Consider the following 72,089-nt stretch of genomic DNA (forward strand, 5'->3'; position numbering starts at 1 on the left):
AACTATTTTTTTCTCCTTTTTCATTTCTAAACTTAATGTAGGCTTTGCCATGATAATTCGTCCAACATAAATTTTAATGTGGTATTACTTGTTATTAAATTAGCATCGCTACAGCACAGTTTTTTATAGTGATTTTTAATGCCACTTTGGTTGGTTGTAATGTACTAACAACACCAGATAATAAACTTATTTCTGAAGAACAAAATTTAAATTTTTCTTTTGAATCGACCAAGCTTATTTGGACGAAATCACAGAACTTGTAAAATTTCTCGAGCACATCTAGGAGATTGTTTTACCTTGTTTTAGAATTAAAATTAATGACATTTCTTTTCCAAGCGTGTCTTTTACATATTTTTGTTAAACGGAATCATTTTTAGAGGGAGATTTTTTAAATGTTATCACAACTTTTCTTATAAATTTCTTATATATACATATAAATGGTATTAAATTCTACTAAGGCATATTAAACAGTCAATAGCATATTGACTGTTTAATATGCCTTAAAAAATACAAAGCATCAAAAATACAAAAGAAAAATGCAAATTATAAAAACAACACAATTATAGGGTTATTCCGTAATTAGAACCACTTCATTCCACAATCTAAACCACTTTATTCCATAATTAAAATCACTTTATTCTATAATTAAAACCATTTTATTACAAGACTAGAAATACTTTATTTAATAAAACAAATAAATTATGAAAAATTATAAAAAATACTTTCCACAAATTTTTTCAAGTTCAATATTTATTTTTAAATGAAAGAATTTCTAGACAACGCCAACAATAAATATTGCCTAAGATGCTCGCAAAAATTAGCAAAACTACCTGACCAGGTGTCTAGTAGATAGCAAACGCGCTCTTTTATCGTATTTTTGCCATTGGTTTCATTCTCTTATAAATTGTTTTTATTTCACCGAAAACTTCCTCTATGGGATTTAATTAGGGAGAATAGGCAGGTAAAAATTTGAATACAATCCGAATTTCATTTAATAATCTCAGTTCATCTCTGCTGTGATGAAATTTACAATTATCCATGATAAGATTTGGATTGCTTCTGAAATATGGAATAAGATTTTGTGTAATAAAATTTTTAAATCTTTCTGAATTATAAGTACCATCACTTAACTCATAAAAAACTATTTCATTAATTTCAATAACCATCGTTAAGCTAATATTTACACCTTTGCTGGCTGGGACAGTAACATATGCTTTTTGATTTACCAATGAATATCCATAATTAGTTGTGGTGTGCAGGTTAAAACCTGTTTCATCTAAAAATACTAATTGGTCATAATTAAGTTTGCTTATTCTTTTGCAAATAATTGCCTATCGTCTAAAATTCTCGGAGAATTTCTTTCGATTGGTATTTTAGTTAGCCTCTTTCTAGTATATACCTTTTTTTTTTAATTTTACTTACATAACTTTGTGAGCAATTGATTCCAATATTATTTAAATTTTCTGCAATTTCTTGCTGAACATAACTACTGTCATTATTTAAATATGTGGCTATTTCATTTTTTATTATACTGTTTTTATTAATCCTTAAATTTTGGCCCTCATTTGGCACCTAATAATTCTTTATCTGTTAAGCCATCATTAATTTTTTAAATTAATTTACGTACACAGCTGTAAGATAAGTTAGTTAATTCTTTATTAGATTTTTCAAGATCTAAATATCTTTAAACATTTTTAATCGTTTCGTTAGTAATTTCAATTCGGTGAAAGCAATTTATTTACTACGACAACAAATGTACACTTAAAAAAAAAAAAAAAAAAAAAAAAAAAAAAATAAATACTCGAGGTAAGTTGCTTGAGAATATAACTTCTTTAAGAGATTTTATAGGCACAGGACATCCAGCTTTATAGATACATTTTAAAAACTCACATCATATCTTTTACCATATCTTGCTTTGTTTCAATTTTTTTTCTGGGTTTTTTTATAGCAGCCCTGTATACTTTATGCGAATCTGAGGGTGTGCTAGCATCTTACTTGCAACTTTCACTTGGTTGAGAGCATGCGGATATTATTGAATAAAAAATTGAAGTTTCATCTGTAATGAAAGTTATTAGCAGTCAAGTTTGGCAGGTTCAAATTTTAATTAAAATCCATTGCAATGGTTAAAAATTTTTTTCTTTGATTGCCTTAAGTCGAGGTTCTTGTTTTTTTTATAAAAGGTATCTACTTTTCTTAGATGAACATCTTTTTCCAATTAAAGTTTATGGAGAGCCTGCTTAAGTTGTTTAATGTCAGGATTATTTGTAAGTTTTTTAGAAGCTATTTTAATGCTTTTTATCATTTCATCACATTTCGAACAGGTGTCTGTTCTTAAGTATCTGAACGAGTTATTAGAATCTTTAATAAAAATTTTCTTTACATTTCATAAGAAATCTGCAGATCTGGATACAGGTCATTAAGCATTATATACATTTTGTTTATATTCAACTGATCTGGCAAATAGATGCATCAACTTTTTAACAATGTAGGTATTTGACATATTATTTTCAAACTAATTAAATATCAGAATGATATATATCATTGGAAAGATCTTCAATTCAATATTTAAAAAGTGAAAAAATAATTAAAATTGAACAATTCCACAAAAATTATAACGTTTTAGGTACCGATTTTATGATATGTGGATTTTTTGAAGAAACTGTGGTCAAAACTGTAACCAAAATGAAGTTTCTACTAACTAAAATTAGTATAACTTTGTCAATTTTTATTTAAATGCTTATTCCTTGTTATCAAAAGATATGTGTAAGAATAACCTACAAACTTATATGGCACTAAACCATTACCCTTACGGCAAACAAATGGGAATTGTATACATCAAAGAGCATGTTTAAAAATGAAATTGATAATTTTTATATGCAAGAAGTTCTTATAATGTGTTTCCAGACCTATGGAAATACATTATAAAAACTATTTCCTATCTATGCATTAAGGTGGGTGTAGCGGTGATGGTTTAATGCATTGTATTAATAAAAACAATTCATTTTCATAAATAGTTTGATTTTTATTAAAAAGAAGCAAATCTAGCATTAAATACTATTATATTTTACAACTTTACATCATAGCCTGGTTGCACACACATCAACTCAAAGGAAGGGGTGTGCTTCTTCCCCTCTGACTTAAAAAACATAATAAAATGTTTAAAAAAGATTAAAAATACAATAATTTTATGATAGATTTTAATATATTTGCAATACATTTTGGAACAAAGAAATCAACAAATTGTATAGTATTTATTGACCGTACCATCGAGTAATAAATTTTTCGTACCTTTAGCAAAGTTTAGCAAAGTCTCTCAAAAATGAATCAGTTTCAATTATACTGAGAAAGTGGTGTTCAATTGATAATGTGGCCATCCACACAGGCAATTAAACACCACAGGGTCAATTTAAGGTAATTTTTTGAAAAATTTTCAATATAGAAAAACTCCTTTTTTTACAGACCTCTTATACGGGGAGCAAAAGCAAAATTTTCAATGCTAAGCAAGCAATGTTGACAATGACAATGTTGTTTTGGGAAAGCTATCTTTTGGCAACATTGGAGCTAAGATTACAATTTCACCAAACAGTTCGGAAATGCAAGTTTTTGCACTTTTCTTTCACTACATCTGTTTTACAATTTTTATTTTGTTATGTTGAGTTATTCGAAATGTTTACTGGAATTTTCCATATGTTCAAATTTTTCTGAAAAAGTATTAATTGCAGTGTTTAAAACAACAACAAAAAATTTACTTTAAAAGACTCCATTGCCGACTTCACAGATTCATCTTTACCTTCATAGTAAAATTGCTTTTTAATCTTCATGTCCAGTTTTTTAGCCAGTTCCATGGTATCTATAATAACACTATACAACCCATTTTCCGATCTCATGTTCTCCAAAAAAGTCTTAACACTTTCAATAAGTGTCAAAGTGCTCTGCAGATTAAAATTTTCAGCCTTTTGCTAACAAAATTAAAGTTGAATGAGACATCATACCAAGAGACCAAAGAGCAGATGAATTTCAGAAATAATCTGTAACTTTCTTGGCACTTCCCATAGCGGTACATTTTTTTAGTAGCATGAATCTTAGAATCTAATGTGGATTCATAGACAGCGTCATAAACTTTATCAAAGTGGTATCGCAAAGATTTCTAGGACGTCTATCCTGCTCTTCTAACGGGTTTCACTTAGAGGATTAACAGTCAAATTGTTTACACGATTTGTTGATATAATCCATATATGGGTTGATCCAGAAAAAAAGTTCTGAAAACTTTCTGAAAATTGGTGAAAAAGTAACCTGATAGAGTGCAGGAAAATGAAGTTTAGTGAATGCTTTGTTCCTTTCACAAGGAACAAAAAATGTACGCCAACATTATTTATGCGTGATCCGTTATCATAAGCTTGGCCACCCATATTTTGTATGGATGTTCCATTTTTTTGAAAATTCGTCTAACAAACAAGCTTTCAACCTTTGCCCAGATGCATATAAAACCTGAACAAATGCAAGAAAATGTTCTCTCGTGTTCTCTCGTGTTCTCTCGTGTTCTCAAATGTTCTCTCGTGTTCTCTCGTGTTCTCAAATGTTCTCTCGTGTTCTCTCCAAGAGAGGAGTTAAAACTAAAGTTTTTGTTTTAAAACTTTGTAATGTAATTTTATACAATTTATTTTGTCAAGAAAAGGCTAAACCTTAAATGAAAATGAAATTGACTTGAAAATGAAATTGACTCGTACTGGTACTTAGTTGTAAATTAAAGCGCTCTTGAACAGAAAAAGATTTACCTTCACCTGCTTCATTAATAATGCTTTTTTAATCTTGAGACTGTGAATTTTCTCCTGACGTCTTTTGCTCCTTGAGTACAAGTTGTTTTATTTTCTATTTGTTATGATTTTAAGTATGGTTAAAAGTACACTCAACATCAAGAAAAGAATATTATAAAAATAATACACAATGGTTGTTAGGCTTAAATAAAGGGTAATCTATTATCTCTGTAACTTATTATTATTTTGTATTTATTAACAAACTTGATAGTAATAAATGCACTCTTATATCATATCTTGTAGTTGGTGCTGGTTAACGTTTGGATTTTGTTTTTCCGATCTAAAGAAATTTAATCAATGTCTTTGCTTGATTTGTTCTTTCCTTTTCCATATCTGATTTGGGTTTTCTATTTAAAAAACCCAAAGGTTTTTTTTTTCGTTAAGATGACTCACAAACTTTTAAATAATTAACTAACCACTACTTTTTAATATAATTATTTTTTCATTGAACTGCAGAGCAAATAAGTTCAAAATCAATAGTTTAAAATAAAAACTTTGGCGCCCCTAAATGTGATTTTACGATTACAATAAACATTTAACATACAAGATTTAAATAAACAATCAACTCACAAACTTAATCATTCAAATAATCAACTGACTTATACCCTCAATCTAATTATTTTTTCATCGAAGTGCTGTGAAGAAATGTAAAAAATCAATAGCTTAGTATATAAACTTGGCGCCCTTTATATATAAACAACTCAGTATATGCACACATTATGGGCGCTAAAAATTATATTCAAGTTTATTTTTTAAAAATAAATAGAAATAAAAAAAAAAGTTTCGTTAGGCTATCGCAGCGCCCCAGCCACGCCGGCACCCTTGCGTCCGCATATTTCGCATGGTCATTGTGCCAGCCCTGAGTAAACGTAATTTAGAAACCTATTGAGGCAACCGGTTTAATAAGTTTTTTTGTAGAACTTTTCTGTAAACCTATGCTTTGTTTTAAAATTTTCATTTTATTATTTGGTTTTTTACTTATCGCAGAAGTAAAAATAGTATCTTTAGTAGACGCTCCGACTCCGGAACATGAAGCATGGTATATCGTACAACTAGAGGAAGGTCGCGATGACAGTGTTTAAGATAAAATACTTATTCATTTGTGCAATATTTTTACTAATTAATGCTCCATTATGGGTAAAAGGAAAAGTATATGTCCGTTTACACACTCAATGCTTTTTCCAGATGGTAACCTGAAGTTAGCAGCTAAATATTTCTTAAAAACACCATAAAAAAACGTTTTATTGTACTTTTATTTAGGATTCATTATATCTTTAAAAATCAAACAGTTTTTACAATGTAGAGTTGTTTTTAATGGTTTCAAAATGTAGAGTTTCCTAATAACCTTAGAAATTTACAACAATATAAACCACAAAAAATTTTAAATAATGTTGTGAATAATTTTTGTTCTTAATTATTTTATTTACGTGTTTCATTAATTTCTCAAGCACATTGCAAAATATCTTTGATAATATATGCCCAAAAATAACTACAGAAATAAAAAACAAAAGATATAAGGATCTACGGATGACAATGACTTTAATTAAAGCATCAAAAAGAAAACAAAAACTTTACGTAAAATTTTTGAAATCAAAAAATAAAGATGAAAGAAGCAAAAATAAGGTATTTTTCTAATCGGCTTGATAAGCATAAATTCGACATAAAGAGGACTTGGGCTGTTATAAACAAACTAACAGGAAGAGAGAAAAAGAAGCACACTTTCCACACTTACCACAAAAACTGATTTCCGATAAAAAAAAATTATAATAAGTGAAAGAAATTCAAGAATTTAACAAATATTTTTATAGTGTAAGCCCCTCTCTTGCTTCTAACATTGTGCAACTAAATAAAATATTTGATAATTTTTTGGGGAAAAAACTCAACACAAGTATAAATAATGAAAAGATAACTAAACTTGAATTTAATAAAGCAATTATTGAACTTAAACGCAACAAGTCATGTGGATATAATGGTATTTCCAGAAATGTAGCTATTTATGCTATGGACAACATTAGTAAACCATTATTTTATTTAAGACCAATTTCATTCGAAAAGAAAAGTTAGGATCTCTTGATACTACGTGTGGAGTTCGTCAGGGTTCAATCCTAAGTCCATTATTGTTTTTTTAATATATATTAATGATATGCATAAATTATTAATATAATGATAAGCTTCCCAACAAATATTTACAACTATGTATGCTGACGAAACAAATTTATTTTTTAATCATCATGATGCAAAGACTTAGTTTAAAACTATGAATATTGAACTCGAAAATTTCAACCTCTGGTTCATAGCAAATAAATTATCCCTAAATTGTAAAAAAACTAGCTTTACTCTTTTTCATAAAAATAACAACAATCAATTAATCTTTCGTTAAAGTTGCCTAAACTCCTTATTAATAAAAATAAAACTAAACGTAAAAAATATACAAAATTTTTTGGAGTACTTTTTGATGAAAATTTGTCACGGAGAAACCACATTAGTCTTCTTGAAACAAAGGTGTCTTCTGTAATAGGTGTTTTGTATAAGTCGAGACCTCTTCTTTATAGTAAATCATGTAATATGCTTTACTTTAGTCTTATACATAGTCAGCTTTTGTACGCAAATATTGTATGGACCAGCACTAAATAACTAAAATTCTAAACTAAAAGTCTGCAAAACCATGCATGCAAAGCAATTAATTATTTAATTAAGTTGGTAAACCCGGTCCCAGTGATGAAAAGCACGATGGCTCTAGATACTCAGAAAATTGACTCATTACAGATAATAATTTTTATGTATAAGTATAAAAACAATCTACTACCAAGCGTTTTTTTAGATATTTTCTTGATATCAATTTCTGAAAAATATAATCTGCGTTCACATACCAGTTACAACTATCACCTGGGGAAAATTAAATCACGGCAGTCAACTTTTCTAATTTCAAACCGTGGTCCATCGATATGGGATCATTTCCCAAATAAAAATATTAAAAACCTAAAAAGCATTTTATTGTTTAACCGGAAAACTAAAATCATCTTCTTAATTCCTGACATATATATTATAGTTTACAGTACTTGTTTTCAGATTTTTGAATTTTTTTCTCTTATTTGTTTTTATATTTTTTGTTTTCAATTTTTTACACAAAAAAAAAATGAACTTTTTTTTATTGAATTTTTATTTTACTTTAAAGATTAAAGTGTTTTTTTAATGAGTGACTAAAGCGACTCTATAAAAAGGTTGTGATGATAAACGCATCATTCTTACTTTCTTTAAGTCTCTGACAGATTATAACAGTACACACACACACGCACACACACACACACACACACACACACACACATATATATATATATTATAGAAAAATTAAAAACGTTTTAATCAAGGTTTTTTATGTTTACTATGTTATATATATATATTTTTTACATGGTTATATGAAAAATTATAATATTATTTAATCAGCAAAATAAAAGTTGACAATAATAATAAAATAAATTAAAAACTTCAAACTTAAAAAATATTTTATTTATAAAAAGATAACACTAAATAACGCTAAATATTATTTACAATAACTTAGCAGCCTTGCCTCCCCTTCTTCCTCTCCTACCTCTTCCACGCATGTAATCATGGTATACAGGAATTATTAAGCAATGATGGAAGAGAATAAAAAAGAAAATCTGCAAGCCCTGCTTGTAGATTTTCTTTTTTCTTTTTGTATTTTTTTTTGTTTTTTTTTGTTTTTACTCTTTACTTTGCTTTTGAAATGAATTGTTTCTTTTTGATTTTCTAAAACATTCCCTATGATTGACAGACAGTTTTGTGATAAAAATGTTTTCTCTAGATACTGTTGTTTGTGACAAAATTGGTTATGATGCAAGCAACATCGAGGATGCCATTCGCGACATATTAAAAAACGATTCAAAAAAAATGTTTTTACTAGATTGTATTTATATATAAATATTGTCAAAGATGTTATTCTTTAATTTTTTTGTAATGATATATGTCAAAAATGGGATTTAATTATTTATTAAATAACCTTATTATTGTCCTAATGAGGGTTGCCGCAGGTGTTGAATCCCTATTTACATGTAAACTAAATTTAGGCACTGTAAGAAAAAAAAAAGACTTTATTTCTTATATCAATACTCCGTTTTTTAAAGTTGTTAGTAATGTGAATAAAATTAAATATTGAACGAACGGGCAAAATTTAGATGTCTGTAGGACGGCCAATAGCGTCTATTGTGTCATATAATTCCAAGGACGTCCATTTTGGACATTCAAACGGACCGTTTTGGACGTTCTTGGACGTACTATGGACGTCCGTTTCACTTTTCTGGTATTTCTTGAGGCAAATTCACTAATGACATCATCAAAATCAATGTTGTTTGCCCCTTCATTTTCAATTGAAATTATAGCCAAACTAGACTAACGTTCTTGGCCCATTGTTGACCTCATATAGTTTTTTATGAGCTTAAGTTTACAGAAACTTCTCTCGCACGCAGCAACTGTGACTGGTATGGTGAGGAAGATGTGAATAGCAATTGCCGTTGTGGGATAAGCATTGATCAAAGAATATTTATGAATGAGCTGCAAAATATCGATCGGGCTAGATTTTTCAAAGTTGTCCATCATTGCAGCAGCTTGATATTTAAAGCTTTCCATTTCTGACTGGAATTCGGAAGAATCTAAATCTGCCTTGTAAATTTGATATAAATTTATAGCTTTTTTCTTGAGTTCATCCACTGAACTTTTAGAGAGTGAATGCCCGCTGAGGAAGTCAAAATCAAAGGTTACAGTCGCCACTCAATTTGTGTAATAATGCTGTCAAACACAAGGTTGCACTGAGATCCAAATTCTGCTTCTGCTGTGAGAAGGTGAGAGTCATCTTCAGCTTCATAAAGTGCCATCCGCTTCACTTTGCGCTTCCTCTTGATTGGAAAGCCACCATCAATTCCGCTCTGATTAGCTTTTTTTGTGGCATCTTTGATAATGTTGTCCACCCCAACATATCGAAGATTCTTAATGGAAGCCTTCGATCCTTTAATTTTTTTTTTTTTTTTTTGCGGCAATGTCAATTGAAATGGTTTTTGACTGAAGCAGTTTGGTTTGCCGGTCAATTAAAGAAAGAATTTGACACCAGAAATCCAACATACACATAAAACTGAAATTAATTTGAATGAGAAGTTCTTTTGCACTGCTAACTGTGACAGCATTTATCATGGGATTGTGGATAATGGATTCCAAAACTTGAAGAACGTCTTTGATTTGTCTGTGATGTGATTACTTCTTTTTTGGCAGACCATCTTGTGTCACTGTTTCCCTTTAATGAGATGGTCAACGTTTTCATCAGTTTTTCTCATCTTGACGTGGAGCTTGAAAAAAAGTTAAAGTTGGCTTGAACCTTTCCAAAAAACGTAATCATGAGTGGGGAAACCTCAGCAGCATGAACACCAACAAGATTTAAAGTGTGAGCTGCGCATGGAACAAATCTTGCTGACTCATTAATAAAGTACGGATGTGAGCTTTGACGCCATTGTATTTTCCAGACATATTGGCTCCATTGTCATAGTCTTGGCTCCGGCAATTGAAAATGTTTAGACCATCCTTCTCCAATTTTTTAGTTATCTCTGTTGCAAGACCTTTTCCGGTTTTTTGGTGAGATTCAATAAAGTCCACAAAGCTTTCCTAAATTGTACAGGTTTCATCACTGATGTGGACATACCTGATGATCTGAGTCATCTGGTCTTTGTGGGAGGCATCTGGAGTGCATTCAAACAGAGTTGAGTAGTATTTAGCTTCTTTGATGTTTGACAAAATTTCGTTTCTGACTTTCTGCCCAAGTAACTCAATCAGCTCATTTTGAATTCGAGGAGAAAAGTAGGATGTTTTGGTTTTTTTTGCTTTAACGGACGCAATGTGTTCAGCCACTAAAGGATAATAATGGCTAATCAACTCAATTAAGCTCAGAAAAATGCAACTGTTTTGTTGACCGATGTCTTCTGTTGTTCCCTGAAGGGCAAGATTGTTCTTGGCACAGAACAAAATTGCATCAACAATCACTTTCAAGATGTCTCTCCACTTTTTCATCTCTCCACTGATAACTCTCTGCATATTAGAATCCAGGGTTTTTCCTTCCTTGAGATTTTTTCAAGAGTTTTCCAATCAGAATAGCATCTTTGGTGTTCATTGCTGTTTTCATGCTCAGTAATTCTTGGGTTTAGTTTTTTCCGGTCACAAAACTCTTTGGAAATTTCTGACAAATTGCTGGTTTTTGTCGTTGAAAATAGCAGACAGCAAAAACAAAACAAAGAATCTTTTTTGTTGCTGTACTGCAGCCAAGTGCGAACAAATTTTTTACCATTGGGATGAATTTTTTTATACCATTTTGAGCTGAAGTGTCGCATTCTGTTGTCAAAATCACACAGCGTGTTTGGGAAAAATTCTCTTCTGTTTTGCTCTGGCCCATGCTCAATCAAAAAGCATCTTTTTTTGTCCGTTATTTTGGAACATGTTGCTGGATCCCTGTGTTGAAAATTTTCTTTCAGACCACTGGAATTTCTGAGATTTCTGAATGAAGTTCATCCTCGTCCATTTTAGCTTGGTTTGAAAGCTGTGCATTTCCATCTTCCCTGGTTGGTTCTGAATCAGTTGTGAAAAATTCTTCTTGACTTTGGCTGATGAAAATCTCCTCCTCAATTAATTCCAAATGATGATCTGAACTTAAGTCAATTATAGGATCTGTTGAATTGTCATTAACTTCAATACAAATATCCTCTAAAATAATTTGTTTTTCCACTGACTTTGTTACCAACCACTTTTTGAAACAGTTTTGTAGTTTCTCGTCACTTACTTGGCGCTGTTTTCTTTTCTTCTTAAATTCAGCCCCAGATAATTTTTTGGTTTGATTCATAATAGAATCATAATGTTAAAAAGTTATCAAAGGTGTGTTAGTGTTAAAGGGCGCTCTTTTGTTCAGTAAATGAGCTTTAATATTTAGGAGTTTGTGGGTGAACTTTAATTAATTTTCTTATCAACAGCAGCAACGCCGTGAAAATTTGTTTCATAACCGATTATTGTTTTTTCAATTTATTAAAATTTGCGCCCTCCCAATTTTGGCGCCTCAGGCCGCGGCCGCGGCCCGGCCGGCCCCACCCTTGGTACGGCCCTAGAAAGGGCTCATAGACCTGGTACTAGAGACATTAAAAATGTCAGATCTGTAGTTGTGAAACTGCTTAATTATAAAGATAAAAAAATTCTAAAAAACTCTCGGAAATTAAAAGGGGAAAATATATATATCAATGAGGACTATTGCGCGGAGACAACACTTATTAGAAAAGAATTACGAGTGGGCATGAAAAAAGCACGAAAAGCTGGGAAGTTTGCATACATTTCATACGACAAGTTGATCGTTCGCGAATGGTCACCAAAAACAACTTAAACATTTTATATTCCATTTAGTTTATAACGGTACTTTTTTTTATCTTATTTATAATACTTTATTTTTAAGATTTTAATTTAACCTTTAGAAATGGAGAACAATCTCTCTTATAATATTAATGCTGAAAATGCCATCTTTAGTAATAATAACTCTTACAATTATACTAAAAACATATTCGAAAGTGAGTACTGTTCAATATCTGAATCTACTCAATATCTTTGTGAGAATAAGAATAGATTTTCACATTTGCAGATTAATATTTGAAGTATGAATAAAAACTTTGAGAACTTTAAATGTTTATTGGAGAAACTTTGATTTTTAAATAATTTGTTTCACTGAAACTTGGCTTAAAAGGGATGAAAAAAATTCTAAATTTGAGTTAACAAACTATGATTCAGTTCATCTAATGTGCGATATTTGCGTAGGTGGTGGTGTAAGTATTTACATTCACAATTCTTTTGATTTTATTCAACGTAAAGATCTTAATGTAAACAATACAGATTGTGAGTCGTTATAAGTTGAAATAATAAACAAGTCAGCTAAAAATATCATTATCAATGCAATTTATAGACAGCCAACTGTTAGGTTAAAAATATTCAAAACTTATTTGCGTACATTCTTAAACTCTAAAAATATATTGCATGTTTACGTAGTTGGGGATATTAAAATTAGCATAACCATGCTTTAAATAGTGAAGCAAATATTTTTTTGGTATTCCTCTCAAATACAACCTTATCTCAACTATAAACAAAGCAACAAAAGTAACTAAAAGATCATTGACGTCACTAGATAATGTAATAACTAACAATTTTACATAACAGCCGTTATAAAACTGGTATAATCAGGACTGACTTAACTAACTTTCCCTATATTTCTTATTACTGATAGCGTTACTTTAAATAATGATACCCTCAAATCAACAGTATTCATGAGACAAATCAATGAAAACTCCATAAGCCAATTTAAAGAATTATTAACTGATTACGTCGATTGGAATCTTATACTGTAATCTCGCGATGTTACTAATGCTTATGATTTATTTCTAAACCAATTTTGTAAAATGTATGAAAAGGCATTTCCTTTAAAAGCAAAAGTAATAAATTTAAAGTCATTTATATTTTTGTGGATGACCAAAGGCCTTCTAAAACCATCAAGGAGAAAACAGAAGTTGTATAATAAATATTTAAAAAATAAAACTTATAAAAATGAAATTAATTACAAACATTATAGAAACTTATTTGAAAAAACTAAAAAACGATTAAAAGTTGATTATTACGCTAAATTACTAGAAAAAATCAAACGAAACGCTCGAAAAACGTGGAGTGTTATTAGGGATTTAATTGGGAAGAAAAAAAATGCAAAAAACAACTTACCCCAAAAACTTGTTATTGATGGAAAACTAGTTTATCATAAAATAATTATTATTGAGAAATTAAACAGTTTTTTCCTTGATGTTGCTCCAAACTTAGCCGCAAAAATTCTATTTGGACAAAAAAATTCAATTCGTATCTTACTAAGACTGATATAATTATGGACGAACCGATTTTAAACAAAAGTGAACTGCATAATGCTTTCAATAGTCTGAAAAAAAATAAAAGTGAAGGCATAGATCAAATGTTAATGTAATAAATTCTGTTTTTGATATTACCGAACCCTCGTTATTCCATATTTTTAATCTCTCACTTAAATCAGGTCATATTCCAGATAAATTAAAAATTTCAAAAATAACACCGATTTTCAAATCTGGCGATGAGACTAATGTTTCAAACTAATGACCAATTTCAGTTTTGCCCTGCTTTTCGAAACTAATTGAATGCATTATGTATAACAGACTTTATAAATATTTAACTGAAAATAAGATTTTATACTTTAATCAATACGGTGTTAAAAAAAACCATTTCACTGACCATGCAATAATTGAATTGGTTAAGCATATATCAAATGGGTTTAATAGTGATTGCTATACAATAGGGTTTTTTATTGATTTACCTAAAGCCTTTTGAAAAAACTAGGAAATTATGGTATCAAAAATCAAAGTTTACTTTTGTTTAAATTGTACCTACCTAACAGAAAGCAATTTATAATTAAAGAATCAAAAGACTCGAAAAACAACTTAATAACTTGAGGGGTACCCCAAGGTTCTATTTTAAAACCTTTATCATTTTTACTTTATGTAAATGACTTATATTTAGCATCAATAATATTCAATACTATTTTATTTGCAGATGACACAAATTTATTTTATTCTCACAAAGATATTGATGTTCTTTTTAGAATAATAAATGAAGAATTAGATAAAACCAATAAGTGGTTTATAAGTAACCGCCTTTCATTAAATGCAGAGAAAACAAAATTTATCCTATTCCATAAGCCTAGTAAAGCCGTGAGTATTCCTCTTAAATTACCCAATCTTTTAATTAATAACATAATAATTAAAAGGAAATTGACTACAAGCTTTCTGGGAGTGCTTTTAGATGAAAAATTGTCATGCAAATTTCATATTAAATATATTGAAGGTAAAATCTCAAAAAGTATTTCCATTTTATATCGAACAAAACCTTTTCTTAATAATGAGTCTTTAAAAAATCTTTATTTTTTGTTTATACACAGTTATCTTTCATACTGTAACGTTGCCTGGGGTAGCACTAATCACACTAAACTAAAGAATATTTATAACAAACAAAAACATGCTTGCAGGATAATATTTGGGGCAACCAAAAATGCACAATGTGAACCTCTCTTACGTCTGCTTGGAGCTTTAAATACTTATAAGCTTAATATTCATCAAGTTTTACTATTTGTGTTTAAAGCAAAACGTGGGTTATCTCTAGTAACATTTCAATCCTATTTTAATGAGATCTCATAAATATTCTTCCAAATTTTCAGAGAATAACTTTGTCGTTTCAATAATACATCTTAAATTAAGTTCGTACCAAATTTTATATCGGGGACCTTTTGTTTGGAAAAATTTTTATCCAATTTTTAATGAAAAACAAAACTTCGTTTTAAATTGCATTTTGGAAAATTTTAAGGCGAATTTAAAACGGCATTTGCTAAACATGAACTTTGATATATTAGATTTCAAATATCTTTTTTACAATTTAAAAACGTTTGAATTAAATCAGTTAAAATAATCAGTTAAACTTTTACATTTACTTTAGCTTTTGTTACTAATGGTTTACAAACCATTTGTTACTAATGGTTTACAAACCATTTGTTACTAATGGTTTACAAACCATTTGTTACTAATGGTTTACAAACCATTTGTTACTAATGGTTTACAAACCATTTGTTACTAATGGTTTACAAACCATTTGTTACTAATGGTTTACAAACCATTTGTTACTAATGGTTTACAAACCATTTGTTACTAATGGTTTACAAACCATTTGTTACTAATGGTTTACAAACCATTAGTAACAAACGATATACATAAAAGCAAATCTGCTTTTACGTTTATATTTTCGTTGATATTTATTAATCAGCCCAAATTCTTATTTTTATTGCATTATTTTTAATAAAATATAACTCTTGTTTATATGTTATGCATTTTTTATACAAAATAATTTTTTGTGGATTGATAACTTTCATGATTTTCTCTTGTTTGCAATTTTTTATTTTTTCGATTATTTTACTGAATACTGTTAGCAAAATTTATTTATTTAATATAAAGTTTAATATAAATTATAAAATTATTTTTTATTAAATTAAAATTTAAATTAAAATTTAATATAAATTATAAAGTTATTTTATTGCTGAAATTGTATGTATTTATACTGTTTTATTTATTACGTATGTAAATTTTAAACACGTTTTAGAGCACTAATGTAACGGGGCTCGGCGATAAGATAACTTGTCTTCTTTTTTGCTCCGAACAGGATTTTCTATTAATGTAATATCTTTTTTTGTAATTTTTAAAACACGACAAAATAAATTAATAATAATAATAAAAAAATAAATAATAAGATATGCAGCATTAGGTATGCAGCATAAAAATTAAGCATAAAAAGCATTAGGTATGCTGCATAAAAATATTTAAATATATAAATTAAGACCAAGACTTAGTAAGACTAATTTAATAGGACTTGGTAATACTGCATTCAAAGCATCTGTAATTTAGAGTAAATGTCTATCTATGCATTATTTTTTTAAAAAAATCTGAGCCTCTTAATGGTTACAAGTGTTATGCTTATAAAATTAAAAAAAAACATGTATACACGTATAGAAAAATTATGATTTGTTTTTTTTAAAGGAATGTTTATTTTCACACACACACCCTCCCTCCCTCACTTGTTTAACTCCCGTAAGTAATTTCAGAAATGGCAAAGTAGGCACCAAAAGTGGGGGCAAAAATATCTATAGTGGGCATGCAAATTTTTCAATAAAAGTTTTCAGCTACATGAAAATGTGTAAAATTAAGAATATGAAAAGTATAGAAAGAAAAAAAAAGATCATATCTTCAATGTTTACTGAATGCATGAAATACAACAATATTTTCACCAGAAATAAATCCACTTATAAAGTTCGTAATTGTAATTAAAAAATACATATTAAAAAATTATAACCCTTATTGTTTTTAAAAAACATGTTAATATAAAATTCTGAAAAATTAGAGTACAAAACACGTTTCTACATAAAAGTCCAAAATCAAACTTCAAAAGGTGTGGCGCAGAACTTTAACACCAATATCTGTTCCGTAAAACGCGGATTCCCGCATACCTATAACAATGAGTTGTGAGATTCTTTGAAGACAGAAAGGTGATCTTGTATTCTTTTTACAATATTATTACTAAGTCTATGAGGTCTGTTATTGTGCTTCCCTCTATGATCCTTTGGTGGATTCCCTTTGCAGAGAAAAGATATTAACAGTTAACTAAAAAAAAAAATAAACATATTAGTTTTGTGGTATAGTTCTAAGGCCTACGCTAATTGTTTTATTAAAATAAAATCTTTTCTACCTACGACTCCAATCAATACCTGTAATGACCAATCCCTGTATATAGTTTAATCCTAAATATTATGTTAAATTCGAACATATTTAAAACTTTCCAGACCTACCTATAGTTAACAGGCTCCATTTTATTGTCTCTACTCTGCTTTTCCTGATACCCAATGGGTACATGGACGTCCATAGTACGTCCAAGGACGTCAAAGATGATCCGTTCGGACGTCCAAAATGGACGTCCATTGGACGTACCAAATGAAATGAATTTCATCCGTCCAATTCGGACCTCTAAAGTACGTCCAAAACAGTTCGTTCGGAGGTCCACAATAGACGCTATTGGACGTCCAACGGACGTCTAAATTTTTTCCGTTCATTCAATTTAATTTTATTTAGCTTATTCTCATACCCACTCCATTTCTAACAGTTATAAAAATTGGAGTCTTGATGAAATCAAGACTCCATTTTTTATAGTTGTTAAAAGAAATGAAGTCTTTTTTTTCCCACAAGGCCTAAATTTAATATACACGTGTTTAGGGATTCAACACGTGTGGAAACCCTTATTAGGATAATAATAAGGTTATTGAATAAATAATTAAATCCCAGTATTGAAACAAACCATTACAAAAAATTAAAAAAATAAAATACTTGACGATATTAATATATAAATACAATCTAGAGAAAACATTATTTTTTGGCTCGTTTTAATGTCGCCAATAGCAACTATTGTCGGTGACCAATTTTGTCACCAACAATAGGATCTAAAGAAATAAGTATTTAATATAAATTTTTATTGTGGATGTCTTTTAATTTGTTGACTTTTTCCCAATTAAATTCAAAAGCAAAGTTTCTTTACCTTGCTTTTGAATTCAGTTGTTTATTTTAGATTTTCTAAAACATGCTCTATGATTGACAGACAATTTTGAGATAAATATTGTTATAAGTTTCGGAAAGTTATACAAATAAAAACTAAATTAAAATAAATCCAAATCTGTAGACATTGCTTAGAAACTTAACAATTTCTTTACAAAAATTGGGAAAAAACTTGCTGACAAAGTAACTCCTGGAAAAACAAGTTTTAAATCATATTTAGAAAAAAAAGGATCTCGTAATGGAAGAGCATAAAATAATTCCCAATGAGCTTTAAAATGCCTTTAATTTCCTACAATCAAACAAAAGCCCAGGGCTTGACGACATTAGTGCAAATGTCGTAAAAAGTGTCTACGACATTATTGAACATCCCCTTCTGCATATTTACAACATGTCTTTAAATCACAGGATATTTCCTGAACAGCTTAAGATGGCTAAAGTTGTTGCTGTATTTAAAAGCGGGGACAATTCTATGGCTTCTAACTATAGACCCATTTCTATTTCACCCTGTTTTTCAAAAATATTAGAGCGAATAATGCACTATTAATCATCACCTCTTAAATAATAATCAATATGGATTTCAAAAACGACACTGAACAGAACACGCTGTTATCAAACTTGTAAATGAAATTTTAAATACATTCGATAAAAATAAATACACTCTGGGATATTCTTTGATCTTTCAAAAGCATTTGACACTGTTGACCATGAGATTCTTCTGTATAAACTAGATAATTATGGAATAAAAAACAACAACTTAAAAAAGTTTCGCTCCTACCTTAATAATCGTAGACAAACATTATCGTATGGCAAAACTGTTACACAGCCTAAAAGTATTACCTGTGAGGTCCCGCAAGTATCAATTCTAAGACCATTGCTATTCCTTGTTTATATTAATGATGTCTTATCATCTTCCAATAAACTCAACTTTGTTCTCTGCTGACGATACGCAAGTATTTTTTAGCCACAAAAACATTAACTTTGTGTTTAATACGGTCAATCAAGAACTAGAAAATCTTAATGTATGGTTAAAGCCCAAAAACTCTCGCTAAACGTAGATAAAAGCAAATATATTCTTTTTACAAAATCTTCTGGTTCAGACACCCTCCCCTTAAAACTTCCTGAACTGCTTATCGACAAAACTAAACTTAAAAGAGAATACTCAATCAACTTTTTTAGATATAATTCTTAATGAAAGTGTTAGCTGGAGTAATCATATCAAAAAGTGGAAAAGAAAATATATAAAATTAATGCAATTTTGTATAAATCAAAGCATCTTCTAAGTACAACTTGTTTAAAAAATATTTATTTCTCTTTTATTCACAGCTGCATCAATTACTATAACATAATCTGGGCAAGTACTTATCCAACAAAGTTAAATGTAATTTACAAAAAACAAAAACATGCATGTTGCTTAATATTAAACGAAAACAGGTACACCAGTGTCAAACCTCTACTAAGAGAACTTGGAGTGCTAAATGTCTTCGAAGTAAATATTCTTAACATACTACTTTTTATGTTTAAGTTAAAGAATCTACTGCTACCAAACACTTTCCAATATCAATATATTTCTATAAACCACAAATACCAAACTTAGTACTCAATTAACAACTTTGTTATACCAAAAACTTCATTAAAACAAGCTGAATTCTCAATATCTTGCAGAGGGCCACGATTGTGGAACTCGTTTCTAACAAGTAATATAAAGACTATAACTTCCACTCTACATTTTGTTGCAAACGTGCAACAAAACAACAGATATTCAATTTTGATTATAAAAAATTACTAACTTACTTTTACTTTATTTAACCTTAGTTATTTAATACCTTATTTATTGACGCAATACATTTTTATTTTGTTTTTTCAATATCTATTTTCTTCAATATGTATGGATTTCAAAGTAATGTTATTATATTGACATACAAAATAAAAAAAATTAAATGAAATAAGAAAATTAAAACAAACAAACAAATAAATTAAAAAAATAATGTAAAAAAGTTTATGCATGTGTATTATATATATATATATATATATATATATTTTTTAGATTATTCACCTCCCCAAGGCCCGAGGGGGGCCACTACAGTCGAGGAGGCTACTCATTTTTTTTTTTTTTTAATTTTTTAATTGTTATTTGTGGTGCAACCCTCTCTCAACTCTTTAACTCCGAAACACGAACCTTGCCAAGTAAGGCCGCTGCGCGGAGAAACTAAGTTGAGCGCGGTACTTCTAGGGATGTGGTGGGAGTCGAACTCCGAACCTCTCGCTTACAAAGCAAGCGCTCTTACTACTACACCACTACCGCATATACAAGATTATATCTTTGTACATAGTGGCCACAAAATTTTAAAAGTCAAATTCCAGGACATTTCCAGGACATTCCAGGACTTTTTGAAAAATTTTCCAGGACATTTTATAACCTATTAAATGAATATTATCAATTATATTTTCATTTTCATTGAACAATATTCATAGAATATTTCAACTAAATCGACTAATAACTTTTTTAAATTGACAAAAAGTAGTAGTATTAAGTTTTTAATAACATAATATTTTTAAAAAAAATTTATTTTTGAAAGTCAGTATAAAATAGAAAGAAGAATGTAAACTAATATAAATATACATATAATAGTTAAACAATCATACTCTTTAATGGAACTAAACTAAACCAAAACATATTTACAAAATAAATAAATGAAACTCAAACAATGATTGAATCTCTTTTTAAACATAAAGCTTTTTCTAAACTGTCAAGCTCTTGCAATTTTAAAAATTTATCTTTTGATAACTTTCTGAAATCATTTGAAGTGATTATAAAACTCAAATCTTTTTTTTCCTCTGCCTTTAATGCATAACTATCTGCCTCCTTTATTAAATCGTCAGCTGATGCTTGAAGTAGCTTCTTCCTTCAAACAGTGTCATCAATTTCAGCGGAAACAGCTTTTCTTTTTAAACTTACAGTTGATAACTCTTTAACTTTTTTTGCACTTTCCAACGCAACATCGTATCGCATTCTAGATGATTTGACTGATTTCATCATTTCTCTAGTGATTGGAATATCTGCAGCATTTTGTTGCTTTGATAACATGTGATCATGAACTATTCTTAATGCAATTAGAGAATCTTCACCTAAATTTTCAACTAGATAGTCCTTATTTACTTTGAACCCGCGTTCAATAGCAGCCTGGCCATGAGACAAGCAAAATAATATTATGCAGACATCCCAAAGAGATGTATATCCATTTACAGGTATATGCTGAGCAAGAAAAATATCCAACCTATCATCATATTTTTTGAATGACAAAAACTCTGTATCATGTTTACGGACAATGTTGATTATAAATTGAAAATATTCTTCATTTGCTTTGTCCCCAATTTTTGATTTTAAATATCCAGAAGCTACTAGTTGTTGCAATAATTTAGAAAACTTTAACTTATTACACTCTACTTCTCTGCTATCTGCTAATTGAATAGGATCTAGACAAGAGGAACACCTGACTAGAAGATATTTTATGGGAGATTTTTCTAACATGTGAGTTGCAAGTGAAGATAAAAATATACAAACATCTTTGTAAAATTTTGAAATTATGCTTCCTTTTGATGTTGATAATCGTTTGTATTTTTGAACTTCCATATTTGCAGACAGACCAATATCAATTGTATCTTCTCTTTTGTATAACATTGGATCTGTGAGATTTAGCTTCATTATTTTTTTAATTGTATCAGATCGTTCCATTACATCATTTAATAAAAACATACTTAGAATGCTAACTAAAATGTTTTTTAAAACATCGAATATAAATCGGAACATTGGTTTATCACATTGAAAACCCTTTAGGAATATATTTAACTTTTCAGCTATAAATTCAACAAACTTTAATTTAGCAATAAACAAAGGATCTTTAATTGTATCTTTTAAAACATTAAACCACTTTCCATGAGGTTGCTTTGATTTTGGTAAGCTTTGTAAGTGTTCAATAAACTTCAAATAGCCAGGAAAAATATTTGCTGCTCGTTCACAACAGTTTTGATTCTCACACCAACGATGGCCACAATAAGGTAAAGGGTAAACTTTGTTCTCAGCTACATTTTCATAGATTTCTCTGTGTGAAGGGCATTCATTCAGAAACTTCCACATTGCTTTTAATTTTTCACCAAGTTTCCATTCAGAGTTATTAACTGATGTTTTTAGGCTTCCATGAACTGTGTGGAGGCCACACGTGCCAATATCTAATAAGGCTGGATACTCATTAAGTTCCCGATCTTCTTTTACCAGTCTTAAAAATTTTAAATTGACATTAGGTCCATCTGAAGATATCTGAATCATTTTTTGTATGTTAAGTTGAGATACACCTTCATTAAAAGATTTTAATAACTGCTTTGAATTTGCACCTCCTAAAAACTGTGAGTCAAGATATCTTGTAAAAACTTGATTTGATTCATGGTTCCAGAATCGAACAATAATATCCATTTGACCTTTTTGTATGCTACGATTTAATGACTCATCAAAAGATATTACAAAAACCGGTGATAACAATATTTCTTTATATAACAAATCAAGAAAATATGGTGCAATGCCAAATTTTGTAACATATCCACACTTTGTTCGACCTACCTGAAACTTTTTTGCAATGTTACTATCAGAAAACATAGATATAAATAGTGAGTTAATACCTTCACATGATCTAATATCCATCTAATTTCAGCGGTTATTACTTGTTCATTTATAAATACCATATCCAATGTTTTAGACTTTTTAGATGGCTTTTCAATAATCTGAACAGTACCAGTTTTTAAAGGTGACAAAGTTTTTGATTCAGCAAAATAATTGCATAATGAACTTAATACTGGAGGTGATAACTCATAATGTTTTTTACTTTTGAGATGACTTTTTAAAGCATTTTCACCCATATTTCTAACATTAATGCCTTTTTTACAAAAAAACATGATGCAATTGTCGTACTTTTTTTAAAAATCCAGTTTTTGTATTCAGGTGTTTGCAACCATGCATTCGAAAAATGCGAATCTCGAGGCATTCTATATTTATACTTTACTATTTAAACTTTTTCTAAACTTAAAAATATCCAAAAAATTAAAACTATAGAAAAATTAAATACTATAATTTGATATGCATGATTTCAAACCAACAATTACTGATATAAGAAAACAAAAATCAAACAAAATTCAAAGTAATTAAAGCAATATATAAAACCTAAAAAAAACCATTCATAAAAATTAAATTACAGCGGCTTTAAATTTTTTTAATTGCATAAAAAAATTTAACTTTACTGCAATAATATTAGTAATTTTAAAATATATTTAAAAAAATAAAAATTCCAGGACATTCAAGGACAATTTTGAAAAAATCAAAATTTTCCAGGACATTCCAGGGCACTTGCAAAAATCCAGGACATTCCAGGACATTCCAGGACTGTGGCCACCATGTTGTAACAATGGGGCTGGATAATAAGAACATGTCTTCTGCCAGCTCCAGTCAGAACTTTTCAAAACTTTATATTGTTATGTTGTAAAACATTTTAAAGTTTAATTCAAAAGACAAAATAAACAAATAAATAAAAAACGACCGCAAATATATTTGCAAATAATTATTATGAGTAAATGTTTGAAGTCTTATATAAGATGCAATAGCTACAAACTCGCATTCAATGCTCACCTTTTATGCATTTATAATAAGCAGTGATGGTAAATTTTCTTTATCGTTTTCTTCCATCCTTGCTAAATAATGCCTGTATACCATGATAGCATTCAAAACATTTTTAACTGTTTTCGGTGGGTTCGCTCCTCCCACTTCTCTCATTTGAGTAGCTTTAAAAATTATTAATACAAATTAAAAGCATGATTAAATATTGAACCAAAATTAAATACCATATATAGTCACAACATATTGTGAGCAAATAAGTCACCTTTTTTTACAAGTCATATAAGTACTAATATATATACATACACACACACACACACATATATATATATATATATATATATATATATATACATATATATATGTATATATATATATATTTATATATATATATGTATATATATATGTATATATATATATATGTATGTATATATATGTATGTATGTATATATATATATATATATATACATACATATATATATATATATATATATATATATATATATATATATATATATATATATATATATATATATATATATATATATATATATATACAAACCTTTAGCTTTTAACTGAACACTTAACTTTAACACCAACTCTGACAAACAAGGCCGCTGTGGTTAGATATAAGTTAAGCACAGTACTTCAAGGGATGTGGTGGGTATCAAACTTGGATTTTCTTTTTTAAAAGGCAAGCAAACCACAACACCACAACTATTACTATTATCAATTCAACTATATTTATTTTCACTAAAATTCTTACACACCCAGGCATCAGTCTTCAGTAATAATAAAAATTAGAATATAGATTTTTATTGTTAAAAAATGAACATTAGAAGTTACCTTGCGTTTCCTTGCATTTGAACATTTTTTTAAAATATTATCAATAATATTAAATCTCTCAAATAAATTTATTGTTTTTTTTTTTCCTTATTGTCAACATTCAAACTAAAATCAACAACTCAACTTTGTCTGATGTTTTTAAACCTATCAAGGAGTTGGATATATACACGGATACATTCATGTATCAAGAAAATACATGAATGTATCAAGAACATACATGAATGTATCAAGAAGATACATGAATGTATCAAGAGGATACATGAATGTATTCAAAATACATGAATGTATCCAAAATACATGAATGTAGCAACATTAAAAAATCTTTTAATTTAGAGTAATATTTTTTTAGCAGTTTTATAATCACGGTTCATAGTTGTGTGGCTTAAATAGCCTTGCTGTTTAAGCCATACAACTAATAATAGCTGTTTGCCATTTTGTTTAAAAAAAACAAAAAAAAACTCATGTTAACTTTTTATCTCTTGAGACAAAACTCTACCTGCACTAATTTTTCTTAACTTCTCAACACATTTACAACTTTCCCTATCATCATTATCATCAATTGCAAGAATTAGAAGCCACAAGGAAAAAAAAAAGCTTCTTTCTCTTTTTCATTAACTTCCAACTTGTTTGAACCTAAATTCATTATGCCTATATATATATATATATATATATATATATATATATATATATATATATATATATATATATATATATATATATATATATATATATATATATATATATATATATATATATATATTATATATATATATACATACATACATACATACATACATACATACATACATACATACATACATATATATATATATATATATATATATATATATATATATATATATATATATATATATATATGTATATATATATATATATATATATATATACATATATATATATATATATATATATATATATATATATATATATATATATATATATATATATATATATATATATATATATATAAATTCATTTAACTTATGTACTAATGATGCTTAAGTAATACAAATTTTGGCTGAATCATTAAATATATAATGTTACCCTCCTCATCTAAATATAAGAAAAAATTATTCCACTAAGCTTAAGGGGGCTCACCCCTGTCAAAATAGCAAAAAGTAATTTTTTTTGAAATTTTTGGTTTTCCATGTTTCAAGTGTAAAAATTAACGAGGAATCTGATTCTGAATTAAAATTTTCAAAAAAAAACACCTAAGTATGTCTATTTCTTGATTATTTGATCATAGTCAAAAATAATCTTCTTAGCAACGTCCATAGCAACAATTTTATTTTCTCTTTTCCATTTATCTACAACACCTTTTTCTTAAAAGTTAATCTTATATGATTAATCTGAGTCTGTGAAGTATTAATTTTTCAAATTGCTTCCATGTAGGTCTATGCTTACAAAATGAACTTTGTAAGCATGCTAACCACACTGTAACACAACCACATAGATACACTATACATTGTGCGTCTAACTTTTTATTATAAATTAAATTCTGTTCTGTAGATTATTTAGTAATTATTTTGTTTATTTATAAATAACTTCTTGGCATTTTTAGTTGTGGGTAAGTATTAAAATAACTATTAGTTTAAAAAAAGAGCTTGATTATCAAGTTGATAATGGAAAAAAAATATGTGGCAAATAAAAAAACAATAACAAATGATAAAACTAAAAGAATAAAGTTTTCAAATTTAAAAAAAAAGAAAAGAAAGTTTAAAGGAAATCAATGCACAAGGAAAAAACAACTTGTGCCCATGCAATCTGAACTATTAAATCTTATTCCAAGTACTTAAGCATCATTACCAAAAACAAGATCCTTTACTAAGCTGTCAAGCCATGCTATTTCTCAGCCTTTAAATGATGGTATTACTGGAAAGCGAATTTTGGATGTGTTTAATTTATCAAACTTAATTTCAGTTCTTGGTTGTCCTCAATGTAAGCAAAGTTCATGTTTAAAGCTAAGTGAAAGTTTAAAACATGGATTAGCAAGTAAAATGACTGTAAAATGTTTTTGCCAATAGGAGCATTCATTTTGGACATCAGAAAAACTGCCATTTATGTCACGAGGATTTGATATAAACTACAGAATAGTATACTCAATGCGTAGATGCGGTCAAGGCTTTGCTGGTATTAATCGCTTTAATGCACCTATGAATTTTCCACCACGATTTACATCAAATAACTATAACAAGATTGTTTTTAAGTTAAAAAAAAGTGTTAAGTTTATTTCGGCTCAAACTATGGATGATGCAGCTCAAGAACTAAAAGAGTTATCCAAAAATCAACCACATAATAATTTTTATGATATACCTGTGTCATGTGATGGCATCTGGCAAAGACGAGGATTTTCATCGCTAAATGGAACAGTTAGTTGCATTTCAATGGACACAGGTAAAGTTTTGGACGTAGTTCTGATAAATAGGTATTGTAAAATATGTGAGAACATTTACAAAATGACAGACTCATTTGAGAAAACCAAGTTTTATTGCAGGGGAAAACATATACAATGGTATAAAAGTTGTAAAGAGGCATGTGCAAAAGAGAGTAGGAACCCATTTACGAAAACTAAAAAAGAAAACAAAAGGAATAGGTGGAAAAGGAAAACTAACAAATGCAATTATTGACAAGCTTCAGAACTACTATGACTTGGCTATCAGGCTGCATGTTGGTGATAAACAAGCCATGAAAAAAGGAATTATAAGTGGTTTTTGCCATGTGGCATTGAATAAAATTAACAATCTTCATGTAAATTTTGCGACTGGAAAAAATAGTTGGTGCGGGTATCAAAGAGCTATGGCAAGAAATGAAGTTGACAAGTTTAGGCATGGTCCAGCCTTGCCAACAAATATTGCATTGCGAGTTAGAAAAGTTATGAGTTGACATGTGATTCACTTCTTGACAAGTGCTTACATGGAAAAACAGAAAATCAAAATGAGTCATTTAATAATATGGTTTGGAAACGTTTGCCCAAATCAACATTTGTTGGTTTACAACAACTTTCTTTGGGCATCTATGATGCTGTATCTAACTTTAACATTAAAGCTAAAGCTGTTATTACTTTGTATGAAAAACTAAATATGGTTCCAGGATTTTATATCAATCTTGGGTGTGATAAAATCAATACCAAAAGGATTAAGAATTCAATAAAACATAATGAAGTTAAAAATGTTCTCCGTCGTTGTCAAATTAGAGAACAAAAAAAACAAAAAGATGATAAAAAAATAGCAAAATGAAGGAAAAACCTATAAAGCAGGATTATTTTAAAGTTAATTTTAAAGATATTGTTTTTATTTTATTTAGTTTTTTTATTTTGGATATGCTGTTTTCTTATTTTTAGTTATATATCGTTTTTTTGATAAAAAATGTTTTCCATGTGATATAGTCTTTTTATATAAAATTATAGATAATGTAGATGTTGTATAAATTTCCATTATCAAAACACCTTTTCAATTGATTTTATTATGCTTAGAATTAAAAAGCTTTAAAAAATAATATCTTACTATAACTCTTTTTACAAAATGTTTTACGTTTTGCTTATTTTCTCAGATAACATTTTTTCCAAATTTAATAGATTTTAGAAATGTGGTAACTTTAGTTCTATTATAGCTTTTGAGCTGATATTTTCACACAACACACATAATAGATTGTTTCATGCAATAAACTAAAAGCTTGATTTAAATATTTTATATTGTCTGTGATTAACTTGTCTAAGGTTCAACTTTATGTTGAAAATATAGAAAAATATAGTTAATTTTTTAAAAACTTAAAAAGACATCCTTCCCAAAATAATATTTCACTTTTTTTCGGTATATTGCATGCATCTAATGTAAATAAATACTGTTATAAGTTTCATTGAAAAATAGTGAACCAACCCAAGGGAATTAGCTTTCCAAATTTCAAGAATTTTGCCATTTTGAATTTGTAACCATAGCAACAGCTGACATTTTTAAAAAATGAAAACGTATTTTTTTTAAACACTATTATAATATCCTCTCCAATGAATACCCTTAAAATCCTATGAACTTGGAAGTTGTCAAAATATTTTTGAGGGGGTGAGCCCCCTTAAGTTTTGGAATAACCACTAGGGTACATCATACTTTTAAAACTTTTGATTTTTAATTCGGCGGATAATTTTTATGGTGTCACTATATGTAAATATTAACTTCCAAAAAAAAAATTTTTACCTAGGTGGGATTGCAGTTTTCGAAAAGGTAAAATTGTTCATTTATGCATTAATGCAAGGAGAGTCAAAATTTTTAAATTATTGAAATATGAAACTATTTAGATTTTTTTATATATATTACCATGTGAAACGTGAACAATTTTTTTTTCTAAAAAAAATAAGTTTTCGCGGGGAAAAGCGCCTTTTAAGATTGAAAAAAAAAGTTAATATATAATAAATGATTAATTTTTTCAATAATTAGGACTTTCATTGGAATTTTTTTATTAGAAATTTTCAGACTTTGTTTTTTTGAATAACGTCTTTATAGTTCAGACAAAATGACCATAACTGAAAGTGTATCGTAATAATGATGTTGTTATTTTACTTGGGGGTTGAAGTGTAAGTTGTTTTTGACTATTACGACTTTGTAATGTCTTTATGAGTTCATCGTTGTTTAAAAACTATATGAAAAGAGTTCGTTTTTTTATTTGCAATCATGTAAATTGAAATTCTAATAAAGATATTAAATTAACTATGACTACTTCAAAAAACACAAGACTCTCTATGGAAACACAAGACTTTCAAAGTTATCAACTTATTTAGGCGGAAGTAAGGATCTTATTCTGTCAGAAGAGCCAACTTTAAGAGATATTTCGTAAAAAGGTCTGCTTATCCAAGAAGCTTTACTCCGAGAAGAAGATGTTAACAGGTAATAATCAAGAAACTCAAAATTTATGAAACAAATTATACATTTAGCATTATATTTAATATTTTTGTTTTTAGAAGGAATATTTCAGTGTGAGACCTTTCTCGACTACTAGCTGGTATTGTTCTTCAGCAGTGGATGAAAGCAAATGCTCTTTTTAAACCTCCAGTGGTTATTGGAAAAAAAACTTTAATGGAGAAAATTGAATTTTCCTGGAACAAGATCAAAGATATAGCACATGGGAAAGCTTCTAAGACACACGTGTCTTCTTGGGAATCAAAACTGGATCAATTGCTAGATATGACATGTTGCAAGTGTGAAATTATGTTATGAAAGAGTTCTGTTTGAAAAATTATTCTTGCGTTGATCAAGTACATATTAAGTGTACTTGTGTGAAAGAGAAAAAAATTCCCAAGGTTGAACTTTCATGGCTTAATGCCCAAAGGAAAAAAAAAGGATCTATTTCAAAATACCAGATGGGTTTCAATGACATTAAAGAGACCACCAGACAGATTTTGCGAGAAAAGAAAAAAATGAAGAGGAAGTCTGGAGTAGAAAAAAATCAGAAATGGAAAAAAAAAAAAAGGTAGAAATTGACGACGTTTTTGAATGTTTAATTAAGGATCATTCAGATTTAAAAAAAAAAAAATTTTCATAAGATCCGCTTCAAAACTAGATTTGGAAAAAAAACTATATGTCAATTACTCATACTGCAGAAGTTTCAATAAGATATGATATTTCACCAGCAGCAACATCAGCTATTGTTACATCCTTTCTTCTTGACCTTATTGAGGCGCCTGATATGTCTTATTTAGCTGTTGATACTATGAAAGTAAGAAGAGCAAGGGAAGAAATAATGGAGAGAGTAATAATGTCTGAAGAAAAATTAACCGACGAAGAACCTGTTAGAAGTTTGTTTATTGATGGAAGGAAGGACTCAACAGAATCCTCTAACAAATAAATTTCACATGAGGACTATAAAAGAAGAACATTTAACTGTGACTTGTGAGCCTGATAGAAGATACCTTACTCATTACACACCACCTAAAGCTATACCACCAAGCAAACCAGCCAAAGAAGCTGCATTTGCTCTTTACAATTGGATGGTTCCAAGGGCAATCCATGAGTCCTTAGATGTCGTAGGTGGAGATTCTACAAACTCCATGACAGGTTTAGGAAAAGATGGAGGTTTGCTGTCAAATCTGGAACAATTAGTAGGGAGAAAATTATTCTGCTCTATTTGTATGCTCCATTGTAATGACTTACCATTGAGGCACATAATTGTTGAACCAATTATGTTGTTGAACATAATTGGTTCAACAATGGCCCAACTAATTCAAAGGATGGTTTTACTGGCCCTATTGGAAAAGCTTTATCTAAAGTCAATAGCATAAAAAGACTTGAAACGTTTGAACCTATAGAACAGCTGGAACCTTTAATTGAAATTCCTGAAAAAGTTCTCAAAACAATGTCAACAGATGCAGCTCTCTGTTATAAGTTGGTACAATGTTTGTCCACTGGCAAGAGGGACATAAATCTTTCTAAAGCAAAGTGTGGAAATATTTACCACAGCAGATGGCTTACCACAGCAGAAGCTTTCATTTCCTCTATATGAGTGATCACACTTTTACTGGTGACGTTCCTCGAAAGTTTCATTTAATCGTTAAGTGGGGAGCTCAAGTATATTTCCACATGTAGTATGAAATCAAAGTAAAACACAGTATTGTAGATGGCCCAGGTCACTTAGTAACACTGTTGCGACTGCTGAAAAAACAAGATAATGAAGTTCAAAATATTGCCACAAAATACATTCAAAATGGAGCCTATTTTGCCCACTCGGAATCCCTTATTTTAACGCTTTTGTCTAGCTCAGATGAAGAATCGAGGAAGTTTGCCATTAAAATATTTAAAGATATAAGGAAAACCTCGCAGTTCGGAGACACAGCTAAAAGGTCACAAAAAAAGGTTTTTCTCAATACAGAAGCTTTGTCTACCAAAGAGCTAATAGATTGGGAGAAAGAAAAAATATCAGAACCAGTGTTTACATACCAAATCTGTACATACGATCTTGACAAATATCTGGTCACTCGTTTTGAAGCTCCGTACTTTCCTCTTCACACGTAATCATGTGAAAGGGTAAAAAAAGTTACAGAAGCAGCACTTTCCGTTTGTGGTTTTGAAAAAAGAGACGGGCTTGTGAGAGCACAATGAATAACAGAAAAACTTTGCCCCAGCAAAAATCAAAAAAAAATTTTAGTAACCTTTTTTTAACTAAATTGTAACAAAAAAAATTTATATATATAATTTTTAACTTAACTATCTCAAACTAAATTTACATTTATCGAATTTTCCGAGCCCCACAAAATAGGGGGGGGGGGTGAAAACTCTGTATGGTCATAACTTTTGGAATTTATAATGCTCCAGACTCAAATGACCTTTACTATTTTTACTCTATGTGAACGATATCTATGATAGCGATATTTAACTTCAACGATATCTATTTAACTTCAAACATTCTTAATTTTACTCTTTTTGCTGATGATACGAATATTTTCTTCACTCACTCAAATAAAAAAACAATATTTTCTACAGTTAATCACGAGCTGCAAAACTTAAATGAGTGGTTCAAAGTTAATAAATTTTCTTTAAACATCCTCAAAACCAAATATGTTTTATTTCACAAACCATCTAACTCTGTTAATTTACCACTTCAACTTCCCCAGCTTATGATCAACAACATTCAATGAAAATCATAGGAATAATTTTTCAAGAAAATCTTAGTTGGAAGAATCATATTTTGCACATCGAAAATAAAATCTCCAAGTCAATCGGCATCATGCATAAAATAAAACACCTTCTAAATAAAATTTGCTTAAAAAATATATATTATTCGTTAATTCACAGTTATATCAACTATTGCAATATTGTTTTGGCAAGCACATACTCTTCAGTACTAAAAAAAATATACGTTAAACAAAAGCAAGCGTGTCAAATAGTATGCAATGCTAACAGATATACCCACGCCAAACCATTATTCAGGGAAATTGGAGCTCTAAATATTTATGAACTGAACCTCCTCCAAAGTTTATTATTTATATTTCAATCGCAAAACAACTTGCTGCCAAAATACTTTGAAAATCAATTTTCCACCATTGATCACAAATACCCAACAAAGTACTCTTTTCAAAACTTTAGAGTTCCGAAGACTTTACTTAAAATAACTGACTTCTCTATCTTATCACGAGGACCACGGTTATGGAATTCGATCCTTAAAGAGGAAATAAAAAACATGAAGTCATCAAATATCTTTAAAGCAGCAGTCAAACAGCACATATTTAACTTAAGTGACGTCAACATACTCTCCTATTTTTAAAGATCAAATTAATAATAACTAACTAAAACGAATTTATCCCTTTTGAATGACGACAAACGATGATTATATTAGAATACAAATAGTTTTTTTTCTTTCTATACTCATCTATCAGATCGTTACGTAAAAGGCTTTGTTTTTGGTTTATTTCTACTTTTGAATTTTTAATGTCACGTTAATCTCACGCTAAACTTATTGCAAAGTTACAAATGAAAGGGGCCTTACGATAAGACTGCAGTCTTCTACTTCCTTCTGTCATTATTTTAATTTTTTTTATCTTATTTATAAATGTATACATATAAATATACTTGTATTTATAAATGTATTAAAGTTAAATTGTATGTAAAATAAATAGTGACGAAATAAATTACAAAAAAAAAAAAATATTTTACTACGAAATTTAAAATCTTTCGATAAATTTAAATTTAGTTTAAGAAAGTTAAGTTAAAAATTTTACTACATCAGTACCCTAACGTTTGGGCAGAAGGTCAAACGTTTTAGAGCTTTTTTGTTTCCGGGCATCCCAAATTTTTGCAAGTCCTCTTCATTTGGCATAAGTATGAGCATACTTAAGTTTGGAGTTTGCACAATGTGCGTAAGTAATATATATATATATATATATATATATATATATATATATATATATATATATATATATATATATATATATATATATATATATATATATAATACCAATAGGTGTAACCATATAGTCGTGATCATGACATTTCCACTAAATAAGATTTAAAATAAGCAATAAAACTAATATTTTAATATATGTGTATCTTTGGTCGCGTAATGTCTTGACAGCTTTTAGCCACACAATACCTGGAGAATTTATGCTAACTTTCACGCTGTAGTTGCATCACTATGCCAAAACGTTTGCCACAAAAGCTTAGTTTAAAAAACAATGCTGAAGAAATTTTTTTAAACATTTTGAATAAAAGGGTTAAAATAATAGTTTCAAAAAAGTTCAAAAAAATGTGTAAACAAAGAAAAAAAGTTGAATTAATTTCCTGCTCTCTAGGCCGGTATAGCGTTTTAATTTACTGCCGTTAATATTTTACTGCGCGGCAAAATTCCAACGTTAAAATTTTATTGCACAGCAAAATTCCAACGTTAAAATTTTACTGCGCAGTATGATTTTTTAAACGTTGGAGTTTTACTGCTATCGTTATTATTTTACTCACTTATTTAATATTTAGTTTTCGGCGTTTATTTTTTGGGCGTTTTCAAGATGTACAAAAATATTAACTTTTCTGATATCAGGAAATATTTGAATGACAAAAAGTTTCCTGAAGATGTAAATAAGAGAGGAAAAAAGGCAAACTTTAAAAGGCAATTTAAAAACTTTGCAATTATAGACAACAAATTGATGTATTGCAAAAAAATATTGGCATGGTGAGAAAAACTTTTGAACTAATTCAAAATTTCAAAACTAACATTAGCCAGTTACCTTGGCATTAATGCTGTTAGAAAGCAGATATCTTCAAGATTTTTTTGGCATTTAATAGTGGGAGATATCACAAAGCATATAAATCAATGTGAGCGTTGTCAGACAACCTCCAACAGAAAAGTCTCTCCTGCTTTAAAATCTGTTAAAGTGTAACAACAAGTAATGAAGCGAGTTGGTGTGGGTTTAATTCAATTACCTGAATCAAATGGATTCAAATTTGTGATTGTTTTTATTGATTATTTTTCTAAATGGACTGAAGCTGAACCTCTAAGCAACAAAACAGCAGTATCAGTAGCATCTTTTCTCTATAAGATTATATGCAGACATGGTTGTTTTAAAATAAAAATCAATGACCAAGGTCGGGAGTTTGTAAACTCTGTATCCATTGCATTACATGATATGACAGGTACTCAGCAGCATGTTACCTCGGGTTACCATCCACAAGCCAATGGTCTTGTAGAGAGACAGAACCAAACAATTAAGAAAGCAATCATTAAGGTCTTAGATGAAAATTTTCAAAATTGGATGTCAGTTTTAGATGGAATCCTTTTTGCGCTGCGTGTTAAAGTGCAAGAATCAATGGGGTACTCGCCATTTTTCCTTATGTATAACCAACATCCCTGCCTTCCTATCGATGTAAAATACATAGATATTTCACACTTATCCCACTTTCAAATATAAACTGAAAAATTTCATTTTATCTATTGATGACGTAGTCAAATACTTCTAATTGATACTTTGTAATCTTTGTTTAGAACTTTTATTTTATTGTAAAATACGCTTTATGAAACGTTTTAATTTTTTTTTTTATCTTATATATAAATGATATAGGTTCTGTATATAGTAACGTCAGATTTATTTACACGAAATTTTATTTTATTTATATAGTTTTATTTACACTGTTTATTGAAATTTTTTTATTCATTTTTGCTCTGCAGTAAAATGTCTAAAGCTGTAAAAGGTTCTGATGATAAGATCATTATGATCTTCTTTCAGATGCCTTGTTTGTAAAATACGACAAATGTAAACGAGCAAAAAAAAAAAAAAAAAAAAAAAGATAGACTCAATGATGGTGAATATAATCCTGTATATGATAAAGAGGTTTTACAAAGAGCTTTAGAAATGAAAAGAGGAGTTGAAGAAAAAGCCATGAACAATATCGTTTGTTCACAAAAGAAACAACAAAATTACTATGACAGAAAGCATGCAACAGCATCAAAGTATTGTGTTGGTCAGAAAGTACTTTTAAGAAATCTTAAAAGAGATGATAGGAAAGGTGCATCTCTTTTAAGAAATCTTCTCTTTTAAGAAAGCATCTCTTTTTAGAAATCTTAAAAGAGATGATAGAAAAGGTGCAAAAATGACTTTCTCCATATGAGATTCTTGATATTTTATCAAATTCTACATGCTTATTAAGTAACAGTAAAGGGAATAACACATTGCAAAAAAAAAAAAAAAATCTCTACATCATCTTAAACCATTTATTGAAAATGAAAGTAATTCAAAAATGTCTGAATTATCTTCAGAATGTGGTGGTAAAGATGAATTACAACCCCACCTCAACCTAATGAAACATCCCTCCAAAGATATTCGCCAAAAAATTGCTGAAAAACTTGCTCCCAAAATACTTGTTATGCCAGATCTTATTGATAGAAAAGAAAATGGTGTATCTTTGAAAATGCATGCATGAAAAGCTGATGGAAATAGTTTTTTTCGAGCAATTTCGTTTGCGATCTGGTTGTGAAACACATGACAACAGAACCTTGCTCCAAAAGTTTCGTAGGAAGATAAATTGAAGTACCCTTAGTTATATAAAACATGTATATTTTTACCCGCCCCTCCCACAAACTTTAACATTTCTTCTTTACTTGATGACAGTAAAAAAATAACAAGCGCAGTAAATTTTTACGTTGTAATTTTATTGCGCAGTAAATTTTTAACGTTGTCATTTTACTGCGCAGTAAATTTTTAACGTTGTCATTTTACTGCGCAGTAAATTTTTAACGTTGTCATTTTACTGCGCAGTAAATTTTTAACGTTGTCATTTTACTGCGCAGTAAATTTTTAACGTTGTCATTTTACTGCGCAGTAAATTTTTAACGTTGTCATTTTACTGCGCAGTAAATTTTTAACGTTGTCATTTTACTGCGCAGTAAATTTTTAACGTTGTCATTTTACTGCGCAGTAAATTTTTAACGTTGTCATTTTACTGCGCAGTAAATTTTTAACGTTGTCATTTTACTGCGCAGTAAATTTTTAACGTTGTCATTTTACTGCGCAGTAAAATTACAACGTTAAAAATTTACTGCGCAGTAAAATTTTAAAGGAGTAAAATATTAATTTATTAAAGGAGTAAAATATCAATTTATCTTCCTATGAAACTTTTATTAACATCACACCGGGTGAATAAAAAAAAGCAATTGCTTTTATTCAGTAATTGGAGTTGATTAACTAAAAGGACTTAAAGAGTTTTGCTCAAAATATTATCCACGTTAAGCTGAACAATTACTTAGCGTTTTTGGAGTAAATTGCTTAGCTTTACTTACGTGAATTAAAATTTGAGCGAGCTTGCTAAAATTTTTGTTCACGTGAAGCTGAACGATAACTCCAAAATTCGCTGAGTAAAAACAATTGTTTTTTTTTTATTCACCCGGCTTATGAGGCCGGGAGAACAATAGATATGTTATTTTTATCATATTGCGATTGTAAAAACTTGAATTAATTCAAAACTAAATTTTTTTAGAACTGCTAAACTATAAATAAAACAAATAGCAAAAACTATGCAATACTTTAATGTGTCTGTGTCTAAGATCAAAGAAAGGACACAGCAACATATTCACTCCGGTAGATAGAAAAATACATTAGCGAAAAAACCAAAGATTTCTCGTCACACTTCCCACACGTTACGGAAAAAAGCCAGGCAAAAAATCGTCTACTCTTTGTACAACAATAAGAAAATAATTACATATTTATTATATAACTTCGCTATTAACACAATTATTAAAAATATTTGTTTATAAGCCAGAAAAAGTATAGGTGTACCGGATATTTTTGCCGGATATACCGCATAATGAACTTTTCTCAAGTTCTATAAATGTTTATGAAGTAAAAACAAGTTTTGCCATTCTACATTAAATAGTGTTCAAGATTTAAAAAAATAAAATTAATAAAAAAAACTGGTATAACACTGGTATATGCGTTAATAATGTATAAAGAAAAATCGTTTTTATAATATTTTCTATACTTCATCAGCACATATACCATGTCATACAGTTTTTCACTGATTTTTTAAAGTAAGATCTTGAATACTATTTATTGTAGACTGGCAAGACTTGTTTTTTCTTCATAAACACTTATAGAAATTTAGAAAAGTTCACTATCCGGCACATCCAGCAAAAATATCCGGTACACCTCTAAGAAAAAGTATCTACAATGTAAAAAGTAATAACTGTTAAACTTCTATTGTCAGAAATTTATAAGGAAACTTATAATTTTAAATTATAAACTATATGGTTATTTAACTATAATTATATAGTTTATAATTATCTCTATAATTCTCAAATCCTTCCTTGTATGGAATACTCATGCCATATCTGGGGCGGATCTTCCAATGATGCCCCATTATTATTATTACTTTTATATCTTCTTTTAAACAAGATGCAAAAATGCATTGTAAACATAGTTGGACCTGCTCTTGCAGCCAACCTCCAACCTCCCTCAGTTTTTCGTAATTTGCTTCCTTCTTCTTGCTTTCCTGATTCATACAATTTGCAATCTTTTAAGCTGTCTGTCAATCGTTATCTCCCCCTACAATCTTCATCTTTTCTCTTCCAGTAACTTCCAACTCTAATTGTGGTTGCTTGCAGCCTTGTTGGAAGCGATGCATCCTGTACATGCAAGGTGAGAAATCTTTTAACCTCGTTTGTGTTCTGTCCACTTTTCTAGATATATAAGTCAAATACATCTAGGAAACAAACAAATCACGCTAAATTATTGTTGTTTTTCTCTCGCAGGCAGAATGTTTTCCATACATATGAACAGCCCCTTAGAACAACATTACATATTCGTTTTGCAAGTTTAAAGTTGCAATAGGAATATATAAGAATATTTCTATAACTTTCTCTATAATTCTATTCTATTTTTATGTTTTTTCATAATTTTACAAACTTTGAAGGAATTTTACAAATTTAAAACGTGGACATATAATTTCTCTATAATGGTTTTCTTCAGATATGTCAAAATCGCAATGATTAGCTTTTCCGGTAATAACAAATGTTTTAAAAGTAAACTGAAGTTTACTTTTAAAACATTTGTTATTACCGGAAAAGCGATGCAATCCTGGTGCAATCCTGCGATTGTTAAAAACCATTTAACAATCGCAGGATTGCACCAGCAGTAACAAAATCATATGAAAAAAACAACGATAATAAGATGTATTAAAGTTAAAAATTAAAAATTGTTTATATAAGTAACGTCTAAATAACTTTTTATGAATTACTTTGGCAAATAATTTTCATTTATAACTTTATAGTATATAAGTATATTGTTATAAGTAACTTTTTTGTGTTAATTACTTATGTTAATTACTTTTATTCGTAAAAATAAATTACTTTTACTGCGCATTTTTAAAGTTAACTTTATATATAAATAAATTTTAGATGCAATGTAGTATTATTATTACTTTTTAATAATCTTATTTTAATTGTAAATATATTTAATATTTTACATTTGAAAATACCTTACTTTTTTACTTCAAAATAACTAAATGAATTTGTAAATGAATGTGCAAATTAGACTTTTCGAAATTCATTTTTTTTTTTTCCAAAAAATTCTTTTAATCGAAAACCTTTTTTTTTTTTAATAACTAATTTAATTTATCGAAGTTCTTTTTTTTTCGAAATTTAATTATCTTTGTGAAACTTTTTTTTTTTTTCCAAAAATAAATTCAATTCTTTTTTAATTTAAATTCAAAACTTTTTTAACTTTTCGAAAATCAACTTCAATTTCGAAATTAATTTAGTATATCGAAATTACTTTTTTTTATTCGAAATTAATATGACTTTTCAAAATATAAGTTTTCGAAATTATTTTGGCTATTTGATAGTTTTTCTAAAGTTTTTACAAAATCCGAAAAAAAATTTTTTTATCGATATCGATTTATTCGAAAATTTTCTAAAATAACGTTTTCGAAAATGAACCCTAGTTTTTAATATGATTTTCTGATGATAAATCAATAATTAATTTATTCTTATGTCAGATTAAGTTTTCTCATCAGAATCAGAATAAGTTTCATCTATATTTGTTATTGAGTCATTTTCATTTTCTTGCTCCCAAGTAGAACCGTTTTTGTTATTTTTTTTATAAAACTTTAACTACGGCTAGTTGAGTATCGTGTGCTATATATATAATTGATGTTTAATTAGTGAATGTTGTCAAAATTGTTTAATTACTGCAGCTCTAAGAGTAGTACTGACAACCTTTAAATTAAGGTTAAATAAGGCTAATTTAGACTAAAGTTCTAAACATCTCAGTGCAGGCATTTTTCCGTTTATTCAAAAAAGCCAAGATTATAAAACTTACCATTTGCATGAACGTTAACATTTATATACGACTGATTCCTCAGTGATTTCCGCACGTTTAATGTTAAAACCGGTATTGCAGGACCTAATTTACAATGTCTTACATAGTTGCTGTTTCCCACGATCCAGCCAAATTAAAAGTTTTAACTTACTTTATTATATATTATAATATGTTATTATATTATTATTTTTAAATAGCATTTAAAAAGAAAAAGCACGACGTATAACTTTGTATAACAAACCAAAACAGTTGCCCACTTTTAAGCTGTTAAAAAAAACTTTAGAAATTTTTATTTTATTTTTTTGAAAAATAATTTAATTAACTGTTTTCTTTGTATAGTAAAAAGGAAGCGATGTTCCAAAAGTTACGTTTTTTCCTAATTCTATTGTAGTGTTAGGATTTAAAAAGTTCTAACACTACTACAGTGTATGATGAAATGGGTAATTTTTTTTTTAATGTTAATTCACCTCCCCAAGGCCATGAAGGCCACTACAGACGAGGAGGCTACTTAATTGTAGTTATAACCCTCTCTCAACTCTATAACTCCAAAACACGAGCCTTGATAAATAAGTTGAGCGCGGTACTACCAGGGACGTGGTGGAGATTGAACTCGAAACCTCTCGCGTATGAAGCGAGCGCTCTACCACTACACTACTACCGCATAAATAGAAAGGTTCTATGGAATTTTTGGCACTTTCTGATGAAAGACTCTGAAGGTAAATGCAGTTTGTCAACTAACCCCTTCTGCCAACTAGCCACGATCTCCCCCAATATTTCCACCCTGCCAAAATGACTGGGTTGTAAATATTACATGTTCATAACTTTTAACAATGAAGGGTTATCAAATAAAATTTAAAACTTGATAGTGGATTTAAGTTTAGTAACAGACAATAGTAATAAATATTTTTTTAACTCATTGCCCTCAAATTTGTGGAAGACACAGCGAACATTTTGGAATAAATATTCTTGGCGTGACAGGACAGTAGGAAAGTGTGGTACATTTTTTAAATTTAACTTTAGGCAAAGGTCTTTAAATAAAAAATTAAACTTTACCTGTCTCTAATTCTGCTTTTATATGTACAAATAAATTTTTTTTTTCATTTTTAATAAAATATTTTTTTTAGATATTAAATGAGGTCAGTCGAAAAAAATAAAACATCAATAGTTTTATTTTTTTATTTTTATTTGTTTATTTCGTCTTTTACAATAAATACAATTTTCATATACATTCGTATACAATAAAATAAATAGCTGGAGCAAGCAGGAGTCATAATGTCTTATCACCGAGCCCCATTTTTATAAAATCGTGATTTACAAATATCTTATTATAAAGAAGAAACATTTAGATTCTTTTTTAAATGGATTTAGAGCGGTTATCTTTTTATTAGCCATATCTGAAAATCTTTTCCATAGATATGGCCCACGATACTCAATTGAGTAAGAGTTCGATTTCAAGTTATAATTTGGAACAACAAAGCTGTTCATGGAGAACCTTGTTTTGTATTTATGGCATATCTCACTTAAATATTATTCAAATATTTTTGGCTACATTCATTGTTTAGTTCTATACATGAAGACAAAAATTTGATATGAATTGATTTTATAAATATTTAATGCTCTAAGTAAACACAGAAGAAGTTCGCTAAGTTCTTCTCTCGTAGCTCCAAAATTTAAAACTTTCTTTATTGAAATAATTTTTCTTAATTGAAACAATTTTTTTCTTGCTTAACAACATTTTAAAATGTAAGTAAAAATGTTGCAAAAAATCTGGCGAACTTTGAAAGAAAATTCTACGAATGAAAAATTAGTTTTAAAACAAAAAATATTTATATAAGTTTAAAATAATTTGGTTGTAACAATGGTTTTTAAATTTAATATTTTTTAGAGCAATAATTATGATTTAAATTTTTAATAAATAATTGTCTCAAACATAGATTAGATTATACCGTAAAATGAGGTGACTTTGGCCTGGTAGGTGACTTTGGCTAATTTATAAAAAAAAGTTTTAACTTTTAAAAACTACTTTGTACTTCTGCGACTACTTCCAAATTTAGGTTTATCACAAAAGTAAAGTTATTCTGTTTATTTATTACTTAGATTAATTGTAGTTTGCGGAACTATTGATATAATTTTTTCTTTGTTTATTAGAGTCTATAAAAATTGTTAAATTTATATGCTGCAAAATTGTGAGTTGGCTAGAACTGCTGTTAATATTTGAGTGGGTTGTGATGTTATAACTAATAGTAAATTTAAATAGGATGAGTTTTGTACAATATTTGCCAAATTTATAACTCTTCTAATTAAATTAGCTTTAAGTAAAGTTTATGGGGTGGCTTTGGCCACAACTTGGGGTGACTTTACCCTAAGTGGAAAAATGTAATTATTTGATTTTCAATATTATATTTTTGATTTATTTTTTTAGAAAATGTTGTCTATAGATATATTTTTATTTGTTTAGTTTTTAATTTTTGTTTTTAGGACAAAATAATAATTAATAATCATATTTATATCAAAGAAACCATGCCAAGAACATTTAAACGTGTTGCTGGGAGTCGTGATTATATTCCATACACCCAGGAGACATAACCAAATGTTTAAAAGAAATTAGAAGTGGTAATTTAACACAAACAGATGCTTGCTTGACCTTTAAAATTCCTCTATCAACAATAAAGAATAAACTGAAAGGTATACATAATAAAAAACCAGGCGGTTGCACAATATTTAGTGAAATTGAAGAAAAAATTTTTGCAAACTATGTTATAACTATGTCTTCTTTTGGATTCCCAGTTGACTGTTATGATTTACAAAGTATTGTGAAGTCTTATGCAGACCGTAAAGGAATGTTTATTAGGCAATTTGCAGGAAATATGCCTGGTGTTGAATGGGTAAAATCATTCCTTAAGAGAAATAAACAGTTAAGTGTTAGATTTGCAAGTAACATTAAAAGAAAGAGGGCAGAAGTAGGTACTGTTATTATTAATAACTTTTTTGATAACATCACTCCTGAACTGGCAGGGGTTCCTCCATCAAACATTTGGAATTATGATGAAACTAATTTAACCGATGACCCTGGTAATAAACTAGTAATAACAAAGCGAGGATCAAAATATCCTGAGAGGATAATTAATTCAACTAAGTCTGCTACATCTTTATTGTATTGTGGTAATGGAGAAGGGCATATCCTTTCTCCATATATTGTATATAAAGCAGATTCGATGTGGACAACTTGGACAGAAAATGGACCAAAAGGAGCATGTTATAACCGCTCAAAGAGTGGATGGTTTGACTCCAGTTGTTTTACAGATTGGTTTGAATCTTTATTGTTACCTGAACTAAAAAAAACTTCTGGAAAACATGTTCTAATTGGAGACAATTTGTCGTCACATAAATACATATGTACTGTCTTTGTGTGAAGAAAACAATATCAAGTTTATTGCACTTCCTCCTAATTCCACGCATTTAATGCAGCCATTGGATGTTGCATATTTTCGACCAATGAAAGTTCAGTGAAGAAAAATATTAACAACTTGGAAGGAAAGTGGCAAAGGACGTAAAGCTCCTTTCGTTCCAAAAGACCAGTTTCCAGCATTGCTTAAATGTCTCATGAAAAAAACTAAAGAACCTGGTTGTGAAAGTATGAAGGCAGGCTTCAGAAAAACTGGATTATACCCACTTGATCGAAAACAGGTGCTAGATAGACTTCCTAAAATAACATTTATAAATAAAGATGTCACAGTAGAAATCGGTTCTCTTATCAGTGATTCTTTCATACAACATTTAGTTGAAGCTAGAGGTGATGATCATATACCCCCTAATAGAAAGCGACATAAAGTCTCTGTTGTCCCAGGAAAAAGTGTATCATCAATTGATGTAGTTAATATGCAAGCAGCTATAAATACAAATAAGACAAGAAAAAAAATGACTATTGTAAACAAAACCAAGGTATCTCTTGAACAGCAAATAATTACAGATAATCTATTGAATAACTCTAGCACTGATAGTTTGATGATTGATGCATAGTTTTTTGAGTTTTAAATATTAATAAGGTTTCTTTGTGATTTATATCTTAAATAAATTTGCAAGTTAGTTTCAAGCTGTTGTTTTAAATATTTTTTTGCTTTAACAACATATCACCTAATATCCATGTATCTGTGAATATGTAAACTATGAAATGATAAATAATTTTAATCAATAATTATAATTTCCTTTTAGGTAGCCAAAGTCACCGCCAGTATAGGGGTGACTTTGACTCACCTTTGAAATTAAAAAAAGAGGGTCAAAGATATAATTTTTTTCTTTTTTCTTTTAATTATTTATTTTTTTGGCATCATGCACATCTAATGCAATTTATATCAACATATTAATCATTTATAATTAAGTTTTGAAAAAAAAAAGATTTTAAATTTGGCCAAAGTCACCTCATTTTACGGTACCTAATAAGTAACAAGCTATGCAGTTGCAATGACCTTAAATTCCTGCTAATGACCTTAAATTCAAAACAATTAGCTTTTTATGAAGCCTTGACAATGCACAACATAGCACTGCTACTAATATATTAAAGCTGTTGACAGAACAAGTCTTTCTGAGAACTAACACAAAGTTTTAAACCTTTAATACCAGCCAGGTTTAGAACAATAAAATGAATTTTAAAGCTGTCCCAGAAAACATTCTATAGCGGAATTTCAGTGAATCTATATATACATTTTGAACGGACCGCTATAGTTTTGCTCATTGGTTACTTAGTGCAGTATTAGTGGCAGCCGCCGAAAAGGGCTAGCCTATGACTAGCCGCTATTAACATGTCGGAAAGTAATTAGCTTGCTGTTAATAGTGGTTGCCACTAACAGTTCACTAAGTACCGATGAGCAAAACTCCAATAAATCGTCAAATACCTATATAAGTCCACTAAAAAAATGTTTGCTGGGGTACTTTTACGAGGAGATAATGGAAGGTGTTACATAGTCACTCATAACAAGAACATCTAGTGTTCATCATCCTAGCAGAAAGCAATGCCACGCATCTGCGCCAATAATTTAGATAAAGAATGAGTTCAAGTCAACAGAAATTTTCTGCTTAGCCTTTTAGTCTTTGTTTTAGAGTCTTCAAGGCAGAAGTCGTTAGAATTTTACAAGTCTACAAGGCAGAAGTCGTTAGAATTTTACATCTGGCTAAGTATAATTGAGTATTTTAAATCTAGTAAGAGTATTTTTATTGAGACATCATCTTAAGCGTGTACTTGAGAAAGTCCTGAAGCAAAGAAATATTTTAAGTCAGAATTTACTCTTCTTAGTCTTCATTTTAAAGTGCGAGTTCTCTGAGGCAACTAGAATGTACTGAAAGGTAGAGTAGGGTAATAGCAAACGCGAGGTAACTCTAAACATAGTAAAAACTGCATAAAAGAAAAAGATATTTGACAATTTTCTTTTTACCTGCTGAGAGGGGGTTCCGTGCTCAGTTCCAGACGTACTGAAGTGTAATGAAGCTGCGGTTGTTGTTCACGATAAATTGATTCTAACTTTTTCAGATAATTTCATGCAACTTTTTTTTTAAGAAACATGCTTTTTTAACACGTATTATATTTTAGGCATGTTAATGAAATCTCAATAGATTTATTTTAATTGTTTGTGTCTGTGGGGAAATTATGAACAATCTTAGTGGAGTAATTTCGAACGTTTAAAGTGTCAACACATGGACGTCAGGCGGCCACAACATTAATGCTTCTAACTTTTTTCGCTTCCAATTTTGACAGATAAATTGTTTAAATATTATCTTTGTACCTAGTTTACGAAAAAAAGAAAAACTAAAAATGCTTAAGAAAGAAAAACTCCACTATTATTACTAGTAACATTTTAGAGCAAAAAAATTTGTGAAAAAAATTTTGTTTTGTGATTTCTGCACTTAATTGTTACAATGAGCATTATACTTGTTATTACACAACAGTCTTTGTGATTACTCCACGGTGTGTTCGGAATTACCCTACGTACGTAGAGTAGTTCCGAACACAAAAGGTTTTATTTTTATCCTAAATTTTTGTTTTATAATAAGGTTTATAAAAATTGCTTTTGAAGATTTGTGACTCAATTGTTAGACTAAATGCAATAAATATGATCAATTTCGAATAACTGGTGTCTTTAATTCGTATTTTCGCTGAGCTGTTTGCCAATACCCCACTCTCCCCTATTACATGTTACCAGTACCAGGGTGATTATAATGATTTTTGTTCTGATCAGTCCTTAAATATCAGAAACTAATACACAATATCAGGAACTATATGAAATGTCAAAAATATATAAATATCAAGAGCTACATAAAGTATCAGGAACTATATAAAATAACAATAACTATATGAAATATCATAAAATACAAGAAATATAAATGAAAAAAAGAAAATTACCAAACTTTGCAAAATTGTCTCATGGCCATGAGTGGAAAGCATATGTCAGCCCTATATTTATAACTGCTCATTAACAGATGACATTGATGCGGACCATGTGTGGCTATAATGCTTATACTGCTTAAGTCACTCAAAAAAAAAAAAGGTCACCACACTATATTTTTACATAAACGTTTGAGGTGGGCAACGTGTGAGAAAACGTATATAAAGAAGTCTACTGACTTATTTATATATTTTATTTCTTATTAATATACGAATAAAACCACATATCAAGTTAAAAACTTAAAGAGTAAAATATTATACTTTTCTTTATAATTTTATTCACAAATGTATACCGTAAAATCGGTTTACATTTGTGAGTAAACTTATAAATAAAAAAAAAAAAAAAAAAAAAAAATTTCGGTCACTTAAAGCTTTGAACATTTATTCATCAACCATAAATAAAAAATTTTCAGTTTTTTTTCACGAAACAACAGAAAATTATATAACTAACTGGTATTGTAAAAATAAAAAAATGAAAAATAAAAACTAGTACTCAATATTGAATTTAAAATGAAAACATCTACTTTGACCGAACTTTCAATACCATCTCATAAGTTCGGCCGCTGTATGAATACTAAAAAGGTATCACAAACATAACGTCACATATAATGAAAACTAATTTTTAAATGTTGTTTTATTGTAAAATTATGGTATAAATTCAGGTAATACCTGTAACTAAGGAGGGTATCGCCTTGGGCTTTAAAAAAAAAGACTTTTGGGGCACCAAAGAAAACAAGAAAGAGCACATAAAGATTGGCCTTTTCTAAATATAAGTAGTAGTATTTTTTTTTTTTTTTACTGTATTTAGTCAACTATTTTATTACTCTGGCCATTATCACGTTTGCTACGCCCTGGTTAATAAAATTAAAAATATTTTTTTCAATTAATTTAAAAAGATTTTTTCAATTAACAAAAAAAAACACTACTTTGCTGTAAATGAGCTTTGTATGTTTATTGGCAAATCTTGCACGTATCTTTGACCATGGTAGAACAGCATGATCGACACAACCAATCGTCACTGGATTCGCAACGCATCCATAATTGTCGTTGAGCTGTAATTTTATCTCCAAAAAAAATGTCACAAGCTTGACATTTTTTAGAACTCAAAGAACTGTCAGTTAATTTTGAAATTAAGAATAACTTTTTTAATCAAACAAAATACCATGGTGTGTATCCATTATAAAAATGTCAAATTTTACTGGTAAATTTATAGTTACCGGTAAATTTTACATTCGCAACACTTAACAACATTTCACAATATTACTGTTAATTTCTCCCTTGTTTATCCGTGAATGACCGACGTTAGAGTATTTCAAAATTTCACTAATTTTTATAAAAAAAGTAGTTAATTTTCAAAAATTAATATTTTTTTAAGTAAATATAATTAATTTGGTGATTCTTAATTATACTAAGATTAAATTTGATCATTTATTTTAATAATTTGCTTATTTTAGATTTTAATAGTATGCATTTTTTTAAATTGTTGTTTTGCTAAAGTATTATTTCAGCAGGTTGCATATAAACATTGTTTTCTTATAGATTCATATATACGAACTAATTAGAAATATTATTTGAGAAAAAAAAATTTGTAAAACTTGAGTTTTACAGGCTCTTTTTATATTTTTTTATAAATTAAAAGTTACATGGTGACCGAACATAGGCGATTTTACGGTATATAAAAACAAAAAAATTCCATAAAATGTTCCGACTTATTTGTTCTGTATTCGTATAATATATAACATTGAAGTCTAATGAGTTATGTAATAAAACATTGATGGCCTTTTCAACCTTTTTATTAAGCATTTTTGCAATGCCTTCAAACAATAGCTAAAAAAGTTTCATTTGAAACCCAAGTATAATTAAAGTAGAGAAAAAAACCTAAATAACAATGGAAGTTTGCTTACATTGTTGCCCATTTTAGAATCTTTTTCCTGCTCTTTTTTTTAATTACTTTTTGCAGTAAACATGATGTATAAGGATGTTTTTTCTCTTCATTAACTAAAGTTGGTATTTACAAATTTTAGCCAAAAAATTATGTTGGATAACAATTCTCAAAAATAATTATTTAAAAAATTATTAAAAACTATTAAAGTTGCTTAAAAACTATTAAAGTTGGAAACCGCGTGATGTCACAGAATATTCATGCGCTTTCCACATAGAAATCGCAATTTACTATTTTTATCATATAAAACGTGAAATGCGACATGATCGTGTGTTTTATATGTATGGTCCATATATTAAATGACATAATTGTGTGTTCTACATGTGCGTGGAAACTGATCATTAGATTAAATATTGATCATAAACTTTAAATTTTGAAATTAGAATTTCAAACTCTTAATCAACTTATAAACACTATAATAACATGTGGGCCACATATACATATTTTGTCGAGAACTATGTGGACCACATAATATGGTTCATTTAAAAGCCATATCTAACTTTTCACGTGCGTAATTAAAATTTATATCTTATCAATTAGCTTAACTGTGTGGAGCAAATCACGTGGTTCACATGTGTGCCTCATAGAGCATTGATATATATCGATCATCAACTTGTTTATAATTAAATTAAACAAACTTCTATATATGGAAATAGTATCATATTCTTAATACAATGCTAAAACCACGTGAAGAATAATTATTTTAATAGGACAACCACCTCGATTCCCTAACTAGAATTTTCCAAAGATGCCATCTTTTACAACTTTTAAATTGATATGAAGGAGATAAATATAAAAATTTCTGTAAAGATTCTTACAGTAAATTTTAAAATAAAAACTTTAGCAGCGCAAAATGGAACATCTGATAATCCTGTCAACAATCCTGTATAAAAAATATTAATATAGTTTGTATTATAATTTACTAAAACATGGATAACCATGAATAATTTGAAAAAAATTCATATTTTGATTTTCCTCATTTTAAATTAACATTACAAAAGAGACAAAAAAAAATAAAATAATGTAGTGGTATAATTTTTATCTACGAAAAGAAAATATATCACATTACATTAAAAATGGCTTGATTGCTTCTGATGATGACAAAGTAATTTTAACTATTGAAACTGTTAACAGTTAAACAAAAAAAATACCCTTAGGCTATTGTTCTTGAACACCTAGTGGAGTGAGTTGATATTCAAATACTAGTAAAAATATAAATGAGAATTTGATTTATCTCGAAAATTGATCACAAAAAAATAATCCGAGAATCGAAAATGTAAACGAGTTGCTCGATGAAACTTGGATTGATTATGAAAAAGTAGCAAAATCAATTTTCTCAAAGAAGCTAAAAATTTCCAGTGAAATAATTATTGAACGTGCTCATAGATCAGGCCCGAAAAAAGTCAAAAAATATTTCATTTAATTCGACAAAATATCTTCAAAAAAATCGCAACAGAAAAAAAAGAAAAATATTGTTTTAAAAATATTTTTTACAATTTGAGTCAAGAAAATTTGGAAAATTTTGCAATTTCTTTAACAAATCGTCCGACAGGATTAACAATTACAACAGCAACTCTTATTGATAATATTATTACAACAGATATCCTTAATAAATGATATTCAAAAAGGTATTTTGAAAACTGATTTTTCTGACCACTTTCCTATATTCTTAACATTTACCTGCAAGTCCAAATTAAAGATTAAATCGAGCCAAAATTTAAACAACGTTTTTCTTGCTAGATCTGTTTAAAGGAACGTTTTCTGATTTTTTGATAATACTTAATAGAAATAATGAAAGAAACTAGTTGAAAACAAAAATCTTGCTCAGGTTCCCTTCCCCAAAGTTGAAAACAAATGTATTTATAAATTATGAAAACTATGAAAACAAATGTATTTATTAATATTAGCACGGCAATCTTTCAGGTATAGGTTTTCCTAATATCCGTGGATCTGAAAATTACCAAATAATGAAACTATTCAATGTAATCTATATAAAACGTTATATTCAGCGCAAACTTACTTTTTTAAAATTTGCGCATCATGCAGTCAAAACGTTAATTTATATTATAGTCAAAACGTTAATATATATATATATATATATATATATATATATATATATATATATATATATATATATATATATATATATATATATATATATATATATATATATATATATATATATATATATATATATATATATATATATATATATATATATATATATATATATATATATATATATATATATATATATATATATATATATATATATAGGGGAAAGGCGCCTATGATGGCATAGCGCATATGATGGCATACTGGTCATATTTCCATTAAAATTGGTTTTGGTCAAAAAATGATCAGACCTACATGACTATACTGAATTTACATTAGTTTTAGTGAAAAAACGTCCCTTGTGCACAAGTATTGTTTTTATAATCAACAAAAATCGATTTTGGATGTGCTGTTGTAGTTTTATTTCCTTCATATATTTAAGATTGTGATTTTACTATTAACTGTGCAGAAACAAAATTTTCATGCATTTTATATTCAATTTTTGTGCATTTAGTGGAATAGTTACTTTAATTTTATCTTTTAAACTAAGCAGACACAGCTTGTTTTAATGAAAATGATGACTTTTACCCATGATGGCATACTGACGAGTTGGGGGTGTTGAAATATTGACGAGTTGGGAAAACCTTTTTTTTTTATAAGAAAAACTTATTTTTAAGTAAAGTTAAAAGAAAGCGATGCTCCAAAATTTTTTTTTGGTCCAAAAAATACGTAAAACGCAATATATCCTATGCGCATGCGCAAAATTTTACAATGCTGGTGTGTAGCATGAAATGGTAAATTAGGATGGTTTCGAGTAATTTCTGGCTTTTCTAAGGGAAGACCCTAAGGTTAAATGAAATCATTGAGTTACCCTCGATCCTAACTAGCCCCATCCTCCCCTATGCCATCATAGGAGCAGTGGTTGCCTATGATGGCATACTTGTGCTTTTTTTTACAATAAAAATAACTTATAAAAAAAATAAAACTGATGAAAACTCCCAGGGTAATTATTGTTCTAGATGTAACAAGGAATGTATCCATATCAAAACTTTTATTATTGGTCTTCAGGATACTGAATAATGAAGCTTCAAAGTTAAGTATGCCATCATAGGCGCCTTTCCCCTATATATACAGTGACCTAGAAAGGTTAAGAAAGTGGGGACGGGAACAGGGAGGGGCTGAAACAGAAATTAAGTGGGCCTAACGCAGCTAAAATTTAAACAGAAAAAACTGAAACTTTGAATTAGTTTTTAAGGAAAGGAAAACGTTCCCTCCGCAACATGTCTCTATATCAGTGTTTGTATATATTTATATTTATCAAGTACCGACTTTGGTTTACTTCTGACTTTCGGTTGTTTATTGCCTTTGGCTTAGCAGAAATGAAAGTTTACTATTTATCTTTTCATATATAAAAACTTAGTAAAATATTTAGTGCCATTACAAAGTTTAATTGAACTTTGAGTGTTGTTTGGCCGTTGTCAGTTCTTACTGAATCTTGTAATTAATTTATCACTACCTTTCAGACTAAAAACTAGACCTTTCAAACTACAGCTCTGAAACTTCCAGCGCTTGTATAGTCCTGGTGAGCTTCTATGTTAAAATTATTTCCAGGGACAAAGACCCGGGGAAGGGTTGCATTGTACGTGCCTGCTTTTTTGCTGCAAAACCTTGCAACTAAATTTTTACTGCTCTCCAAAATAGCTAGAACTTTAAAACTTTCAGCAGTTGTATTGTCCCAATAACGTCGGGATATTGAAAATTAAAACATAATCAGGGCCAACACCACAAGGGGCAACAAATACCCTTCCCACCCTGACTTTTTTTTTTTTAATAAAGGAAAACATTTTAGAAAAAATTATTGAAAAGAATGTCTTTAAAGTTTTTTTGAATTTATTTGTTATTATTGAGGTAATAAAAGCGAAAGTGCATATAACAGAGCACCTCAATAATAAAAATATTGAAACTGACTAAACATAACATTTGTTCTATTTGAAAACAAGTGAGAGCTATTTTTAAGCATTTTATTACATAATTAAGTTTTAGCATTCATCACTTAAATTAGGTCTTTTTTTGATTTTAACATCGGCATTGTTTCCTGATTACGCAATTGCATTCGTATGTTCAAGTTATCTTCTTTATTTAATTCATATTCATTAAATGACATCCTAAAAAGTATATATTATATGAAAATCTTGATTTTTTTATAAAAGTTTAAAACTGAAACTTATCAATTCATATAAAAACTTAGTATTTTAATTACTTAGCTTTTTTCCATTAAGAACTGTTTCGTTTCGAAAGAAATTTGGTTTTTTATCATTATTTTTAAAAATAAAACCTTAAAATGTTCATATGTTGCAATACTGTAAATAAAATTTTATTATAAACATTTTGGTATAAAAAAATTTTATTTTTTACAATTATATCCGTTTGACCAACAAAACTTTTTTGTATACTTCAAAACGTCGTATAGCGAAAGGAGCTCATTTCGCAAGTGCGATTTCCGTAAGCGCTACTTTCGTATGAAGCAAAATTATTTTATTTCGTAATTCAACTAGCGAAAGTCTACATTTCGTAAGTAGCATTTGCGAAATAAACATCGACGGTTTTTTTTGTTTCGTAAAATTCGGTACGAAAAAAAATAATTCCTGATTCTCAATATCCTTCCGAAAGAATTTCATTTTTCTGGAATTGTACAAAATCTTCCGGTTCACAACTCTAGTTTATGGTAAATAGTAATAGTTAATTTCACGAAATAAAACCATTCTTGGCACGTGTTATTCTTTTTGTTTTAGAAGGTTTTAAATACGCAACAGAAACCAAGCATAACTTTTTTCTGAGTTGTGCTGGCTGGGCAGCTAAACAAAAGATCATAACGTAATGTCTTTAAAGCTTCATTTTATAAAATTAAAATGCCCAATAAACTTAAGTATTAGTTGCGAACTTTTTAAATTGAAGTTTTGTTAAGGTAAATTCTCGACGTTCGACTGTACTTTTTTGACAACATAAACTAGTAAAAACAAACTAGGACATGATCAATGCAAAAACATGATGATAAAGTTATTAATAATTATGATAATAAAAAATTATGATGATAATGATAATTATGTCAACAGTAATGACTATTTATAATTATTATTAACATTGTGTTCAATCATAAACATTTTTATCTTTTATATTCATAACTACTATTCTTAACATTTTAATATATTTATTTTTATTATTAGTTTAATATATGATATTAAAATATAATAGATGTGATATTTAGATTTTGAGAAGTCATAATAAAATAAAAAATTGCATTTAGGCGTAAAATTGGTTTTAAAAATACTTTTAAATAACATTGAACTTTAAGAATTTTTGTTAAAAATCTGTATATTTATTGATTTCACACCCTCAACAAAAAATTGCCACACCAAAAATTGGCAAATTGCCATAAAATGTTTCTTATTACTAAGATAAAATTATTTTTATGCGTTATTTTTTTTTGTTTTTTGTTTTTACAATTAGACGCTGGGACTTGAAGCAATATACATGCTATTATGATTATCTTAAAAAACAATTATAACAAAAATATTTATGTCATATTTTAGGATAAATGAATGTTTCAATATTGATATTTTATCTATTTTGTGTGTGCATGAGTGTTTATGTTGCAATAATTCGAATAATATACAGCGTTTTTCTAAACTAGGTAGAAATATTTGATGACTGCTATTTTTCATTAAAAATATATGAAATATGAGTTGAATGGGTATAATATTTCACTTGAAATAGTCAAAAGCAATTTATTTCTGTAAAACTAACTACATAAACTCGACAAATTTGCAACTTCCGTGTGTTACCATACATAAACTACTTGTAAACGGTTGGAGTGACTATTATAGTATTACAATTCTGAAACTTTCTGGAAATCTTTACTAATATATAAAATGTTATATAAAAATATACATATATTGGCATACCTATATTTTTCAAGAAGTTAAAGTTTATTTGTTTAGTAAATAAAATTTGTATTTTTCTGTTGCGTCCGTGCGTATTTAAACTTAATTTATTCTTTTATAATATTACTAACGTATCCCATTCTTTGTTTACAAAATATAGAATAAATGAGTTTAAATGATATTTAAGTTTAATGATACTTAAAAGTATTTTAAAACCAATTTGACGCATAAATAGCGCATGTTATAAATATTTTTGCTTTTAAATAAAGCCAGCGTCGCAAATTGTGTCGGTGTCGCAAAATAAGTTAACCCCTATAGGAGGGAACTTATTTTGTGACATGTTATAGATAATAAATTAACTCCCGTTGCGTAAAAAATTAAACGAGGAGTTAATCTATTTCTAAATAGATAAACTCCTCGTTCAATTTTTCTTCTGTCTTGGAAAAACAAAAAGTCTTTAAAAAAATTGGCCTAAATCTCATTTGTTGTTCTACATTTTGAAAGTGAGCAATGACTGGATTTCCAAACCAGTTGAGCAATGGCACTCGGACCATGATTTTAGAGTTGCAGAGCAATACGTTCGCACAGTAAAAGTTTTCAACTATGCAGCGGAACGTTGCGTCAAGTTAGTCTCGGATTTTGCCACAATTATTACAACTAATACAAAGCAAAAGGTATGATTTTTGCAGGGTATCGAGCAGCATAGAAATCTATATTCCCGTTTTTATAAGAAGACACTGAACCTGTAAAAGTACTTTAAGTTTTAGTTTTTAGAGTGCGTTGATTTTTGAATTTTTAAGCCCTTCATGAAAAAAGTCATTTTTCGTTACATTTTGTCACAAAATTGACTAAAATATTTTTTTTTTTTTGTAAAATAAAACGTTAAAACGTAACATTAACGCGGGTTTTTGTATATAACGGGTATTCTCTCAAAAATGGAACTACAATAAAACATTTTAAAAAAGTATAGGTATGTTTTTTGCTGGACTAATGTACATTTAATATTGTTTATCAACTTTTTTCTGGTAATCCTTTTAAGACAAACTGCATTCAATCTTCTTTTAGTCGAGCTCGCAAACTGTTGTACTCTGGGTAATTTATGAGTGTATGAGATCAAAATTATGAATTTTTTGGCTTCTTTTTTAATGGTTGCTTTGGGATTATTATTAAAATAAGAAAGCAAGCTGCTTGATTTTACTTTTTTTGTGTGCCATTTCTTTTCAAATTTTTTTTTCTGCCTTCAGTCATATCTTTTAATTATAGTTGTTTTCAGAACATTTTCCGCATTAAAATGATTATAAGTAAACAGTTTTCCTTGTGTAATGTTATTTTTGTAGAGCTTGTATACGCATTTTCTTACATCGATATTTTTTGAGCTCATTTTTATAACTAAAAAAAATTATTTTTGATTAATTTTTTTTTTTAATTTTTAACTACTAACAATGTAAGTAGCTAAAAATTTATCGTAATGCATGAATATATGCAGCTGAATTTTTTAATGAGATGTTATTATAACCTAAACTTAATAAAGATTGAGTTAAATAAGGTTGAGTAGGTTGTCATTTAATCGAACAGCCAATTCAAAATTAGAAAAAGTTTTATTATGTTGCAACATGGTTGTAACATAAGTTGTAACATATTAGTAAAATAAGTTGCAACATGTTAGTATCATGTTAGTAGGGATTAGTACATCTTAGTTTATATACTTTATAAACGAATTATAAACATTGAGAATATCCCAGTAAACACACAAACGTCTATTAAACGTAAAAACAACGTTTCGACAAAACGCTCAGATTTCGTCGATTATCCGTTTAGAATGAAATCCATATTAACATTTAGAGCAAACGTCCACAGAACGTCTATATTCAAACGTATTTTAGACGTCTATTATAGGATTATTATACGAATATAAAGCATTTAGATTTAGTCTAAGTAAACGTATATTAAATTTTTAAGATCTTGTCTAATAATGTTTCTTTGATTTATTTAATGTAATTTCAATTTATTTAAGATTTAAAACTAATATAAATTAAAATTACGTTATAACTTTTTAACTTTATATAAGTAATAAGTTGGTCTTGAAAATTATAAATAAGATATAGTTATAAAAGTAATGAAACTTATAAATAAGATATAGTTATAAAGACCTGGTCTTATTTTTTTTATTTTTTACAACGATTATAATATGTTTATAAAATTTTATTCTATACTACTTATATTTGACTTTTATTTTATAAAACTATATATAAAGTTATAAACTTATATAAAACGTTTTCATATAGTGGGGATTAAGAGAAAAAATGTTTGTGCGCTATACTTGTTTGTTTCGATAATTAAAAAAAGTTAAATGATCAGTGGAAATTTTATAGTAACATTTTTTATCAAATTTTTTTTAAATTTAATCTTATAAAGGTTTACATTAAGATTAAGTTAAAGATTACTAATAAAATTATTTAACTCATAAACAAATATTTCGGATCACTGTTTTCTCTGGTTTATGCATTATCAAAAATCTTCCTAGAATACCGTCTACCACTTGTTCATCATGCACCTGTTTGTGAAACATCATCTTCTACATTCGTATCCTTACCCTCTGATTTTCGTCAGACTTTCGTAACCTGATTTGTAACCGCAAAAAACTAGGGCAAAATAGTTAGCATTTTAAATGTACATTCATAAATCAAAATTGGAATTACACAGAACAACTTTACATATAGAGGATTTTCTGAATGGAAGTTTCAGAAATTTCCTGTACCAATCATGTTTATTTTTGACATTAAAATATTATTAACGTCGCGACATAACATATGTAGTGGTTTTCTTACCATCTCTGTTTCACCTATTTTCTTTAGCAAGTGTAACTAAATTAAGCTAAAATGTATCTTATACAAAAAAGTAAACATTTAGTTATTAAACCTCTTGATTATTGCAAAGATGAATACCTACTGTTACACAATCATACTAGCGTTTACAAAATGGATTTAAACTGTTTATAAAACTTACGAAAAAAGTTTTTGTAGCAGGACTTTCACAACAAGAGACCAGCAACTCATATTTTTTTAAATGTGTCAATGTCGCCATCAATAATTTCCAAAACATCGGGGTCCGTTGATTTGTTGGCATTTAGGAAGATAGATTGTCGCGATAAGAGCTTTTTAACTTCCATGAATTAAAATGTCGCACTTGACACTCGTTTATTATTTATTTAACAGTCGTTTTGCTTTCAGTTGTTGTAAGGAAGTGAATCTTGAAAACACATTTAAGTCTAATTTAATTAATTAGCCAATAAAGATAAATTTTTAATAAGTTTTTATTTTGTTTTAATTATGCCTATTTAAACCGCGTGACTTAAGCTGTTATGTGAGTCTTCTGACCGATGGCTATATTACTATATTATAATATAATAAACGTTTATTAAATGTCGATCAAACTTTTAGAATAACGACTTATATTATTAACATTGCAAACGTTTGATCGACGTTTAATAAACGTATATATTAAAAGATATAAAGCGTAGATTTTATATCTATAAGTGTTTACGTTTAATTAAGGTAGATTAACTCAGTTAGCACACTTACGTTGGGCCAACGTATGTAAATACATCGCCAATGTCGGCTGTTTTTTCCGATGGAAATACAACGTTGATCCAATGTTAGTTTTATCGTATTTATATTAATGAAAACCTTAATAACGACGTGATTAAAAATAGTTAGGAAAGTTACGTTCGTCCAACGTATGGAAAAACATCGCAAAAGTTGTTTTTTTTCCGATCTAAACCCAACGTTGATCCAATGCATAGGGATCAAGGTTGATCCAATGTATATGGAATAACGTTGATCCAATGTGCAAAGTTTAACTTTGGATTATATACATTTGATCAACGTTGATTCAAGTGGAAATTCCATACATTGGAATAACCTTGGTTTATATACAGTGGATCAGCGGTGTGTTTCCTTTGAGAAAAGGCAGATATACAAATATAAATTTGTTTAACTTATTAGAATTATTTTTAATTCAGTTGATTATGGAAATATATTTTGCTTACATATTTTTCTCTTTCTTATATAATGAAGTATCAAGCCACAAGCAAAATAAACATAAATAATGTATGTTCAATCACATGCCTATGGATTATTATATTTAATTTCATATGTCTTCAGTAAAGTCAATCCATGACAAAGTTACTTTAAGAAAAGTTCACATCAAGTGAACTTCAATCGAGTCTTTGTTGGCGTACATAAGTTAGGTGACCTAACTAACAGTGCGTATTGCACCTTCTAACATCGTGTGCAATTATGTCCGCTTTCTCAATGCAATCTTTCTAACTTGACAAATTCTGTCTTCCACTCTAACATATCTTCGTTCTTCCGAAACTCACCTTACTCTCGGTCCGTAGAGCGGGTTATGACTTTGATATGGTTTTGATAGTCTTATTATTCTTAAATAATAAGACTATCAAAACTTCAAAACTTATGAAGTATCAAAACTTATGAAATTAAGTTTTACTTTAAAAATTGCAGAATCAGAAAAGTCGCAGGTCAAAAACCACAATGCCCTGTAGAGAGAAATGTAGTTAGCCATACTATTGATCTCTTTGAGTATTTTATTACTCAGAATTAAAAACCTGTCTGATTTTAGAGAAATGTAACTTGAATTTCATGAAATTCAAGGCGTGTGAAACAGCTCCATATTTGTTAATTTTTACCTAATGGTCTGATTTTTTTCCGCAAGTTCACAATAATCTTCACCTCTCATAATTCTAAATATAAATAATTTTAAAGTTAGAAACTTATACATTTTGTTTTTGCAAAAAGGTATTTGAAAATGAAGCAGTATTATTTTTTACTTTACTATTTTTTAACCTTTTATGGTTTGATATAAATACTTTATTCTCCAGCTTAACAGTTTTATTTACGTCTAGGGCTATATGAAGCTCTCCAACATGATGGCAAGAGGTTAATAAGACTAATGGTTGGCTAAGAAACTTAGCTAATCTTATACAAACCCCTTTTAAGTAGTCACGGCTTGAAGCGTGTAAACTGTATGAGATAAAAAGCATCTAACAAATTTTTAAGTGCTGTGTCAACGCTATCGTGTTTAAAAACCACGAAATCGTGTTGAAAAACCACGTTTTTTTAATTTCATAACGAATTTGGGCGTTTTTAAAATACCGCTAGTTAACAAAAATAATAGTATAAAAAATGCGTACAACCGGTATAGATAAAGAACCGTTATTATATAGTTAATGATTTGTAAATTTCTACTCGCCCCGATTGTTTGAAAATGTCCGTAAAAACTCCAAAAATGTACAAATGTTAAACTTTAAAAGAGTGGCGCGAGAAAAATTTCATAAAGAAAACAATACCTTGGGAATATTTTACGACACTGCGCGTATTAAAATTTGTTCATTAGGGTCATAGTGGGATGGGCTAACGTTTATCTTAATATCGTATTGTAGTTTATTCTCCTCGGACGTTTGCCCTGCAGAAGTATTAGTAATGTTACAGTAGTAAATAAATAAAACTACAAGGTAGTCTACTGTTCCACTTTTAAAATACATAAAGACAGACTCCCAGGGGGCTCACGTTTAAAAAATAAAAATAAAAACCCACTATATAAAAATCGAAAACGAAAACGAGAAAACGAAAAAATAAAAAATCGAAGGTTTTAAAACGAGAAAGCGAAAAAGAAAATTTAAAAAAAGAAATTTTCATAAAATATATCTGGGCATTTCAATTTATAAGAACTTTGTTATTAATTTCTATATTAATATTATTTTCTCCGCTCCAGATATTTCTGCATTCTTCTAGAAAAGATCTTTTTGGAATTATTCTGACAAAATTCTTTTAATTTTGCTTTGGAATTCCAGCATGAGCATCCTTCTGGGTAAATTTTCTTGTCGTGGAACGACCTCATTCTAGTTGATGAAAAGAAAAAAAAGAGATTTGAAAGAGTTTTTAAGAGGTATATGGTATGGGTATATTTTGTGAATGAGGGCTAAAGTTATTTTACTAAAGATTGAACTTTTTCACATTTAAATATCATGTGTTCTATGTTTTCTGAATTCTTCATACATATGGGCAAAGATCGTCTGCTATATAGCCTCTTTTTTTAAAAAGTTTATTGGTGGGTAGTGCAAAATGTATTAGCTTATACTTTATTTCATCGGCTTTGCTGTTGCTTTTGTTTTTGTGTATGGATATAAATAAGTGGGCCCATTCTTTTGTTGAGGTATTATTCATACTGTTGAAAATATTTTTCCATCTGTAAAATTTATTGGGTGTTCTTTTATCGTTGTTACTTAGGGAAGTGTTGTAAATTGCCTTAGGAGTTAAGTCAAGGAATCGTAGTCAACGGTTATTTTTGGTGCTTATGCACAACGATGTTTTGTTGTTGTCGAAGCTTTGACTTTGGGTGTTTATGATGTTTTTCCATTGGGGTGGTAGTGACTTTATTATGGTTGTTAAGAGGTGTTGTTTTATACCAATAACTCGGCTTTCCAGAAAACCCTGGACAAATACTTTGATATGTCTCTTACCTTAATTATATTATTTATGGATTCTGGAGTTGGTTTCATAGTTTGGTTTTTGTTGTGTATGTATGGGTTAAAAAATATTGGTTGCATTAGTACTCCTCCGATGGTGAGATTCTTATAGTTATTGTGTTTTAGGTAAAATTTATTCCAATTTTTCATTGTTTATTGGTAATACGGAGGTAGAGTTTTTAAGGATTCGTATGAGTGAGATGTGAAAAGGACAAGATTTCCTTGATTAGCGTTTCGGTATTGATTGAGTATGTAGGAAGCTGAGTCTTTCCAGGCGCCGTTTTTGTTTTCGTTATATAACTTTGAGATCCAGCTCAGCTGTAAAGATTCGAGTTTTTTCTTTACGTCGATGATATTTAAACCTCCCTGGTCTACCGGAAGTTTTGATGTTTGCTTAGGGATTTTTACGGTGCTGTTATTCCATAGAAAACTATCTATTTTACGTTCAACTATTTTGATTTTTTTGTCAAAAGGAATGGGTATTGTGAAGGCTAAATGCCATAAACTGCTTAAAAGGGTTTGATTTATTATGATAGCTTTACCTTGGATAGCTTTACCTTGGATAGCTTTACCTCGGATTTATTATGATAGCTTTACCTATGGATAACTTAAAAAGTATACTACAAATCGATGGCTCCGCGCTAAATCGGTCTATCTACAATCTCCGCGAAAAACATTTTTGGTCTATCTGCGATCTCAGCGAAAAATATTTTTGGTCTATCTGCAGTTTGGGCCAGCAATACTTTTAAACTATCTGTGTTCTTTGGGTGTATAAGCTTTAAATCATTAACGTATTAAATTTATCTGCAAATTTTCTTACTAAAAGCCTAATTTTCTTAAATTTTGTAGTTATATATGTTATGTTTTGTAGTTATATATGTTATTTATGTAGTTATATATGTTATGTTCCTTTTAGTATGTTACTGTTCAGCATAATCAATCTTTCTGTTGTGTTGCTGTTAAATTAGATAACAGCAAAATTACAGAACTCGTTTAATTATTTTTTAGAATTTAATTTATTATATTTTGAATATTTTTCTTATGTTTTTTGGAGTTAATTTTAATTTTTACTTCTTGAAAATATATTATATATATATATATATATATATATATATATATATATATATATATATATATATATATATATATATATATATATGTATATATATATATATATATATATATATATATATATATATATATATATATATATATATATAATATATATATATATATATATGTATATATATATATATATATATATATATATATATATATATATATATATATATATATATATATATATATATGTATATAGGGTTACCATATCTTCGGATTTACCCGGAGATCTCCGGATTTTGAGGCCAAAAAGAAGTCTCCGGAGGATTTCAGAAAAAAAGGTAAACCTCCTCTTTTTGAAAGTTTCTATCAAAAAAACCTTTCAAATTCCTAAATTTTGAGTATATATAGAACTTTTCGAGAATATATAGAAAAATTATTAGGTGCAACATGTTTTATTAAATTAAATTATTAAATGCAAGAAATTTTAGTATAAAAAGGCGAACTAAAATAAAACGTACTGTTTTACGGATATATTGAAAATGCTCAAACAACAAGTACTCTTTTTTCTCTTTTACATATTATTATAAAATGCGCGCGCCTCCAAACTCGTAAACACGAAGACAACGATACATAAATATATATATATATATATATATATATATATATATATATATATATATATATATATATATATATATATATATATATATATATATATATATATATATTATATATATATATATATATATATATATATATATATATATATATATATATATATATATATATATATATATATATATATATATATATATTCGACTTGAAGTTTCACCATTGCTGGATCATCAGGAAGAGTTCCTGATAAACTTCAAGTCGAAGATAAAAGTTAGATAAGTGTTTTTTACTAATTTATATATATATATATATATATATATATATATATATATATATATATATATATATATATATATATATATATATATATATATATATATGTATGTATATATATATATATAATATATATATATATACATACATATATATATATATATATATATATATATGTATATATATATATATATATATATATATATATATATTTATATATATATATATATATATATATATATATATATATATATATATATATATTTATATATATAAATATATATATAAATCCTTCCTTTCTTAAAACTAGAAAGTTTTCTAGTTTTAAGAAAGGAAGAATTGATTGTGAAGCCAAATGCAAAGTTTGTCCTTCTGGAACATATATTTCTGTTTCTCACAAAAGTAAGAAATAATTCATCTTATCTAAATTTTCAATAACTTACAATAACTATTGTAGGTCTTTTCAGCTTTTGAATTATTATTTATAGTTTACTATAACTATTAATTTGTATTTTAGTCTTTTTTTTACCGTAGCCTAAATGTTTTACATATTTACAAATCATGTTTTTTTTTTTTTTTAAATATTGTTTTGTTTTAGGTGCTCTGGATTTGGAATATCACTTAAACACAACAAAACACAAAAAATGTTTAAAATCAGTTGCATCTACAAGGCCAATTAAGTCATTTTTACAGCCTAAACAAGACAATCTTCTTCAAGAAAAAGTTCATGCTGCAGAAGGTGCATTAGCATTTCATACAGTAAGTCATCACCAGTCTTTTAATTCAATGAATTGTGTCAGTAAGCTGCACAAAACTGTATATCCGGATTCAAAAATTGCTAAAGAAGTCACTTGTGCCAGAACAAAATCAGAGGAAATAATTACGTCAGTGTTGTCTCCCCACTCAATTGAGATAACTATAAAGGATCTGAAAAACATTGCCTGTTTTGGATTAGCAACCGATGGCAGTAATCATGGTTCTACCAAAATATTTCCTATTTTAATCCAGTACTTTGATCCAAACAAAGAAGGTGTCGCAACTAAGTTCATTGAAATTAAAGCCACTCCTGATGAGACAGCTGAATCTCAGGCTACATTATTGACACTTTAAAAAACTCAAACATACAAAACAAATGCATTGCCTTTGCTGGGGATAACACCAACACTAACTTTGGAGGTATCAACAGGCATCAGGGCAATAATGTGTTAAACCTTCTTAAAAATGTCCTTAACCCTAAGATGTTAGGATCTGGATGTCCTGCTCATGTTTTGCACAATTGTATTCAAAACAGTTTGGACAGAGGACTTTCCATTGATTTAGAGTCAATTATCTTGAAAATATTTAATTACTTCTCAATATATACAATAAGAACTGAAGAGCTGAAGTGCTTTTGTAATTTTGTAGATGTAGAATACAGGCAATTGTTATACCACTCAAAAACAAGGTGGTTGTCTTTTTTTCCTTGTGTAAATAGAGTCTTACAAATGTACACTGAAGTCCTATTTTCAATCTCAGGAATCTGTACCTGTTATTATTAGAAATTTTTTTGATGATGATTTTAATGAAGCTGGACTTTTTTTTGTTCATAGTCTAATGTATGTATTTCATGAAAGAATTGTTTATCTAGAAAAAGAAAAGAATAGTTTAGCTGAAAGTATCTACATCCTAGAGGAAATTCTTGAAATTTTAACTGACAGAAAAAGTAATAATTTTGTACCTTTAAATGTTAAAAGTATTTTCAAGAAAATGAAAAATAATGGATATGGAGATAAATGTAGTGGTCTATTTGTTGAATTTTCTAATGTCTATGAAGGCTCAACTTTGTACCTCAATAAATGGCTCTTCCAATACCTAGAGTTCGAAGCTTTCAGTTGGATGAAACTGGATAGTATCCCAACTTGGGATCAGGTTGAAGACTCAATTTTATTTGTAAATGAAAATGTTTCTTTTCAAGTTAATGAATCATTGTGCCATGACCAATTTTCTAACTTTGTTAAGTTTTTTAAAAGACACAAAGAAGAGGTAAAAAAAATTCGATGAAGAGGAAAAGAAAAACAATAAAAAAGACATTAAATTACTCAACAAGTTAAAACTTTCTAACTATATTTGGGTCAAGTATTTTAGTAACCTGCCAGACAAGTCCTGCGGTTCTGAACTGTTGAAAATAGTGCAATTTTTTTATTGTATTCCAAGCCACAAGCAAAAATTATTCTATGAGCTTGTTAAAAGTATTCTATGCGTAAAATATAATTTCAAATCATACTCATCTCATGAATTCCATGAGTATCTGTTATCAAATAAAGGCTTATTGAAAAAAATAGGCTCAACAAAAAAGTATAGTTGGTATGATCCATTTTCCCCTGTTTACAGTTCTGTTCCCACAAATAAAAGCTTTGATGAAAGAGATACTGATACAAGTGATTAGTAAGATTGATACAAATGATACAAAATTAGAATTAATGTGTAACTTGTAATTATACAGCTTTTATCTTTCATTAGTCTTTTATATAAATATATATACATTTTATTTATACTTTGATTTAAATATATATATTTTTAAATATATTTAATTAGACATACTTAATGGTATATTTTAATATAGAATAATATATAAAATATATAATAAAAAATATACAGAACGGTATACTTAAAAAGATATTAAAAATTTTATGAATTATTGATTCTTTTTATATATATATATATTTATCTCTTGTTCAATAAATTTGAATTTGATTGTACACTTGCATTATGATTAAAATTACATTAATTAGTTGTAAGAGTCCTTAAATTAATTTTCAAACCAGCTGTTTATATTAACAAAACGAATGTTATTTTAAAAAATAATTTTCATTTTAGATTCATAATAGGGGTACCCACTCTACCACCTTGCTAAATAAAGTTGACGCCCCTTTCATTTACCACAAATTCCAAAATCTCCTCTTTTTCGGAGATTACCATATGGTAACCCTATGTATATTATATATATATATTTATATATATATATTATATTATATATATATATATTATATATATATTTATATATATATATATTTATATATATATATATATATATATATATATATATATATATATATATATATATATTTATGTATATAAATAATATTTTGTTGTCTTAAATATATTTGATACTCGTTGTCTTAATAATGTATTTGTAACACTATTTAATATTATATAAATATATATATATATATTTATATATATATATATATATATTTATATATATATATATATATTTATATATATATATATATATATATATATATATATATATATATATATATATATATATATATATAATACTACTTTAATTATGTAGTTTGATTCAAAATTATTTATTAATTTACGTAATGCAACTTTGAATGTAACTTAAATCAAAATAAGGAAACGACAAACCGATGTTAAACATGGCTCACAATCTCTTTATTATATAAATCCAATGGAAATGAGTTAATGTAGAATAGTTTAGTAGTTGCTGATACTTAGCAACTGATCTTGTTACATAAAGGCAGGGATAAAAGTACTTTGCGAAAAGCATGTAATAGATGGTGATAAATAAAGGTGGAATTTAGAAGTTTTCTGATGTACAAGAGAGTGAGTTTTTGTAAAAACAGTACAGTGTGATCATTCAAGTTCTGGATGTGTATAATAATATTGTTGATATTCATAAATATTAATAGAGGATAGGCTTATCAAAATTAAACACTGCTCTCAATAAACATCCTGGTAAAATCAACAAACAATTTAAAATAAAAACAACAAAAAAGTAAAATATCAAAAAATAAATTCATTTAAGAAAGTTAAAAAGCTTGATAGAAGTACTAAAATAATCAATATTAGAAATGTATATTATAAAAAGAAAGTATTAAAAATGAATTAAAATTTATATTTACTAATAAGTTTTAATGAGTTTTTTACACTAACGGTAGTTTTCAACTGATCGAATTGAAGTTGGAAGTTTATTGTATATTTTTGCATCCATAAAATAAAATCTTTTCCTAACGAATTCCAATTCAACTTGTGAGATCTTTTTCGAATTGGGTTTTTAGTGTTATTATTATGCAAACTTACAATAAATTACTTATAAAAATTAGAACAAGTTGATTTGTCAATGCACAGTCTAGTTATTAAGCAAGAACTTGATGTTATCCTGTTTACAATAGATGGTTGATGTTTTACAAATTTTTCCTTCATTAATGATGTTGTCTGCCCTTAATTTAATTAATTTTAAAGAAGACGGTTTTGTTTTGGTCATGTCTGAAAGTGACACCAAAAGCTGTATAAATTGTTGTTTGTATAAAAACAGACTACAAACAATGTTTATGTAATAAAACAAATTACTTTGAAAATAATGTTTTGCTACCAGAAAAATTCGAATATATATATATATATATATATATATATATATATATATATATATATATATATATATATATATATACACATACATATGTTCAAATTTTTCTGATAGCTAAAAAGAAACTCCTCTTGTAAATTTCGGGGCCCCGCACTTTTAGGGGCCCCGAAATTTACAAGAGAAGTTTTTTTTTTTTTTTTTTTATTTTTACCCTGATACACTTAAAAAGGCCTCAAAAACAAATATAGCCCCAGTCTTGATTCGCCTATGTATATATACATATATGCATGTATATATTAAACAACTTGTTTCAATTACTTTTTTTTGGATATTTAGTGAAACAAAATTGCATTTGTCTCAATTGTATTTGTCTTAATTGTATTTGTCACAATTGTATTTGTCTCAAAAGTGATACAAAATTGTATGTCTCTAATTTATATTTAATTTCCCCCCTAAATCTACGCCCATAGCTCCGGTTTTCTATTTTCCATTTATCATTTTCAGAGAAATTAAAGAACTGTTTATTATTTTGATGAGCATAAGTTAAAGTGTTATTGTAGCAACTTGCAGGTGAAAAAATGTTTTAAATTAAGAAACATAATATCTTTTGATCTATATCTTTCCCTCCTTATGACCTCCCTAATTTATTACACAGAAGCTTCAATAAAAAATAAATAAAAGGGTGATAATTTTAACCTTTTAGCGTAAAATTCAATATACATTAAAATAAAGTCATTTTTAATATTATTATAGCCTAAGGTCAGATTCACAGGGGTTAAGGATCAATCGTGGGGACCAATCGCCGTTTCACAATCAGATCAATGGGCGGGGGGGGGGGGAGCAATCGCGCTTTCTTAGATACTTGGCATTTATATTTTTCGTAAGTTTATACATTTAATATAGCACGTTGTTGGTAAGCGTAAAGTTAATAAAAGAGGCTGTTTAAAATTGTCAGCAAATTTTAAAATATGGCATTGCATGATACAAGCAGTAACTAATGAATAGAAAAAAAAGAAATTTGTCAAGGGTCAAGGGTCCGAGGCCTATGTGAGATTTGAAGACCTTTCTCTCCTGTTTTTAAAAAAAAGTTGGTGTTCCATGAAAAATTCTTTAGAGAAATGATACTTTTTTAAGAAAAGTGGCCTTAAGAAAAGTGGGTTGAGGGTTCGTAAATCAAAATAACAGCAAAGATAGATATTTATAAAAAGAATTTTCTGATGTGTGTTCCCTCATACATCAAGTTCACTTATTTATAAAAACTTATTTATTAAAAGCATCATAATGCACAATTAATGATAAAGTAAAGTTGTTGGATTTAAAGGGCAACTTTACACTTATTACTGGTTAGCTATTGTATTTTTTTTAATCGTTTTGGTTGTTTTCAAGATTAGATTTCTAATATCCAGTTACAACTTATATAAATATGAATAACTTTGTGGTGGGAAAAAAAAACTAATACGGTCATAAGTAAATTTTATAACGTGACATATCAAATATGTTTAAAAGGTATACAAAGCGGAAATCATTTAATTTGTTACTTTCGAGTTATGAGGCATATTGGAATAGAATTCCCAAGCAGTTTTCCTCAAAAATGCTTTAAGATTCATCAAGTCTTTGTACTTGGCATCTTGTATCGGTATTCTAGATTGGTAAGCGTCAATAAGTTCAATTGAAGGGTTCGTGTTTAGATTTTGAGGAAGAGGTTTGTATTCTTCAGTGGAAGAGTAACTTACTTTGTAAAATATTTTTTAGGCTCTGGTGTGTATTTTAGACACCTTATGTTTGTAACAGTTGGATCGCCCTTTTTACTACCTGGTTGGATTTCGGTGTAATATTTTATATTAGAAAATATCTTTAAAAAATCATATTTAAGGATCTTTACTTTGTACATTGGAAAACTGATTTTCACATTTTCAATGTAAGCAAATATTAGGTATCACCTATATTATAAAATTTTTTTTTATATATTTGGAAAAAGTCCACATTAAATACCACGCTATAAAATTATTTACATTATTTTCGTGGGCATAGTTTACCCAGTTTGAGAAGGACTGTATTGTATTAAGTACAGTTAAATTTCGATAACTCAAACACCAGTTAATTCAAACTATTTTATCTCGAAGTATTTTTACAGGTCTTTTGAAAACAGGAATATGTTTTACATCACGTTGAATCGTTTTCCGTAGTTATTTGTAGGTGAGAGTTAACGTGATTTAACTGTAACAACAAAGTTTTGTTAGTTTAGGCAGTTAAGTTCAAATTTTTTTAATTCAATTTTTTTTTGAAAAAATTATTTTAATTCAAATAGCTGAACTTAATGCAGCAAGTTCATAAAACTCAGGTGTTTTTTATATAAAAATAAATAAATTGACCTCACAGCTATAAATACTTAATCTAGGTATATGATACCTGAATGTTTCAGCCTTAGATGTATAGTCATCGACTAAGTAGAGTCTTTTAGTATCTTTTCTACAATAATGAGACTCCGATTTTTCAACTCATTTGCATATTGCTTCGGTTGAAAACCATTGAGACTAGCAAAAAAACCAGGTTTAGAACACGTCGTATAAGAATTTGTTTTTGCGTATTCTGTTTGACAAAAACGACGTACTGTGCTTTTAGACAATGCCAGAGTGTTAAAAAAAAATTGCTGACATACGGGTTGTATAACATTTTTGTGACTTTAAGATGGTATGCAAGCTCATTATTTCTACATTATTTGACGTATGGATTTAAGACTGTCCTTCTTTTAGTGTTGCTAATACAAACTAACAGCTTAATTGTTTCAATTTTCAGATTTTTGTCGAGTAGATAAAATTCGGTTAAAATGCGTTGTCTAGTTTCGTCATTAATATCACTACACCATACTTGCATACACGTTACATTATTGCATCTTGGACCAAGTTCTTTGGCACTTTTTTTAACTTTTTTTGAAACGCCATCAATTAGCTTAGTTCCGGTGTAATCTTTTCCTTGCTCGCGCAGTCTTTTGTTTAGATTCACAAATGTGCTTTTTTTTAAATTTTTTTAAATGCAATGTCGACATCATGTCTAATATTTAGCACAACGTTTGAGTTTTCACAGAAACTGGGTAGTTCAAGGTTATTTGGAGGTTCAACTAATAAAAAATTTTTTTCTATTTCTGAAAATTTTGCTATTTCATTTACTATTTCAGCCATACTGTAATCTAAAAAAGTTAGATAACATTATAAATATTATAACCGCACTGCATTAAAACTTGGTGGTTCGTCCTATCCAGGGTGTCTGCAAATATTCTAGATTAGATTTTCATGATTTTTTACCTGTATTCCCTGACTTAGTTTAAAGGTACGGGAGCTCAACATAAAAAAAACCCTTTTAATTGCAAGTATGAAATACGAATACTATATTCAAAACATCAATAAAATCTCATGAGAAAACCCTGATTTTTTACAAAAATCAGAATTCCTTGACATGCCTGACTTGGAAGACACCATGTATATATATATATATATATATATATATATATATATATATATATATATATATATATATATATTAATTTTTTCATAAAAAATTTTCATTGATTTGTTGCCCCCTTCCAACAGGTCTCGTAGATGGTCAGAGGGCGTTGAACAAATTTCGATATATATATAGTAGAACCGAGTGTCGCTTCAATTCCAAAAAATGATTCGAGTTTTTTGAATCATTTCTTATTTTGGACTGTTGACCTTTGGTTAAGATATTATAAGAACATTTTGTTTACCAAAACAAGTCCTACAAATTTGAAAAACGTATTTTTCAAATTGCCAGTTTACAACTAGGAGAAAGTAAATAACTTTTAATTTTATGTAAATAAAAATTAACAACTTTTACTCTCAAACGAATTTTCATTTTATAATTTTCAAGTGCATTCATTAAAAGAAAAAAAAAGGAAAAGAAAATAATAATCTGGTATCAAGAGTCCAACAACACTTCGATATAAGGAATTAAAAAAGGACATGCTTTAGCAAGACCGAACTTAATAATAAAATAACCTATAGAAATAAAAAATGTATTAATATAACCAAATAAATTTGCTATGATAAAACGTTTCTATAAAATTAAAGTTTTAAAATAAACTTTAATATAATAAAATTATAAGTAATTTAATATAGTAAAATTATAAATTAAGTAAATTATATAATATACTCAGAATATGGTGAACAAAAATTTACTAAGTACTAAACTAATAAAATTGTTTAACAGTTAATGGATACAGCTAATATATATATATATATATATATATATATATATATATATATATATATATATATATATATATATATATATATATATATATATAAATAAACAGTAGTGGATTATCATTGAGGCAAATGAATATTTTTATTTAATGTGCATTAATTTCGAATTTTTGAGAATTTTTTTATTTTTTGTACAAATATAATTGATTTCTTTAGTAATTTTAGTTAATTTTCTGCATTACTAATCAAAAATCATAGTAAGCATATTGTTTAATTATACTAAGTTATCAACTTACAAAGTTGTCACTTCTCAAAAAAGCCATGGAAAGCTTTTATTATTGTAACTTTAAAACCAATTTATTCTCTAAGGCAGGGCCATGACTAGGCTCCTCCATGCTCTGGGCCGCCGTATATAGGGATAAAATTTAGAGGTCATATTGCAAATGCCTTTATTTCAAAATTAGATTTTTTTTAAACCAAAATAACTAATAATAAAAGGTTTTTAAAGATTTTGGGGCCCTAGAGGCAGGTTTTTGTTTTACTACAATGAAAGCCCCACAAAATGATTAGCCTCAAGACCCTCAAATACTTAATTGGCCAGCCTTTATATATATACATATATATATATATATATATATATATATATATATATATATATATATAATATATATATATATATATATATATATATATATATATATATATAGACATATATAAATATATATATTTATATTTCTTAATATATGTACATATATATATATGTGTATATAT

The 72,089-nt window shown here is 28.2% G+C and overlaps 3 protein-coding genes across 5 annotated transcripts; 1 reads left to right on the forward strand and 2 right to left on the reverse strand.

Annotated features, from left to right (window-relative positions):
* Nucleotides 1-9,586: 9,586 nt before the first annotated feature.
* Nucleotides 9,587-10,907, reverse strand: LOC136088240 (uncharacterized). Its single transcript, XM_065811924.1, has 2 exons — nt 10,519-10,907; nt 9,587-9,887 (listed from the first exon to the last, which is right to left on the reverse strand). Exons 1-2 carry the CDS (start codon nt 10,905-10,907, stop codon nt 9,587-9,589), a joined length of 690 nt encoding a protein of 229 aa, XP_065667996.1.
* Nucleotides 10,908-16,706: 5,799 nt separating this feature from the next.
* Nucleotides 16,707-28,529, reverse strand: LOC136088874 (uncharacterized). 3 transcript variants are annotated; one of them, XR_010642581.1, is made up of 3 exons: nt 28,448-28,524; nt 23,721-23,872; nt 16,707-17,107 (listed from the first exon to the last, which is right to left on the reverse strand). XR_010642581.1 is itself a non-coding variant. In XM_065813879.1 (2 exons), the coding sequence occupies exon 2, from the start codon at nt 22,740-22,742 to the stop codon at nt 20,955-20,957; it is 1,788 nt and encodes a 595-aa protein (XP_065669951.1). In that variant the 5' UTR covers nt 22,743-23,872; nt 28,448-28,529; the 3' UTR covers nt 20,582-20,954. The 3 variants fall into 3 exon arrangements, 2 of the variants coding, with proteins under 2 accessions (XP_065669951.1, XP_065669952.1); XM_065813879.1 differs by lacking the exon at nt 16,707-17,107 and having other exon boundaries at nt 20,582-23,872; nt 28,448-28,529; XM_065813880.1 differs by lacking the exons at nt 16,707-17,107; nt 28,448-28,524 and adding an exon at nt 25,048-25,201 and having other exon boundaries at nt 20,582-23,872.
* A 34,498-nt stretch (nt 28,530-63,027) lies between these two features.
* On the forward strand, nt 63,028-65,244 carry LOC136087857 (uncharacterized). The gene is made up of 2 exons (XM_065811458.1): nt 63,028-63,122; nt 63,319-65,244. The coding sequence occupies exon 2, from the start codon at nt 63,507-63,509 to the stop codon at nt 63,828-63,830; it is 324 nt and encodes a 107-aa protein (XP_065667530.1). The 5' UTR covers nt 63,028-63,122; nt 63,319-63,506; the 3' UTR covers nt 63,831-65,244.
* Nucleotides 65,245-72,089: the final 6,845 nt, after the last annotated feature.

This window comes from Hydra vulgaris, chromosome 12, assembly GCF_038396675.1.
Source record: "Hydra vulgaris chromosome 12, alternate assembly HydraT2T_AEP".
In the NCBI taxonomy this organism is placed as follows: Eukaryota; Metazoa; Cnidaria; class Hydrozoa; order Anthoathecata; family Hydridae; genus Hydra; species Hydra vulgaris.

Bases quoted from the DNA above. Each gene is read 5' to 3' on its own strand.
- LOC136088874 (XM_065813879.1), bottom strand. From the start codon at position 22,742: ATGGATATTAGATCATGTGAAGGTATTAACTCACTATTTATATCTATG.
- LOC136088240 (XM_065811924.1), bottom strand. From the start codon at position 10,907: ATGCAGAGAGTTATCAGTGGAGAGATGAAAAAGTGGAGAGACATCTTG. The intron at 9,888-10,518 runs GTATGTCCACAT...AAACTGCTTCAG, and splicing joins CAGATGACTCAGATCATCAG to TCAAAAACCATTTCAATTGA.
- LOC136087857 (XM_065811458.1), top strand. From the start codon at position 63,507: ATGAATTGTGTCAGTAAGCTGCACAAAACTGTATATCCGGATTCAAAA.